General features: G+C 44.1%; 1 protein-coding gene across 2 annotated transcripts; it reads right to left on the bottom strand.

Moving 5' to 3' along the window:
• Positions 1-12,331: 12,331 nt before the first annotated feature.
• Positions 12,332-69,126, bottom strand: PRKCQ (protein kinase C theta). 2 transcript variants are annotated; one of them, XM_030960717.1, is made up of 19 exons: positions 68,956-69,126; positions 51,230-51,618; positions 49,939-50,064; positions 45,508-45,707; positions 44,244-44,304; positions 42,474-42,636; positions 41,815-41,846; positions 41,633-41,718; positions 40,372-40,501; positions 39,016-39,125; positions 38,765-38,882; positions 37,565-37,740; positions 34,315-34,488; positions 23,581-23,672; positions 22,090-22,152; positions 18,370-18,508; positions 15,543-15,731; positions 14,868-14,996; positions 12,332-14,246 (listed from the first exon to the last, which is right to left on the bottom strand). In XM_030960717.1, the coding sequence occupies exons 3-19, from the start codon at positions 50,054-50,056 to the stop codon at positions 14,091-14,093; spliced, it is 2,136 nt and encodes a 711-aa protein (XP_030816577.1). In that variant the 5' UTR covers positions 50,057-50,064; positions 51,230-51,618; positions 68,956-69,126; the 3' UTR covers positions 12,332-14,090. The 2 variants fall into 2 exon arrangements, with proteins under 2 accessions (XP_030816577.1, XP_030816579.1); XM_030960719.1 differs by lacking the exons at positions 49,939-50,064; positions 51,230-51,618; positions 68,956-69,126 and adding an exon at positions 46,291-46,442.
• Between the last annotated feature and the right edge of the window lie 2,963 nt (positions 69,127-72,089).

Below are 72,089 nucleotides of genomic sequence, written 5' to 3'. Positions count from 1 at the left end.
CAACTACAAAGTGCTTGTCTGGGGGATGTGATCCAGGACAGGCTGCAGAGCTGGGTCTCTGCTAACCTGGTGAAGTTCAAAAAGGCCAAGTGCAAGGTCCTGCAGCTGGGGGGAGGCAATCCCAAGCACAAACACAGGACTGAGAGCAGTCCTGAGGAGGAGGACTCAGGGTGTAGCAGGGCCCTGTGGAGGGCAGAGGTCTAAAGACAGGAAATGCCAAGTCATGGCAAGCCCCTGTCTTCCACCTTTCAGACCCCTGCTTATCTCGCTGTAAGCCCATAGGTCACTTCTCCTAATCCCTGCTATTGGACATTTTCTCATCCCCCTGTACCCTATTTAAAGGGTTGTTTTAGCCTGGTTCTGGCAGAAGAACTGTCGCTGGAACCCCTCACAGAAGAATCAATAAAGACATTGCTGCGGAACATCAGAACGGCCTTCTCGGCCTCCTCCTCTCTCTCCCTGTGTCTGCCTGCCTAGGCACCTTGCGAGCAAAGAGCTGGAATCACAAAGAGCTGATAATCACTAAAAAAGCTGATATCCCTTAAGCTTGCTAAGGTTGCCAGCAGCTAAGAGCTTCGGTTCTCAGGCAGTCTGTCCCCATAAAGGACTGAGCTATCCGGCCTGTGCAGCCTGCCTGGGGGCAAATCTGCACCCAGCAGGAGGCCATATTGTTGGGGTGTTGGATGATAAGAAGCTCAGAATGTCTGTACAAGGTGCACTCACAGCCTGAAAGCTCAAACACACCCTGAGCTGCATCTCAAGGGTGACCAGCAGCTCATGGGAGGGAATTCTGCCTCTCTGGCCTGCCTGGCCCTGCTGAGACCCCACCCTCAGTGCTGCTGCTGGCTCTGGAGCCCCCAGCATGGGAAGGACATGGAGCTGTTGGAGTCAGTCCAGAGGAGGTCATGAAGATGCTCCAGGGGCTGGAGCCCATCTGGAGCCAGGCTGGGAGAGCTGTGGGTGCTCACCTGTAGAAGAGAAAGCTCCAGCCAGACCTCAGAGCCCTTTCCAGGGCCTAAAGGGGCTCCAGGAGAGCTGGAGAGGGACTTGGGACAAAGCATGGAGGGTCAGGACACAGGGAATAGCTCTAAACTAAAAGTGAGGGGGTTTACATTGGATATTATAAAGAAATTCTTTATTGTGAGGATGGTGAGGCCTTGGCACAGGTTGTTCAGACAAGCTGTGGCTGCCCCTGGATCCCTGGAAGTGCCCAAGGCCAGGTTGGATGGGACTTGGAGCAACCTGGGCTGGTGGAAGATGTCCCTTCACATGGCAAAGGGTGGAACAAAATGGTCTTCAGCTCTTCCTTTCCAACATGACTCTAAGATAGGGAACCCTTTGTAGGGTAGTAAATTGTTTGGAGATATCAAAGAGTGAAAGACCAAAAATCCACCCACTAAAAAATCCCTAAATCACTGCCTGGAAAAAGCACCTAAATCTAAACCTCATTCAGGGAGAGCAGAGACTAATTTTGTGATTTTTTTCTATTTGCTATCTAATTTAGAAGAAGTCTCCTCTGTGATCAGCATTAGCTCCATGTCTAGAAAATGAGGACAGTATTGGATCCTTTTTTATGTGCACTTAGTCCAAATTCTCCAGTAAGGAGGAAATGTCTCATCTGTGCCTCTACAGAACTGAACACAAGAGGGCTTTTCTTCTGGGTAAGATTTCAAGGTACCGCTGCAAAATAAAGGATCTGTGAGTTTTCTTTTGTTTATGTGCAAACCCTTTTTATTTGATTTTTGGAGACTGTTTGAATGTTTACTTGTAAGAATGTCTGCAGAAAGTTAAGTTGTCAGGAGAATTGGTGAGAATAAATATTCATGAGAATACTCTCGTTTCAAACACTTTTGCGGCCATCTGTAAAAGCTTTTTTTATTATTCAAACAATGCTGAGCTTTTTGCAGATAATTTGCCAACAAAAAAATAAAAAAAGGAAAGGATGTTTTTCCCCCCTTTTTTTTTATTTTTGAGAGGCAGCTGATGCTGTAGTGGCAAAATCATAATTTCTGATGTGTGATTTAATATCCAACAGTGACACAAATAGCCAGGAAGGATTAATGAGAAAACTGCTGATGCGCTATCAGAGAGACAAAAATATGTTTAAACCAACTATTTTGAGCAGAGAACAAATTAGTAAAAATACCACCTGTTTGTGAATAATTAAGGCAAACAAAACATTCTCAATATATCAAATAACTTGTTTATAGCAGCAATTCTCTTTAATGTTGCTGTGATGCCTTAATGTTGTTACAAAGCAACCTTCTGCTCATCAGGAAAATTCTTCACTGTGGGAATTTTCTTTTCTTCATGTGAATCAGGAGTAACGCAAATAACTTTTCCTTTATTGGTCTTTTTATCTAATATCTGTGTTTTTCATAATCATATCAGCAGATAATATCCAAAGTGCTCTGGCTCTATATTAGCACACCTGCTTTTTAAAGAAGACTGGTAATCTCTTTTTCATAGGAAAGGAAGTGTGCAGAGGTAATATTTGCCCTTTGCTAAAGGCAAATCTGGAAAATGGGATTATACCCAAATCTCTTCTATATTGCCATTGCCATGAAATTATTTTTCTATTGATATTCTATTCCTTCTTTACATTAAGTTTGGATCTGAAAGAGACGGAAAATTAGGAGGATCCTTTTTTTCTTAGATTTCCCTGCACAAGGACTTCTCACCATGGTTGGGGAGCTGATTATGCACCATGAGTTCTATTGATCTAACCCAGCTCTGAGTTTCTCTTTTTATTCTTTTCCCATTCCACATGTGTTTTTGTCCAAAATTACTACAACATTTGGTGAGCTGTTAAACTCCACATTATCCTTCAGAAGTGATTTCCACAAGTTAATTATTCATTGCATGTAGCTGTTTCAAAATCTTTAATTGATTTGTCTTTTTGGTTATGAGGCTGTGTAAGAAATTTTGCTTCCCTGCAGTGCTGTGTATTCCAGTGTGCCCATATCTCAAATTCCTAGGCTGTCACTTCTGCTAAAAGTCCTGGGGCCAGATATTTAGTTTTTCTCTACATTGAGAGGTGGAACCTTTTAAAGTTGTTGGGATCTCTCACTTTTTCATTAAATGGGGATTTTTCCACAGCACCTTGAATATGTAAGAAATGTCACGTGGAAACATCCCAACAGAATCTGTTCAGGGCTGTTGGGACCCAGGACATTCCTCTGACTTCCCTGGAGGACTTGAAACCCTGGCAGGGGGCTCAGAGACCTTGACACAGAGTCAAAAACACCTGTGCCTTTGATTTTAGCCCATGAAAACAATTACCAACTTTGTATGAAGATGTACAAGCCACAAGAGTTTAAATAAAATTATAATGACTTTACCATAGGGTAGAAAAGTAGAATTTTGAAGTTTTTAGAATGAGGGTTCAAAAAGCAAGATGGAGGAATCTGGTGTGTTCTTTCTCCTTCTTCTTCTTGAACCCCCATTCTAAAAACTCCAAAATTCTACTTTTCTACCCTGTGGCATATTCACTATCATTCTATTTAAACTCTTGTATCTTATAAATCCTCACACAAAGTTGGTAATTGTTTCCATGGGCTAAAATCAAAGGCACAGGTGTTTTTGACCCTGTGTCAAGGTCTCTGAGCCCCTGCCAGGGTCTCGAGTCCTCCAGGGCAGCCAGAGGAATGTCCTGGGTTCCAACACAGGGCATTTCAGTTTTTCTGAAATCAGTCACTGGAAGCCTTGAACAATTCATAGGTGCAAAGGAGAGAGTTTCCTCCTGGCCCACTGCCCCAGGATGGGAAGGAAGCAGGGATCCCATTCATGGTGCCCAACCCATTGTGGGTGAAATTCAGAGCTCAGGGGATGAAGGCAGTGAGATTCCAGCATTTCCAACTGCAGCAGCACTGATGAACACTTGAGGGAAGCAATGTCCTTCCAGAGGAGGCGTCTCCAGCATTCCAGGGGCGAGCCCTGCCATCAGTGTGGCTGCACCATGTCCTTGTGCACCTTCTTGGCTGAAATAGGTCAATGTGACAGCAACAGGGAATAGGTCCACAGGAAAATCCTCTTTTCTCCCTAGCAAATAATTTGAAAGAATTTTTTTCTCTTTCTTTTTCCCCTCTTTTTTTTTAAAATTTTTTTTAACATCCTGTCCCTCATCCTGAGCTATTATAACTTTGAACATTTCTCCTGAAGTGACTCAGTCTCTGCTGCAGACTTTGTCCAGATTCTGATTGATCAGCAGAGACATGGATCAGGAAAGCATGGCATTTATCTGAGGGAGAAGAGCAGCCCAAGCTCAAAATGAATTCTCTTTCTCCAGATCTTTGATACATAACCTTAGAATTTTAATTTGTTTTTTTATCTACCATGATAATTGGGAGTCACAACCAGCTGGGTACTGGGTGGTTTGTGGATGGAGGAACAGATGGATTTTAAGCATGGACTTCACAAAGCTCTCAGTTCTGAAGGACTTTGTACATATCAAACCTGAACCAAAATCAATAAGGATACATCTCATCCTTGCCTTTATACCATGCCCTGCCTTAGACCCCAATTTGGATGTCACACACAGCAGTAAGTTTGGACCCAGACTCTGAATTTATGATGAAAAATAAATTTCCCTCCCCACTCCTAACAAAACTGGCTCACACTCTGCAGCTCCTGTCCTTCTGCTCTCTCCCCCTCATCAATTCTCTTTTCCCTTTTACACATCAGCTGCAAACATCTCATTTGGCTGGGATGCTGAAGGCAGGCTCATCTCTGGCAGTTCCAGACTGTTGATTCAATCAGCTCTTATATCAGCACTGACATAAGGAAGTGAAAAAGGCTCTTGAATTTCATCACCTTGCTAAAAAACTCGGATGGATTTCTGGAAGGATTATTCGATTTGCTTCACTAGGTTTTATAAAGGTTTGTACACAGCATTTAAACTATTATGATTTACTTTTAACAAGCTATTTATGTCCTCCTCTCAACTGCCTAATCAATACTGCTCTCCCATCTGTTCCGAGATCCTGACATCAGCAAATTTCAGTTCTCTGCTGAGTGAGTAAAAAGGAAGGAATAATTTAAACACAGTGAGTAGATGAGAGAAAAAGAGCCCAAGAAAGACTGAGATGAACTAAATCTCCATGTCTAAAGATGGCCAGACATGCAGGAATTGTGGATCCAAGTCCTCAATTTGTTAAGGACATTGCTGAGAGCATTGAAGGAAGATGCTAGGATTCAGAGGAGAGAAAAGTGGTTTCTTTCCCTCACAGGAAGAATATTTTGCTATTCATTAAAGCTACTTGAGTAAATTTTATTTCAAGTTAATTTGTTGAGGCTTCTGGATTTTTCATTACTTTGCCCTGGAACAGACGCAGAGGCTTCACCCAGGCATTTCAGAGTGCATGAATGGCACAAAGTAACTTCTGAAATAATTCTGGAGAGATGAAATCCCCCCTCTTTGAGCTGAAAGGTGAGAGAAGGATGAATATCTGCACGTGCAGAGGGGTGCAGAGGAGCAGAGGGTTGATCCTAAGGGAAGAGGTCTCAACCCTTTGCTGCCCTGCCATTGTCAGGGACTCAGGAGATACCTGGAATGTTTTACAGTGGTGTAAATCTGGAATAATAACACTGAATTCTTTGGATGAGGTCACTTCAGCATGGGCTGATTTCTCCTTTTTTGGAGATGGCAGGTCTAGGAAGAGAGGGATCAGGGCAATATCTTCAGCCTGTTGGCATTATCACCAGGATATCATAGGGATCACAGCTGGGTTTACTTCACCATATGGATTTTTGATGGAATTTTGAATGAGTTAGAGAGGGGATCTCTGAGTTTTTTAGATGATGTGATTTGTTTTTTAATCTTCTACACAGACAAGAAGGGTGAGATTGGTTCACATCTTTACTGTAAAGCTCAGAAGGTCACAGAACCCTTAGTTATAAGACCTTTTAAGGATTTATTGACTAATAGAACACTCCTAATAAGGATATTATGTTTTTGATCCAATCCTTAAATATTGTGTCTTATAGACTCATATTACAGTGTAAGTTTTCTTAGTCAATCATGTTATGATACATAAACTTACAGTACTGTACTCTAAACTTCTTGTTTATCTTTGTAATTACTTTTATTTTTTCTATATCTTTAACTCTAAAACTCTAAACTTTCTTCTTCTTAATGAGTCTCTGTTTTAAACTATAAACCCACATTCTTGCTTCTAGTACTTAAGTTTGGAAGTCTTTTCCAAAGCCTCAGATTAAATCCTGTGTTTAATTCTAAGCTTTGGTTTACAGGCCCGAAGTTCGAAAAATTCCCTACATTTCTGATTCCAACACTTCACAGCATTTTTGGTGCTTGCTGTCAAGGTAATAAACCCTCAGCACTCCATGGGCAGGCTGTATGAGGGTTAGAAGTTTCTCTGACAGTACTAATTAGTCCTCAGTGACTGTAGAGGGAGCTGAGGTTGTGCTCAGTCAGTACAAACACCTACACTCCACACACTCTAGTACAGGTATAAATCACAGATTTCTGCAGCACTTTAATGTCACCTGGGCTGCAGATGTGTCACAGACACAATATTGGCTCAGTCCTTACAGGCAGCTGGAGAGTGTTTTGTTGGAATTTTTGTTGATCCCCTTTTTGGGATGGGATCAACCTTCCTCTCCATGTGCCTCTGCTGATCGTGTGGGAAAACTCCCTGTCCTGTTGAGCTGGACCCTTGGAGCACCTGGCAGTGTTGGATTAATGACTGGAATCCATGGAATTAGAAGTCTTCTTCAGCCTAAACAATCCTGTGATGCCATGATCCCTATAGCTAAAGTCAGATGAAAAAAATAAGGCTTGTCCTATCATGGAAAATAGATTCCAAACTTAAAACCCAACTCAGGTCTACAGACTGAATAAAAGGGATCCTTACCACGTGAAGCAAGGCTGATGCCATTTGCAGAGCCACACTCAAATAAAAACACTTTCCCAACCTCTCCTCTGTAGCAGCAGAAGAAGCACAGGGTTAATCCCAGATCTCTACTCAAATGAACAGGCAGATGTTTGGGGCTGATTCCCTGGTGTCAATCAGGAATTGTGCCAGGACACTGAGCTACAGCTGTGCTAAGTCATGGTGGAAAGTTGTCTCCACTGCAGTGCTGACTTATTTCTTCTGAAAATGAAGAATTTGGTCACATTTTCACCACTCCAGTGTCAGTGTTTGGCTGAGCACTGATGGTGAGTAAGAATTGTGCATTTCAGAGAGTGACTCCACAGCAACCAGTTTGTATTATTTCTTTATACCAAGGAAAAAAATGCACATTTTCTCCTGCAGTGGCCCTCTGCAGCCCCAGCCTTGAATTTTCCTTGTCACCTTCTCAGCTATGTCTAGACATAACGTTTTGGAAGACTTTGGAAGTACGAGATCTTAATCTCCCATCTGCTCCTGTGCTGATAAAGAACCACATGACAGCTCCCCAGAGCTCCATTGGAGACCCTCCATTTGGAACGTGGGAAGTGCTGCAAGGTAAAAGCTGCTGCTAAAAGCAGTGGTTTGAGCTGTTACAGCTGTCTCTCTTCAGTGGTTATTCCACATAAGTCTGTGAAAGGGTTGCTGATTCTCAACAAGGAATTTAATTGAAATATTAAGGCACTTAGTCCTCATTTCAGAAGGTTCAATTGTTGCTTTTGGCTGTTTTTCAGCCAAAGCTGCTGTGGTCTTTTGTGGAGGCTTTCTATTTATTCCTTTCTTTTCAGTACACCCAAAGAAAAAGGAGCAAGTCTGTGATTTGGTGTAGAGACAGCCCAGCACAAAGGAAAAGCAGCATTCCTCTTGTCATCTGAATTCCAGTGTCAGTGGATCTCCTGAAGGACCAAACCACATTATTGAGCTTTAACATCTTTATGAGAAAGGTCACTTGGTGGCACTGCTGACCTCTCCCTCACTACTCAGAAACTGTGCCCAGGGATTTATTATCCCTATGATGATTGTGTGCTCCATTTCCCCCATTTTCTCAGGTTTTTTCACTCTTTTCATCCTGCCCAGAATGACCAGAACTGAGTTGATTTGCTGGGTGGATTATTGTTCCTTTTCAATGAGCATTGCTATTTTGTTCCTTTTCTCCACTGCTTTGCCCCCATGACATTTTTTGGGCAGGAAGAGGAGAGGCAATGAGAGGTTATATCTTGAACAATTTCACCCTGGTGGAAAATACCAATAACTTAAAATAAATATGCTAACTGAGATATCACATTATCCTGCTGAGCTCATGTACAGCAGAGATAAAATGGCTTTTTTAGAACTGATTTTTCTTTCTCCACCAGCTGAATGGAATATCAAAATACACAATTTAAAGTAACTGTTAGAAAAAAGGTTACACACGATGCTATCAACAGAAGGGAGCTGAAAATTAAATGGAAATTATTACCAAAGAACTCATTTCCTTTGCTACTGGGAGGCTAACAGCAATAATAAAATAGAATTTAGAAGTGAAAGCTGAGATTCTTCCTTTGATGTCTGAATATTTTCAGTTTATGTTCCTTTAAAATAAAAGGGCACATCATAAATTAAATGTGATACTTAATTTTTATTTTCTCTCCACTCAAGCAGCATGTTTTCCTCTAGGTGATTATTAAAATAATGATTCACCTCCCCAGCTGCTGTGCATTGGCAGGTTTTTGTTTAGGCAGAGGAGCAGCATGAGTTGGGAGATTGCTGGGTCCCAGACAGGCAGAATCCAGTTGACTCTTGGAACAGAGATTAAGGGTTGTTTTTTTAAATTCAACATGTGAAAATGCAGAATGAGAAAGAGCTGATGCCCTTGAGCTTAAACGTAACTGAGCCTCTCCTATGATGTATCACCTGTAATGGAATCACAGAATGGTTTGGGTTGGAAAGGACCTTAAAGCCCATCTCATTCCACCCCCTGCCATGGCAGGGACACCTTTCACTATCCCAGGCTGCTCCAAGCCCCATCCAACCTGGCCTTGGACACTTCCAGGGATCCAGGGGCAGCCACAGCTTCTCTGGGAAACCTGTGCCAGGGCCTCACTACCATCCAAGTAAGAAAAAATAAAAAAATTTCTTAACATCTGATCTAAACCTACCTTCTTTCAGCTTAAAGTGTTCCCCTTCAGGAGCAAAGAGTTCTCAAAACACCATAACTACTGAGCTTGGTGTCTTTCTCATTATCACTGCTTTAGTATGGGAGAAGGGAACATGTTTCCAGTGAAAATGGGAATGCAGTGCCCTCTGGTCCCCCTGAATGAGGATGGAGGATTTCCTTCATGAAGTTTCTTTAGCAACTGCAGAAAACATGTTGATAACTAATTTTTGATGTTTCTTCTGACAAGACTTGCCTGGTTGAGTGCAGGTGCCTGCTGGAGGGTGAACTCCAGGCCTGACTCCACTGCTTACAGAGAGGTGTCCATGGCTCTTGGGGGTGTTTGGGGGAAATAGGGCTCTGGGGTAAGTCACAGGTTGTAGGACAGACACATATTTAGCAAAAGTCCTCCAGGATAATCCAGGGTGTCTCAGGGGTGCTACCTGACTAAAAGCAAACAGTTAAACTGCATTCCTCTGCTATAGACAGCCTAACTAAAATACTTGAATTGGGACCTGAATCCAGATTCAAAGCAGAAATATTTGGATTTCTAGGGCAGATGTCGGAGCAGGAGTGGCAGCTCTGTGCTGCCTGGGAGGCCAGATCAGAGCCATTCTGGTCTCAGGCTGTCCCATCCTCTGAAATCTCCAAAAGTTCTGTGCTTTGGCTACAAAAGCAACTCTAGGATAATACTAATGGCTTTGAAGGAAAACAGCAGAACTCTAACTGAAACCAATGGATGAAGGGAAGCGTTACATAACATTACACCAACCTGTTTTCCCTCTTTTCTTCCTTACTTGCCTTTTTGTGCTTGCTTCACCTTCCACAACTCAATGCTGTTTTTTCCTTTGTTTCACATCCCATCTATTTTTCCAATTCTTTGTGTACATAAATATTGAGATGATGTAGAAGATAAAGGACTCCAAATTTCCTGTTACCAACAGTGGAATGGACCCCAGTACAGCAGGTACAGTCTGGGCTGCACCCCGTGCCAGTTACAGAAGAGCTAAAAATACATTTACTTCCTGTATTTCACCAGCTCTGCTTGTGCTGTGATGGACCAGAGATAAAATTTCTGTGTAAGCAAGGTAGAAAAGCTTCCTGAGCTCTGCACTGAGACCTCTGCTGGCTTCACACCACAAGATACACTTTGAGCTACACTCTGATGATGATCTGGTGGCTGCAGGTGATGTGGCATCCCTGGAGTGAGGTCTCAGTTGGGATCTCTATTGTGGGTTTTAGATGTCCAAGGTACAAATATAATTACACAGGGAGGAGCATTTCAACTGCCAGGACTCACTCTTTGGAGTTGTGTTGTCAGATAGGGAATTTTGGTGACACCTTTGTACTGGAAGAGTGTCTTGTAACAACTGGGCAAAGTTGTCTTTCCTTTCAGCACAGGCTGCAAAGAGCGTGGTGGGGTGCAGGACAGAGCTTGGTTTTCTCTTCTGAATGCTGAGGAGCTGTGAGACCAACCCAGCTCCTCTTGGAAATCTTTGAAGGAGTGCTGAAATCAGCACTGTCATTTACAGGTGACCCCACTCATCCTGATTTGGTGGATGCCAACAAGTAGGAATCCATTCATCCATCAGGTGAGGCAGCAAGACTGAGAAAGGAGCACTTGGGTGCTGGGGACTCCCAAAACCTGACTTGAAGCAGGTGGTGCTGGAGGTCAGGCCCTGATATTTGCTGGTGCCATGGTCCTGCAGTGATGCTGTGATCCCATGGGGCTCCAGAACAGGATTGAGCCTTCAGCAAACAAATAACCAAACCTGTCAAGCCCCATCTACTGTGACAGTGTTCATAGGGGTCCGAGGATGAGGGAAGAGACGAGGATCTGACTCCATGTTTCAGAAGGCTGATTTATTATTTTATGATATATATTATATTAAAACTATACTAAAAGAATAGAAGAAAGGATTTCATCAGAAGGCTAGCTAAGAATAGAAAAAGAAAGAAGGAATGATAACAAAAGCTCGTGACTCTCAGAGAGTCCGAGTCAGCTGACTGTGATTGGCCATTAATTACAAACAACCACATGAGACCAATCACAGATGCACCTGTTCCATTCCACAGCAGCAGATAATCATTGTTTACATTTTGTTGCTGAGGCCTCTCAGCTTCCCAGGAGAAAAAATCCTAAGGAAAGGATTTTTCATAAAACATGTCTGTGACAATCTACTATGCCATAAAATGAATATTTCATGGAGGAGGGGAGAGAAAGAAAGAGAAATAAGGTGGGAATGGAGGTGCCAGCTTCAGCTAAGGCAAAGGAGCATCTCTGTGGGTACCTGGGCTGATTTCTGTGTGGGTGCTTTCAGCCCTCCCAGGCTGATATCTCTCAATCACTGTCACCACAGGAAAGCGTTTGCTGCTTCCCACGTCACTCTTCACACCCCCAGGCACAGCTGGGACACACAGTGAGCACGTTTGTGGTGCGTTGTACCCACCTCCCCCCTCTCCCTGCCCCCATCCCCAGTGGGTTTATGGGGTTTTCAAGCTGAAGGTGCCTCGCAGAGAAAAGCGGGTGCTGCTTCTTGTGGTTTGCATCAAAAGCTTCACACTAATCCTCATGCTGTGCCTGCTCTAGCAGTTACTCAAGCAGTTCCTTCACAAGTCCTGCTTGTGGTTCTATGGGACCACAGCTGGAGTGCAGAGAGCCCTCCTTCTGATCAGAGAGGTGTTAAAACCTGTTTCTCTTCAGTGACTTAACCACAAGAGGTGAACCAGCACCCTCCTCCCTTAGTCTGTGCTCTTGGGTTGTCCCTGCATTGGTGTCAAGACCAAAATGCTGTGCTGCAGCAAGGAACATCCCTAAAAGTCCTGCAGGGATACTGCCAGTCTTCAAATGCTTAGAAATGCAGTCTCTAGTGCAGATCAGGCTGTCCAGACTCCATCAGAGTCATGGACACACTCAGGCCCTCACAGGACTTGGCTCACCCTCATTTGGGTGTCAAAGGAAGATGTCCTAAGTCACCCTCTTTTAATAAAAGCCTCTGCTCTGCAACCCCTCTGAGATACCAGACCCCATTCAGAGCTGTGTCACCTTCTGGTAGTGAAAAGGAACATTTCACTCTCTTCCTGGGTACCTTTGCACAGCACCAAATCCTTGGTTTAGATATTGCCCTGTGGAGTAGTTACAGTTGTTCAAGTGCTTGCTGCTGCTGTATTTATGGGTCAAAATTCCCCTGGGGAATGTTCCCCAGACACCACTGAGTGATTTTAATGGCTTTTCTAAGCACCTCTGTTCTTTGTCCCTACTGAATCACTTCAATGCCCATTTCCCAATTATACACAACATTTTATTAAACTGTACAAACAGCACTGGCATTTAAAAAATTCATGTTAACCGTTCTAATTAAACATGATGACCAGCTCCACAAACTGTGAGCACAGCTGCCCCCTCCTGCATTTCATACAGCACAAACAAGGATTTCATCAGAGGCACTGGACTGAAACCTCTCTCAGGGTGTTCTGCTCTTCTTGTTGACTTCAAGCCTTGCTCCTGCTGGATTCTGTGCCTGCAGTCACTGCCAGTGATACCCCAGCACTGCCTGCAAGGCTGCACTCATCCTGTTGGAAGCTCCAAATTGACAGCCTGGACCAGCAGAAGGCACCTCTGGAGGGAAACTAATTTTGGGATAACTCACCTGCTAGAGCTTTTCTTCTCCATGGAATGGAGGCTGATGCAACAAAGCTCCAAATGTATGTTCTTTAAATAGATCCCAACACCAACTTGAGTGACTGCCTAAGCCCAAGTTACAAAATCTTCTTTTTAGGCTCTGACTTGATTTTGACCCAGCTTTGCACAGGTCAAAGCAAATCTCAGAGACAAGCAGTAACTGGGTGGTTTCACACATCTCCAACCTCAGAAAACAGTGCACCTTTATTTAAAAGGATCCCATGATGAAAGGATGACAGAAAATACTTTTTTTTTAAACCCACCCACATTCCCACAGACTGCAAAGGGATAGAACACACAGCAAAATGTCAGAAGGTGGGGGTGAGAGCCACCCTCACCTGATGTGCCTCCTGCCCTGTGACCATCATGTGCAGCTCATTGACCTGTGCCCAAGAGCTGGGACATCCCTTAGAGAAATAGAAAGTAAATCAGCCTTTGCAGGACCAGTTAGCACCTTTCAACTTAAACACCCCAATTCTGTGACTGGAAGGCCATTCTGCAATGCTTAAACAATGGTTTGAGGAAACATGTTGCATTTTTCTCATGTGGTTTTAGGGTAAAATGTCAGAAAGCCCCATTGAGATCTTGCCCTGAGTCTGGTGTGTCAGAAGACACTTAAAGCTTTAGAACAGGGTTCTTGAAACATTCTGCAACTTCCCATCCTTCCTGCTCAGGTACTAAGTGTAAACCTCTGGGTTTTGTGTACCTGTCTTGGCACCCCCTTTGGTAAGGATCCATTGAGATGTGGAATGGGCACCTGAAAAAAGTCTCTTTGTCCCACGGAGAAAAATTGAGTCCCAACACCTTTGAAAAGCATTTTTAAAGGGTTTAGGGAGCAAATTTCTTTCTTCAAAGCTGTGCACACTTTGGCAATTCTGCACATTGTACAAGTGGAGGTTACCAAAGCATCCAACCTGAGTCTTCCCTGATACCCTCAGGCCTTGAGCAAACCACTTTTCCTTCAGAAGAAGGTGGGTCTGGGTCAGAGTTGCAGAAATGGGCACTGACATCACCAGAATGCTCAAATATACTCATTTTTCCTTACAGAGAAACCTGTTGGCTGGGTGTACAAGTAGTGGGGAACAGGTTTTGGCACCTCCTCATTTTCAAATGCTTTCTACTTCAAGAACATTGGGAAGAGAGAGAAGAGAGACCAAAAGATACCACAAAGAAACTTTATCATCAATGAAGAGTGGGCTGGCATCTGCTATGGACTGGAAAAAGTCAGAAGCATCCAGGCACGGTACAAACTTTCACTGAGGTGTTTTCTTTCTGGAGGGTTCTTGATAAAAACAACCATGCACAGTCTTCAGTTGACAAAGTGCTACTCAAATCATTACAGAGAATTCCTTCAGTAAGGCAGATCTCAGGAAAATATTTTCTCCATTTTAGGGTTCACAAAAGAGAAGTTGCTGAACATATTTTGGTCCATGCTGTTAATCAGTGCTCTGTCAGCACAGGACAGTCTGGGTTTTTCATTTAGGAATTCCTTGTCGAAGTTGCTACAGTCACTTGGAGATTTCTTCAAGAAAAGGAAAAAAAAATTATGTCAAACCACTAATAGTCAGATCTTTATTACCATGGTACTGGCCCTATCAGGCTGCTTCCTATGGGCTCAGCTCAAGCTTCAGCTGGGAGCCAGTAAATATAAATATTATAAAGGAGGCACGGAGCCTGTGATCCAGGAATTCTGCCAGGCAGGGACGTTACAGCTTTGTAACATGGCAGACTGAACTCACCAATTGGATAACAGCTGTGGAAGACTGTAAAATGAAAGTATGATGTGCTTGTCAAATTAAATTCTATTATTGTTATTAACGGGGCTTTAATAATTTAACAAGACTGTTATTAATAGTCAGAATTATTCTGATGTAGCCAAACACTTGGTTCCTGAGCTGTTTTACCTTCTGCAGTGCAATGAAAGACAATCCCCTCAGAATGGGCTGCAGTTCTGAGGTGAAGGGAAGGTGTTACCCTGCTGCAGTAACTGGGAAAGCAATGAGTAATTGATGGTTTCCCAGGTGTGGGTGTGCCAGACCTGGGCTCGCAGCCACCACCAAGCAGTGCTGTGAGGATCAGCCAGTAGGAATGCACAGTTTAGAAGACCTGAGATGGGTGGAAGTGAAAGAAGATCCATCCTTACCACTCTTGGTTTGAAAGGAGGCTCCATCCTTCTCTCTTCCAAAGCTTCCCAGTTGATTTCCCTGAAGAAGGCGTGCTGGCGGATGTTCCCTCTCGCCCCCAGTCTCCTCTCAGGCTCTCTTACAAAAAGCTGGAATGTTGATCCCATAGGTTAAATTCTCTGATGATAACACAGGCATAAAGCAGGGTGGAATGTGTAATTATCCAGAGAAGAGGCCATAATGGAGAAAATGTTGGGATTTTTTTTTTCCTGAACAAGGAAGTTTACTGATTGGTATAAAGATGATTACTACCTCTAATCCTGACAGAAGTACAGGGTGTTTGGGCAGAAAGATGGCAGCATGTGCCCCAAAAAGAGATGTTCAAAATCTCAGACTGATGTAACCCTTAGTTTGAAGTATTTTTCCCAGGAGTTAAGGAGCTTTGCACCTTAGGGAAAATTCTCAAGTTTCTTTGCTCTGCGAAGAAACTGATCTCTGCTGGCATCTGTGAGGAGCCACCATCACAAATTAAGAGAAGGAATACATCCAAATCTCCTTATGGGAGAGGTGTGGTTTGATGCCCACTGGAAAGACAACGACTAAACTACATCTGTTCCTCTCTACAACAGCTGAAGATAAATTGAAGATAGTAATTCTGGCAGAAAGGCTTTCATTTGATCAGTGTTGATTCTTACCTTCACCAAAATGTCCTTTGCATCCTTGTCCAGCCAGCGAGGGTAGAAGGGGTTGTCCATACGGATGGACTGGAAAAGCTCCTCCTCATCTTGGCCATGGAAAGGGGATTGGCCAATGAGCATCTCATACAGGAGGACACCAAAGGACCACCAGTCCACAGAGGTGTTGTACTTCTGCCCCAGCAGTATCTGCCCAGAAAGAGGAGCCACAAAGGCAGAAATAAAATGTCTGACTGAGTTTTTCACCTTCAGGAGGGTGGCCAGACCATGGCCTTGCAACAGCTGATCTATCAGAGGTGCTTCCCCCTTCCTGCAGCAGGAGCCAGAATTCTGCCAGTGGAAATCTGGAGAAAGGAGGCACAGCCATACCTGGGTGCCAGAACAGTCCCTGGCACTACAAACAGGCTGCACTTCATTCTTATATTACTTGAACAAATCCTTGGCTACCAGAGAGATCTCAAATATAAAAGATGAGAAAAAGTAATCTTTAGCCTGCTCTCCAAGGGTTCAAATCAGGCCTGTGAAGTCCAAGAAGACAAATGATCAGGAATCAGCATCTTGGGATTGATTCCAGCGACACAAGCTGAGTTTTAAAATTACAAATGTGGCAGCTGAAAGGTACTTCAGGACTATCAGTCACTTAAAAGGGTGTGACTCTACCCCAGCAAAATCTTCCCCAGGAAAAACGTGAAAGGGGTTGCTGTTCTGTCCTCTTGAGAGACCAGCTGGGTTTAGATGAAGGAAAGGGAATTTGACTTCAGTCAGTCCCTTGGTTTGTGCTTTTCAGTGTCACCTATAAAGTGACATCCAGCTGGAATGACAACCTCTCCAGGGTCTAAAGGATCATCACCAAGTTCTCAAACTCCCTCTCTGGAGAAGCAAAATTAATCTCACCTGCCTTTAGATATCTGTTGTGGAGATATCTAGAGCTGGACCACTTATCACTAGCTCCTTTTATAGCAAAGGAAGAGAATTCACCAAGTTTTAAACATCTAATTAAATAGCTACCTGCTGTAAAATACAACCCCTGTTTGTCTCCTTTGGTTCTCAAAGACCCTCAAAAACTTGCTCATATATAGATTTTCACATTGTAGATATTTAAAGGTTCACATGATGACTGCGGTGTGTAGCATTCTTATCAGAATTTTAGAGCTGTCGAGGGGAAAATTTAATTTTGAGGCACAATCTTTACTCTTGAGCCCACATCTTGGTTGCAATAGGATGCTCTATACTACATCTGTCTCCAGAAGAGGATATGCCAAAAGGACAAAAAATAGATTTGAATATATGCTGTAATATATACAATGAGCTGTAATATATGCAATATGCTGTAATATATACAATTCCACCCAGAGCAAAAAAAAAAAAAAAATTCAGCAAGACCCCTTATTCTGGATCACTTACAAACAAAATCGTCCCAATCTTTCCTTCTGAAAAGAGAAATTATTTTTATAAGGCTTTATCTTTAAAAGACTAAAGTATCTGGAAATTGAAGTTGAAGTGTTTTATGGCAGTCAGAAATAAAAATGTTTATTTTATTTGAAATTCTCTGGGACAAAAATAAACTCATTAATTTAATTCCAGTCTGTCTTTTTTTCTGGTCAGAATTTTTTGAAATGAAAAAAAATTGTCTTCTGACCCATACCCCCCTTATTTTCATGGCTGTGGCCAAGGTGCTGGGTCTGTAACAAATTACAGTGGCAGCAGCTGCACTAAAATACTGACAGAGTCCAATGCTCTTGCCTGTGGCAGGAGAGATCATCCATAAACTCCAGAAGTGCTTTCAATTTAGAGATAAAATGTTCTATATGCCCTCATTGAATCCCTAAAATAAACATGGTGTAGAAATAAAATTCTGAGCTATTTCAGTTTTTCTGTTTTCTATAAAATAAAATCACAGATAATGGATCAACGCTGGGCTATATTTTTTTTTAGGAGCAAAAAATAGCTTTTTTTTTTCTTAAATAAAGGCATACTGAAGTGGAATAAAAGACAATTGCAGCTTGATTGCAGAGCACACTTACACCCATTCTTAGGCAATAGAAATCCAATTGATTTGAAGAGACCCTTGAGCCAGCAGTAGTGTAACCTCAGCCAGACTTGAGCCCTCAGTGCACAGTGAAGGACCAATGAATTATAGCACAGGGGAAAAAAACCCTAAAGGCTTCGACAACTCTTTGGAAAATACCAATATCCATCATGAAAACACGAAAATTACAAAATGGGGTCTTGAAAGGTAAATAAATAGATTTCAGACTGATGTCAGACATGATGCATGGATGACTTGTAGGTTTTTCTCTGAGCTAAAAAAATATTTTCTGTGGCCACCTAATTAGTCAAAGCCTCTCCATAGTAAGATCTATCATTGTGTGAAGTCATCAAGTTAAGGAAACTTTCTCTTTTCTGGAGAGATCTAGTTGAAAACACCTAAATTTTCTAGGGAAAAAAAGAGAAAAAAAGAACACGTTTCTGTCTGGTTAAAAATTGAAAGAAATGAGGGAAAGGGCACAGTCAGCATTCCTCAGGCTGTGTCTGTCCCTCAATTGCAGGACCTCTTGAAGTTTCTTCTGCCATGGTCCAAAAAGAATTTCCATTAAGCATTCTCTCTCTTGGTTTAAGCCAAGTTCCACTTGTACCAAAAAATGAATTAGCCACAAAAATAAGCATTGCCAATCAGCAACACAGACTCTGAGCCATGCTGAAATCCAGTTTCTGTCCTGGAACTGCTCCAAACCAGGTTATTGCTCTTTGTAACCTCCAGCACTGCACAACAGTCATGTCTGGAGATGTTTCCTGTCCCACAGCACTCCCTGTGCCCCACACCTACCTCAGGGGCAATATAGTCAGGAGTCCCACAGAAAGTGCTTGTCTTTGCATCTCCAAACATGTTCTCCTTGCACATCCCAAAGTCAGCAATTTTGATATGCCCCTCATTGTCCAGGAGGACATTGTCCAGCTTCAAGTCTCTGTGGAGGAAGAGAAGAAAACAATTTCTTCAAACTGTGAAGCACACAAGTTATTTTAGCAGGTTACACTTATTACACTCGTTCTCTGCCTCTGTGTAGTGCCTACACAGGAAATACAGAGGGAGGCTGAGGGATAAATGAGGAACTGCTCTCTTGGACTTCAGCATCCCTCTTCTGCATTTCTCTTCTCCCAGCACTGATTTATCTGCTGGATAAGACACAGAATCATGGAATCACAGAGTGGTTTGACTTGAAAGGGACCTTAAAGATCCCCCAGTTCCAATCCCCTGCCATGAACAGGGACACCTCCCACTAGACCAGGTTGCTCCAAACCCCATCCAACCTGGCCTTGGACACTTCCAAGGATCACATCACCCAAGACATTTTCTAAAAGCTGTTTTCTTCAAGGATGCACAGTAGTGAAGCTAAGAAGGACTTTGTGCCAGCTGCTGCTTCTGCCCTAACACAGCCTGGAGAACGAGAGCAGGTAATTCTCACTCTCTCCTCCCCTGGGAATCTCAATATTCTCTCTGAAGCTGCTGCCAGATCTCCCTTGCAGCACAGACTCTACAAATGCCACAAGAGGTAAGGACCCACAAGCCCTACAGAGGGTCAGAATAACCCCAGAATAATCCCAGAATAATCTCAGAATAATCCCAGAATAATCTCAGAATAATCCCAGAGCCCCCAGCACTGCTGGGCTGCACCATCTGAACCCCAGGATTTACAAAGCCTTTCACACTCAGCTGCCAGGCTGCTGTCTGAGTTTTCAGGCTCTCAGCTACTCTGGGAAGCAAAGAGCCCAGAGAGAGGAAGAAAACAGAAATGGACAGAGAAGGAAATAAAAGCAAATGAGCTGATGAATCATGACCATTGGTGGAGAACAAAGAGGTCCTCAAGTGGGAACTAACTCTGAAAGGAGAGAAAAGCTTGTAAAGTAGAAAAGGCAGAAAGAAAGGAAGGCTGGCATGGTTTCTATGTTAATTTTCTTAAATCTTTCCTTAAGTTTTTGGTTTTATTTGAGATAATGACCCAGGTAAAATGTTTGGATCAGTGATGCTGCACTTCACTGGGGATGTGGGTAGAATTTAGGTCACCTGGTCTATGAGCACACACATTCCTGCACTGCCTGATTTGTGCTAGCAATCACTGCTTCTTCTCAGGGCTCCCAAAGCACCCAGACATTGCTTGTACCCACAGCTGAGGGTGTAATTGTTATTTTTCACACTAATTCATGGCCTACACATATTTTGGCCAAAAGGCCAAGTTGGATGGGGCCTGATCCTGTGGATGTCATCATCCCTGCCCATGGCAAGGGGCTGGTGATCCTTAGGGTTCCTTCCAACCCAAACCACTCTGTGAATCTGTGATTTTCCACATCTCAGGGAAGAGGCCCAACAACAAGGATACTGCAGGGACACCCTCCCTCTGACAACTGCTTTACAATGTGGAGTTTTTTTCAGAAATGTTCCTCAAAGAAGGTAATTTCTAGTGCTTGATGCTCCTGGGATAATGGCCTGCAATTGCAGGGAAGATAATTCTTCAGAATCCCTCTGTGCAAAGCTCCTTGTCCTGCTTGGGCCAGGTTCCCATCAGGGTGGGGGACACTGTAGTGTTTACACACTAAATTGTTGTCTGCTGCAAGAATATGGCCCCAGGCAAAATGGGAGTCATCAATCAAAGAGAAATACAGAGAAAACCGAGACACATTTGCCTTCCAAGTGGCAGACACTCATGTTGTCACAATTTCCAGCTGGAATGACTTATTTTAGTTACAACGTTGAGATCAATCTCGGGCTGCCAGCACTGCTTTTATTCATCTGGTAGATCGAAGCAAAACAAAAAAACCCATCACCTACAGTTCCCTTTCATTATTTTGATGAGTCTCAAACTCATTGGCTCCGGGGACTGGAGTTTCTGCCAAAAAACACCTCGGCTCATTCGTTAAAATTTAAGGCAATGTTTCCAAACGTGGGTGCATGAGACAGAACAGCTGGATTCATTATTCTTACGACATCACAAGAGATGTAGCTTCAAAAATTATTTCTATTCACTTTGCTAAGTGCTTAGTTTGCTCTGACAGAGATACTGATGACTCTGTGTTCTCAGCTGACCTTGCTGTCATTGTCTTCAGTGAAAAAGGGAAAAGAGAGTAGGACTGGTTAAACCTTTTCTCTCAATGCTTGATACCCAAAGCAATATCACCAACTCCTGGGAATGAGATATTTCTTCCTATCCACATGCTACCCAGTGCCCAGATGTCCCAATTTTCTCTCAATTCCCAAGGCTCCAGATTCTAAGCACCCCTCTCCTTTCAGGAGGAAATGGGTCCCAAACCCCAGCACAGCACTGGTGCAGTGATTCCAAGTAAAAATGTGAATTATAGATAAAATGTCAGCGTTAGGAGCTCTGCCATAAAGTCACCATGTCCTGCAGATATTTTTAATCAGATTTTCTGAGAAGACTGACTAAAAATAACAGACATGGCCAAGTGATTTGTGCACTTTAAAAAATCTTTCCCTTCACTCATAGAGAATAATAATTAAAGCCAGAAAAGTTGCTGAGGCCCCAGAGATCATCTTAGCTTAATGCCACTGATATTGATCTCATGTTTATGCAATCACCATCACTGGTCAATAAAGACTATAAATGGCTCCCACATGAGTACTAATAAGAATCAAAACTCGTGTTTTAAAGGGAGAATGGATTGTGAGCAAGTCATTCACTTTCAGCATTTGCTCTAATGTTCATGCTACATGACAAACACCGAAATAAACTCATTTTGGGCTCAGCAAACATCATTGCTGTAGGGAGCTTGCTCATTTATTTGTGACAAGTTATTTGTTTTCTGCTTTTAAAGAAGGCTGCAATGTAGTAATTGAATTTTGCCACGAAGTTGAGCTTAACCAGAGCTCCCCAGAAATTCAGTTCCTCCTTTTGGCCATGGGAAATCAGACTGTGGCCTAATTTCTAGAATTGGGCACTTCCCATACACATTTTAACACAGGCTTGATGAGCCTAAAAATGCTCTCTGCTCTCTGCTTACTACAAGAAGAACTTAACAGACAACTCAGATTCATGATGGTGAGATGAATCTCATCTCCCCACTGTGCACAAAATTAACCCAAAATTAAGATATATCACTGTCTTCCTGCTTTTGTTACTTGAGTTGAGTTTGTCACCACTGTCCCAAGGTAACCAGCACAGCAGATGTACCAAATTTCTTGTGTCTGACTTGACCTTGATTTACCTTTATGTGTTAAAAGCTTAAACCAGGTGCCTACACTGGGTGCTGTGTGAATGGCTCTGTGTAAATGTAAAATGTAAAAAATTAATCCAAGGGTTTGTTTTAATGTTAACCGAAATAGAACTGGGTTCTGAAAGAAGGATCAAAACTGCCTTTTCTACATTCTTTCTTCAAAATAAAACACCCAAACTATGTAAAAGGGAAATCTGCAGGGAGTTGCAATGCCAGTGAGTGCAGCCACGGAACAGCTTCTCTGCTGCCATTGGTGCTTGCAGGGAAAAGTAGAAAAGGTTTAGCATTTAGCATATTAATTACACTTAAAGAGTAAAATTACCTGTATATGATGCCCTTGGAGTGGAGGAACTGGAGCCCACAAATGATTTCAGCAGCATAAAACCTGAATGACAGAAGGCACAGGTCAGAACAGGAGCTTCCCAAGGGTTTTTTCAGACCCAAAAAGAGGGAAACCTTGTCCCCACAGCAGCCAAAATTTCTTTAGGTTCCAGAAGGTTTGGAGTGTCTGCAGAAGGCTTGGGGCGACTGTGTTTTAATGATGGATGATGTGAGATTCCCAAAAGCAGGGGGGAATCTGGGATGGGGAGCACAGACAGACTCCCTGCCCTCTTCCCTGCCCAGATTTATGACCTGCTTTTCAAAGAATCCTGGAATTCTGGAATTATTTAGGCTGGAAAACGCATCTAGCATCAAGTCCAGCCATTAACCCAGCACTGCCAAAACCACCACTAAAAACCATGTCCCCAAGTGCCACATCCACATTTCTTGAACACTTCCAGGGACAGTGATCCCACCACTTCCCTGGACAGCCTGTTCCAATGACTGAGCACACTTTCAGGGAAGAAATTTTTTTTCTGATTTTGAGAGCTTATCCATAATATGGGCTATCGAGCAGGCTGGTGGCCTTTCTCTGGAGCTTTTTTGAGCTTGAAGTCATTGTTCTCAGCACATTTTGACCCAAAGGTCAAAGAGGCAGCATCAGTGTGAAGAATGAAAATGCTGTCCCAGAAGGGAATGAAACCAGAGGATCATATCCCCCTCCAGTGTGGCACAGCTCTGCTTCCTCAGTCTTCAATGCATTGGCCCTTAATTCTGGACATTCAAATGCATTTGAAAAATATCATCAAACACTGATTGAAAAGATGGTGTGGGTTTTTTATTATTAAATTATTAAATAAACGTAATTCCTATAGTGGTTTCAATATTGACTTTCAAAATACCTTTTGCTTGCAGAAGGATCAAAAGCACCTTTCATTTATTCTAATTCTTCTATTTACATTAATCAAAGCTAAATACATATTTAATTCTCTGCTGGTATATTAATTTTTTGTTTAAATTTACCTTTTGTGCTTTTGATAGGTTTTCACCCCACCCCCTTGAACTTTAAGGGGGAAAAAAAGGAAAATCCCATTACTTCTAACAAACAACAGCTTCACCTCTGACCACTGGGCTGGGAACCTCAGCTTAAGCAGGTCCTGCAGCTTGGCTACAGAGTGTTGAAAAGAAGCAAGGTCACGTCTGAGTGAAGCCAACTGTGTGGATGAAGTCTAAAAGTCTTCTGTGGGAGGGAAAAGAGGATGGGAAGTGACTCACTCCAGTCCCTCACTGAGCTGTGAGGATGTCCTGTATGGTTTTGTTGAGTTTGGAGACAGCTGGGATAGAGAAGCTTCCAGCACAAGCATCATCCCCACTTTTCAGCTGGGCAAGGTGAAGAGAGGTAAAATAATCTGCCCAAGATTTCCTCTGCAGGGCAGTGGCAGAGCAGGGAATAAAATCAGGTCAGGCCCAAAGGCAATGGTAAATGTCTTACGTTGCTCTGGGAAGGTCGAACTTGTGGCAGCTCTGGATGTGGAACATGAGGTCTCCTCCATTGAGGTATTCCATCACAAAAAAGAGGTTTTCCTAGAGAAGGAGACAAGGTGAGAAGAAATAAGGGGTGGTGAGGGGTGAGGTAAAAGTTTAAATATTTTTTTAAAAAATCAAACCACACAGAAAGCACTCAAAAAGAGGAAGGAAAGTGTTACTGTGAGGGTTTTGGAAAGAAAGCAGCTTTTTTTTTAGATTCCTCATTTCTCCTCTTGGTTCCCTAAGCCCATATTCACACTCCCTGCTCTGATTTCTATAAACACCATTAGCAAACACTGCAAAGCTCCTTCATAACCAGCTGGGGCTGTGGATTTTTACCAGCAGAGCTCCAGGCTCACAGAAAGGGGTCAGTGACTTTACAGCACCTCTGCAGCAGAAGGACAGATGGACAAGCTTCTAGTGGAAAAGGCAAAAATCACTCCCAGCTCTCCTCTGGTCCCCATCCCAGTTCAGTACCCATCCAGTGGAGTGACTTCAAGCTGGTGTCACCTGCACAGCTTCTGTGCAGGCAGCTGGGGCTGACTCTTTCAAGTCATCAGAGACATCAACCAGACACAGCAATTTGTTTTAAGCACATGCTTGATTTTAACCCTGAAAACTGCTCTGTGTAACTTGCTGGTGGGGAAAGTAATGAATTATATTTCTAGGTACTCATTGAGCATGTTGAGTTCTTGTCCCCAGTTGCAAGAAACCATCAGTTTTTTGACCAGGGCATGAAAATCTCTTCTTCCTGGTACATAAAAATGATGGAATCTCTCTATATATAATGAGCAGAACTGATCACTGATGTTTCTTTTCCAATCCTTGATACAGAATCATGGAATCACTGCATGGTTTGGGTTGGAAGGGACCTTAAAGACCCCTGAAGTTCCAGCCACCTGCCATGGGCAGGGACACCTCCCACCAGACCAGGTTGCTCATGTACATGACACTGATCCTCTCACAGCTTCAAGAGCCAAAACTCACCACCAGAACCCTGCAGAAGCTGGCATGGATTGATCCCTTCCACTCTGAACTGTCTCTACAAAGCAGAAAGGACACCTTTTTCTGGACGAAAAGGATCTGCACACTTAGCTATGGTCCCAGTTTAAACTTCTGTTGTGGGAATCTCACCTTTTGTGCATAAGTGCAGGAATAAAAAAAATGGATGTGGTATTTTTTCCCCCTCAAAAGCCTCTCTCTGTTCTGTACACACCTGAAGTCAGTAATCTCTAGACTATGCTATAAAGTTTATGAATATCTTCCTTGTGTTGCCTATTGCCCATTACATTTTTTTCTGGGGGGGATATAGAGTTATTTTCACTTATATTTTTAACAGTGGAAGGTTTTTATCCAGAAGATCTAATGTAAGTATCTCTGGCAGCAAGCCAAGAGCTGGCTATGTTAAAAAACCACAAAAATGCTTGTTCCTTTCAAACAACAGCTGTCTGCTCTAATTTGTGCAATTTCTTCAGCCAGATCCTCTTAATTACAGCACTCTTATTTAAATGGACTCACTGGAAACCCCACCTGTCATCCAACAAGCTCAAAGCCAGATCTGGCCTCCTGGGGAAAGAATACAAATTCCATCACTAAACCAAATGGTTGCAGGTTTTCAGTGTTTCTTGCACCTGCAGGGGGCTGTGCACATAAATGAGTTTCAGCAAGCAAAAAGGCCAGAGGAAGGTGGGAAATTTAGTGAAGAAATGTATAAATCTTAGAAGGAATGTGAGCTCAGGAGCCCATTCAGGAAAATACTTGAACAGATGCTCTTTGGGAAGGTACACAGGAAGGTGATGGGGTTTAGCCAACAACACACCAGCAACCACATGTGTCCTGCTGGGATTGAAGAAATCTCATGGGTCATGAAATGGGCCAGACTCAGCTTTAGTGGGCTGGGAAGGAGAAAACCCCTCAGTTCCCCTGTGAAGTCCACTGATTTTGGCTACACCTCATCACACATCTCTAATTGTAACCTGAAATCCGTGTTTATCCAGTAGAATGAGCAGTCATGCTCTGCTTGTTCATGGACTAGAGCGACCATCTGCTGTACCTGTTTAACTGAACCCAGGGACTCTGACTTGAAACTGGGGACTCTGGCAGTGTCCTTGAGGGAAGAAAAGGTGGAGCAACCCCTCAGGTTAATTTACATCCACATATACAAATCCTGTTGCTCCTTAAGCTATGGAGCTGGAGAATACAAACTTTACTCAGGAATGTTTAGTACTGAAATTTATGATATATCAGGTGTTATAGAGTGGTACATAAATCCTATTGAAAACAGACAGGATCACTCTGACTTTCCTGCTCGTGGAAGGGGTTTGGAAGTTCCCCTTGCTTCTTAAGAAGTGCAGATTCCTGGAATAGCTTGTGGAGGAGAACTGGTTGAGATCAGCCCTACGTCATTATGAGTGGTGAGGTGCAACCAAGAAAGGCCAAGTGCAACAACTTACTGGAGTCAGCTTCCTAGGTCTGAGATCTGCAGAGCCACAGAACACATTAAATATGGGAAGTGGCAAAACCCATTCTTGAAACCACTGAAAATTCAAGAGAGAACTGGAGGTCAAAGGGTCGGTGTGGCGCGGGGGACATTCTTGCGCACAAGCTCCAGCTTCACTTCCCCTTGTCCTGGCTGATGGCTCCTGCCTGCTGCTGGGCGGCTCTGGAGCCTGTCAGCACTTGGAGCAGGCAAGGGGGTTTTATCTGGTTGAGAATGTCCCTGCTCACTGCAGGGCAGCTGGATTAGATGACCTTTAAAGGTCCTTTCTAACCCAAAACACCTCCTGATTCTCAAGGTTCTGCCATGCCCTCATCCCCTGCAGCAGTCCTGTGTCACACACATATTTTATGAAAAATCCTTTTGCTGAGATCCTTTCTCCTGAGAAGCTGAGAGGCCTCAGAAATGAAATGTAAACAATGGTTATCTGCTGCTGTGGAATGCAACAGGTGCATCTGTGATTGGTGTCATGTGGTTGTTTTTAATTAATGACCAATCACAGTCCGGCTGTCTCAGACTCTCTGGTCAGTCACAAGATTTTATTATCATTCCATTCCATTCCTTTCCTTTCTAGCTTTCTGATGAAATCCTTTCTTCTGTTCTTCTAGTATAGTTTTAATATATCCTTTTCTTTTAACATTAATATATATAATAAAATAATAAATCAGCCTTCTGAAACATGGAATCAAGATTCTTGTCTCTTCCCATGTTGGAGTTGCCTGCAAATTCAATAGTCCTGGCTGTGGATGTTGAGCAAACAAGTGGGAATGTTGTTGCTCAGTGATGAGACCCTCACAGCTCTGCAGAAGGCTTGGAAAGAGTGTCCTGTCCCTCTGTCCTGCAGGCAGGTGACAGACAACTTGCTGACCACCTGCGGGACATCCCTGAGTAGCAAATGCTCAAGCCTAACTTTTGGTCATGGTTCTGGACTCACACAACAGAAAAAGTTTGCTCTCATTGCAGACCTCATGACCATTTTTAGTGACCACAGAGCTCAAGGAGGATTGTAAAGGCCCTTCCTGCACTCAGGGATGGACACTGCACCAGGGTAGTTATAAAATCAGAGAAATTCTGAGCTGGAAGGGACCAACAAGAATCATCAAAGTCCAAATCCTGACCCTACACAGGACACCCCTGAGAATCACACCATGTGCCTGGGAGCATTGTCCAAACACTTCCTGATGTATTTAATACCAGTTGTCTTAAGAACATCTGTAGGGGGATAGAATATAAGAAAATAAAGAATGTGTAGAAAGTAATCTTACCCCTAAGGAGTTGCATCTGGGTCAATTATCAAAGATTAGGAACAGGCCTGGCTTTAACAGGCCACAGCTGTACCCAGTGAGAAGAAGAGTGATATAAAAGAGTGGGGTGGGTGGGTGAGAAGGGACCTGAAGTCAGTTGGCTGCTTTGTGAAAGAGAAAGAGTCAGTGCTCTGAGGAGCTGCCCACGAGAAACACCGAGAAGGTGTGGAGCTTTTGTGATAGGAGACAACAGTATGGAACCCCTGCAATAAGGTGACAACAAATATCCCTGTGTCAGTGTTCCAGATTGCAATGCAAGATGTATTCTATTACCATCTGCATGGCAGATTATCTTTTGTCCAGTGGGCAGTTTGCCTTATCTCTCTTTGAGTGCTCACAATCACTCCTCCCTTGGGAGGGGACATCTGCTGATAACAGCTATTGAATGGCCCTGCATGACTGATAAGAACTACAGCATCTCATTGGGAGATATGACCCCAGAGGGAGGAGCCAAGCATTGCTACCTGGATATAATCTGGAGATTCTGGAACACCAGCACGGCTTCTCCACTGGGTTTCCCAGAGGAACAGCAGCTGCCTCTTCCACTGGATCTTCAGAGGAAGAATACACCCTTCTACAGGATCCCTGCTCCAGCAGAACCACCCCTGACACTGCAGGAGGGCTGCAGCCACAATTCCAATGGGACTGCTACCAACACCCTGACCCACAGGGTGTCAGGCTGTGTTCTGACTCTGTCAGTGTTGTTCTAGTTTACTGCATTGTTTATTTTATCCTTTTATTTTTCCTTCCCTATTAAAGAACTGTTATTTCCTGATCCCATATTGTTGCCTGAGAGCCCTTAATTTAAAATTTATAACAATTAGGAGGGGTGGGGAGGGTTTACATTCTCCATTTCAGGGGAGGTTCCTGCCTTCCTTAGCAGACTCCTGTCTTTCCACACCAAGACAATCAGCCATTCCCTACTTCTAGACCATCTCCCAGGGACTTTCTCCACTGCAGCACTGGGAACAGGGCAAACCCTGCTGTGGGAGGGTGAAGTGCTGCTCCTGGTGTAGAGCCCTACAACATGAGGCTGTACAACTCACAGACACGGCAGCAGTGTCCTGCACAGCATAACACAGCTCCTGCTCACAAAATAACACTGCTCCCCAGCCCAGCCAGTCCTGCCAGGAGCTGAAAGCCTGGATTACTGCAGGAACTCACCTTCCTGCCCTTTCAATCCCTCAGTGCCTGTGCTGAGCTCCTCCCCACAGAGCCACCTTCTCCCTCTGCCTCTCCAGGATGCGGCAGGGATGGGGTTAAACCAACCTGCTCCTGCTCTGCTGCACTGCTGGGAGAATGAATAGGCACTATCAGAGCTGCTTTCAACTTTATAAACAATGAGTATAAAGCAAGCAGCATTTAAATTGATCTTTTGAAGGTACATCCTTTAACAGGCTCTTAAAATCCTTTAACCAGCTGGAAGCCCTCCAGAGCACTTTTCTGCAGAGATTTTCAGATTTTTGTTTTCTTTGCATTTTGAAAGCGCTTGCATACATATAAATACACAATTTAACACCATTTACTGAGGAGCAAAAATTCTTCTTCCCAGGGATTCCAGGAAGATGAATTTCAGAATAATTAATGCTACAGGACAGTGTGGCTTTACCTGTGTTTAGATCAGTTACCCTAACAAATATCTCCACGTGGAGAAGGCTCCAGATCAAGTGACCTAATCCTGCTGCATTCCCACTGAACTAGGCTGTCCCTGGCCAAGAGAAAGGCTGGACATGATGCAATTCCTGCAGCTGGCTCTGCTCTCACCTTTCCATGCAGCTCAGCACAGTCTGGGTGCTGTTCCACACCTTGGATCTGTTTTATTTCATGGGATACCTGGCAGCCAAAAGCCTCTCAAGCCCTTTCCACCACATCACTGAGTGCTGTAATCCCATCAGAGCATCCCATCCAGTGGGAAAGAGGGCAGTGCAGTCCTCTCTGTGTCCATTGTCATGAGGAACAGTTAACACAGGGTTACTCCTTCACCTGCACTGCAATTTGCACCAGAGCAATCCAAGATTTAATTCTGTTCTCTGGTTTAAATACTTTCCCTCTCTCATGTAATATCAGCCTATCTTCTGGAGATGGCAGCATTTCTTACAGCTGCCCAGTAATCCAGCCCAGCCTTTTCTCTCAGTGTTTATTCCTTGTTCTAATCCTTGCACTCTCAGCACTCCTGGCTGCGTATTGAGCTGCTCATTTGGGACGCTCAGCATGGTGTGCCCATCTGCTTGGTGCAAAGCACAGGAATATATTTATACATATAAATAAAACACATTTGCAGAGAGGAAGGTGCAGACTTGGTTTCCATTTGAGCTCTGAGATCCCAAGACCTTTACTCACTCTCAGAGCAGACAGAGCCCATCACTCAGTGATAAACTGAGGCACTATCAGCCCAGGTCTTGCAAGAGGAAGTGGTTTTCCCTATCAGCATCCAGCAGAATCTTGGAGAGAGACTGATTTTCTCAAGGCTAGAGAAAGATTTGTGGATTTAAAAAAATTAAAAAAAACACCAGACCAAAAACGAAATAAAAAGTAGCCAAATCCCTGAAAAGTAAATATTTTAGCAGTTGAAAAAGAGAAAAAAATATTAAATGCTTTTATTTTAGGAAATAATTTTTTTCATGGTGAAGTGCAGCTAGACTGCAGATTCTTAGAAATCTCATGCAAAGCTGAATGCATTTTGGGCTGATTTTCCTCAGGCTGGACAATGGGGAGGCAATGACAGTATGTGTATTGAATATGGCAATCATGCAATCATCTTTTACTTAAAAAACCCCACTGGTGAGCTGTCCTCCTCTCTTCCTGGCCAATGCCTTCCCCCAGTTCACACCACATGTGCTGACATCACCTAGAAATGTCCTTACAAAAACTTCACATATTTGATGTTATAATTACAGCTGCTCACACCTCCTCTGGCACAACCCTGTAGAAATCCCAAAGCTCTGCTGAGATGTTGCTATTTCTGCTAAACCACGTTGAAATTTTGGCCAGGATCCAACAAGACCATGCCAGTTTTCCTGCCTGTTGGTTGCAAGAGGCAAAATCCTCAAAGCTTTCCTAAAATTTCTCATCAGCTGCTTCAAATTTGGCCTTGAATCAGATTTTTTTTCCAAGCTCAAAGTACTCAGAATACTATAAGGATGGACAGATGTTTCCAAGAAAAAGTAGGAAGATGGAGCTGGGGCTCTTCAGGAGGTCCCTGGGACCACCAGGCAGAGGAGCTGAACATCCAAAGGGTGTGAAATGCCCATGTGCCAACCCCATGCCCTGATTCAGGGCAAAGAAATCAGCCCTGCCCCTCAAGAGCCAGTCGGAGAGAGAAGAAAACTGAAATCATGCTTGGAAACAAACACAATTTCAGGAATTGAAGTAACCTCTGAGGAGATATTTTAATGGGAAATCTGAAAATACTCATGGAAAACAAAGAATTTTCAAATTAGGACCACACTCCTGTTTTACAATTCTTTTCTCCTTCCTGCCAGAGTAAGAGATTTTTCAGTCAGTATTAAGCACACAAGGGCAACAGAGGATGTGAAAAAGGCTCACCACCAGAAAAAAAAAACCATATAATACAACAGTAAAGCAGAAAATAAACATTTCTGTAACATTTTATTTTAAATTGCAGTAACAATTACTTCTCTTTTGGGTTGAGATAATCTTCTCTGTTGCTATTTTGTGCTGCAAGTCAAAATGCCTCAAGATTTAATTTGCATTTAGGTAAAGGGTGTTAATAAAACTTGGTCAATGAAGTAAAGAAACAGAAATAAAAGTGGCTTTCAAAAAGGGGAAGCCTATTTTTATGGCAGAAGATCAGTGAAATGCAAAAAGGAATAAAACATAAGCTCTGGGATGCTAGAAAGTCTTTTGGCATTACTGATTTTGGGATTTCACAGAATTATAAACATATTTTTCCTCCTCTTTAACATAACAGCATCCCTTTAAATCTAATACAGCAGAATAGCTCTTTGAGCTTATTGTTAAAATTCAGAGTATGTAATTATGACAGCTGAATATCTGGATACAAAGATGACTGCAGTAAAATAAAACAGAAAAATTCAAAAAGAGATTGGACAAAAAAGAACCCCAAACACTGTGGGCTTGCATTTATTCTCACGCAATAAAACAAGAAAAGTATTCTGAGTTTTGAAAGCATTGATCATTCAGACTCCAAAAAACCTGTCTGAAGAGCCATCCAGATTTATATAATTAAGCAGTCACTCATTACCTGGGTGGAGGCAAGGAAGAAACTCATCCCAGAGCTCAGAGAGCTGCCAACAGATTAAAGGACTTTTTTTCCCCCTCTGGAAACATGTGGACTATTGAGTCCTTGCTTTGGAGTAGGAATATTCCTGTTTTTTCTGTCCTTTGCAGAGACACTCAGCACCTGGAGCAGCTCAGGTGAGCCAAAGCATGAGGGGTTCAGAAAGGCATTGGCACCTATGTTTCTGTTTGAAACTACTTATCTATCCAGTGAAACTTCAAGAAACAAAAAAATGTCATATTTTCAATATTAAAATCCATAGAGGGACTCTACACAGCAGTGCTGTGGCTTCTGCCCATGGCAGAGGGGTTGGAAATAGGTGATTTTTAAGGTCCCTTCCAACCCAAACCATTCCATGATCCTAAAATGATTGCCATAAAAGACATTCTGACAACCACAGTGCTTTGAGCCCTGGAGGACCATCCAAGGTTGTCACAGCTCCCAGCTCTGGGTGACTTTCCTGCCCTGAGTGATCACTGCTGGCTTGCAAAGGTCAGGGGAGAAAAACCAGGGGAGAAAATCAACCAGAGCCCAGAGCAGCTTTGGCCTGGGCAGCGCCATCCCAGCTCCTGTCTGTGGGAGATCACACAGATTTAAAGAGGCAGGGATGGCTTGGGATGAGATGGATGGGGATCCTTTCTCCATGACAGAAGGGCAATTCTGTGCTGCTGCCTTGAAGTGTAGGAAAAAAATCATCTGGCTTTTCTAGCCTGGCACCCATGAATTTTTCAGACATTCATTGCTTTTCCATCCTTCAATTTTTCCCCTTTAAACAGTCAGTAAATCCCACCTGGATCCTGACACGACTCCATTTGGCCTCTCCTCTTTTTGCTGTGGTCTCATGAGGGAAGGGGACACTTGCATGGCTGCATTGCCTGAACCCAGGGCTGCATACTGTCCCTGCTGTACCATCCTGACCCCGACCTCCTGTCGCAGACATCTTTTATGAAAAATCCTTTCCTTAGGATTTTTTCTCCTGAGAAGCTGAGAGGCCTCAGGAACAAAATGTAAACAATGGTTATCTGCTGCTGTGGAATGCAACAGGTGCATCTGTGATTGGTCTCATGTTGGTTGTTTCTAATTAATGGCCAATCACAGTCAGCTGGCTCAGACTCTCTGGTCAGTCACAAGCCTTTGTTATCATTCTATTCTTTTTCTATTCTTAGCTAGCCTTCTGATGAAATCCTTTCTTCTATTCTTTTAGTATAGTTTTAATGTAATATATATAATAAAATAATAAATCAGCCTTCTGAAACACGGAGTCAGATCCTCGTCTTTTCCCTCAACCTGAGACCCCTGTGAACACCATCACAACCTGCAGCTCCCAGACCAGGCTGGAGCACAGACAACATGGTTCTGCTGCTGGCTTCAGTCAGCATCCCTCTGGAGATACAGGCAGCATTCCCTGGAGTAAAATCTCCCTCATAAAGCTGTGACTGCTGTCAATGTTTTATCTCTTCAATTAAATCTTGATCTTCTTTGCTTTTGGAATTGTGGCATTTATATTTTCCTCTGAAAACCAGCCCTCCTTAAGTAGGGAGTTAATTCTTTTCCTTGCCAGGCAAGGATCCCTTCCCAGGACACATTATCCCTGCTGTCAGTCCCAAAGGGGTTAAACATGAATGATTGGGCTCAGTGCCACATCACCTACAGCAGTTCCCAGACGTTCCCTGTTATAAATTTAACCTGTCTTTGAGCAGGTGTCATATCCCACAGATGACTGGGATGTACCACAGAGGTTGTATTTGTTTCTCCTGACCCTGCAGAAGAACTTTCTCCTGAGCAGGTCCTAAGCTTACACTGAGCAGGGCCTTGTGCCACCAAACCCTGGGGCTGAGCAAGGACTGGGAGCATCCAGACAAAACCCTGAACAAGCAGCCATGAGCCAGTGCTGCTCTGAAATTGAGCTAAGAGATACCAACCATCTCTCAGGAATGGTTTGAGTAGGTTGGACAAAGAGAAACCCTCAAACTTCCCTGGTTTCTTTCTATGCCTTGTGTGTGCTTTGGTGTTAAGGCTGTTGGCTGTGTCTGTGGGAAGCTGAGCAGTTGTTGGCATGTAGGACCACGGAAATATGTCTATTACAGGACCATAAAAATATGTGTATTACTTAAATGTCACTTCAGTTTTGGTTTGGAGTCACAAGCGAGATTTCAGTAGCACTGAAATGCAGAACCATCAGTGTCTGCTGCCATTTAACAGCAACTGGGGGCAAAGAAGTGAATGACAGCATGTTTATCCTCCAAAACCAGGGTTTCTTGAGGTGGCTTTGATCCAGGCTAGCGGTAGCACAAAGCTCCATGGGCCAAGAGGTTCAGATAACTCCATGAGGAGTCAGTGTCATCCTTACCCTGGCTGTGGCCTTGGCACATCCTTGGCCCAGGGTACCAGATTTTAACAGCAGATTTTACCTTGGATGCCATAATTCTCAAATACACCATCCTATCCCCAGGGGGATAGGGGAAGGTAGATTAAATTTCTGGAGCTATTTCCTGAGTGCTTAATCTGAACATCCCTTCCCTGAGCACCACTTCATGTCCCAGGTGGACCCCAGCAGGCCGAAGCCCTTCACCAAACATCTGTATTTCAGTAAAGCATTCTCAGCCTGAGGAAAAAGGTGGCAGATCCTTGTCTTACCTTGGTCTGGAACGTGCAGAAGACATGAGTGAGGAATGGGTGCTCCCAAGCCAAGGAGAGGACTCTCTTCTCCACCATCGTGCACTCAACGTCATCATCCATCAGCACCACGTCCTTCTTCAGGGCTTTCACAGCAAAATACTGGTCTGTGCTCTTCAGCTCGGCCAGGAACACCTGAAACGGAAACAGCTGCTCAGAAAGAGGGATTATCTCCTCTCAGGACAGCCATGTGAGGGTGGGAGCTGAGCTCCTGGGAATTCACTGGGGTACACCTTAAAAACCTCGATGCTTAAGGCCCCATTCTGCCATTAAAGACTTTGAGTTTGCTCCCCACACCCAGAATAGTTTTATGAAGTTGAGCCCTGGAGAAGGATGTGAAGTTTTTGGCAATTAGAGGAGCAGGACGGATGGATAGGACATGCCAAAGAGCCAAACACCTCTGATAACAGAAACCATCCTCATGCAAATGCTCCTGAGATACATTTCCTGTTTTCTGACTTCAAATAATAAAACACAGAATATTGCTTTGTCAGCATTTGAAATGCAAATACCCTGCACCAGCTCTTCAGCAGGTGGAAAATGATGTCCAGCAGTAATTGGACTGGTTTTATATCAGATGTCTTTCCTTCCTCTCAGTTTTCAGGTCTGAGCACACAGGCTGGGTCCCCCATGCTTTTGCAGGAGCTCTTCTCTTAGAATGGGAAAACACCTCCCTGAGGAGTTACAACCTCTCTCTACTTTTATAGGCAGGGAAAATGAAACCCAGAGCAGCAGAGAAGGGTTTTCTAGAGACCACAGAGCAAAGAAGTCTCTCCTGGAAGGCAGTGACAGTCCTGATCTTCACACTAACAGCCTGCTGACCCTGTTTCTATAGACTGAATAAATGTGCAAGATTTATTTAAAGACCTCGTCAAAGAGGTCTTTGAAGTTCTCTGTCAGACACTATTTACTGAGTAAGCTCAGACATGTTTTAGCCCTGACAAAAGTTTTATTTACCCTTTTGGCTACTGCTGCATTTCACTTTGTAGCATCAGACAGAGAGTAGAGCCTCCCTCTGTCTCTGCACTGAATGACCAGAAATGCTCACAGTGCTGATGCTGCAGGCACCCTTTTTACCCTCATGTTTGTGTTGGGCACTGCTCTCCTGGGGAAGCTGGGGAATGAATGTGCTGCCTTTGTGACCTGTGCCGTGACTTCCAAGGAGCAGGGAGGCAATGCCAGACCACATGCAGAGGTGGTGGTGGGAGATATCCTCATGGATCTGCCCCTCAGCCTCCCAGGATCACACAGAGCTGGAGAGACCCCTCAGGCACTGAGATGTGCACACCCTGTCCCCTCTATGGGGAAGTGAATCTCTCTCCAAGCAAATGAGGGCACCAGGAGTGACACCAGCACAGGAAACTCGTGGGTGAGTTTTTGTTGCAGAAAGGCACAAAATGGCCCATCCTCTCCACACCCACAGTGTGCACTTCAGAGAGATGCAGAAGCCTGCAGAGTCCATGTCAGCATGAGGGCTAAAACAAGGTACAGAATGTGCTTCAATGGAGGCATTCAGGACTTGAATAGATGAGCACCTGAGCAACCTCATCTCATGAGACCTGTTTTGAGGAATGGTTTAGATAAGAAGACCTCCAGAGATCCTTTCCTTCCAATAAAAATGTTTCTATTATATCCACACTCTTGACTGCAGGTTAGTCTGGAATGCTGGTTTGGGATACTCTGGTTTGGCTGTGAGATGCCTCAGCTCTGGCTCCCATGCAAACTGTGGACATGACAAGTAGACTCAACACTTTCTAATGGAAAATTTCCCTGTGCATTGAGTTGGAACTAGATGGTCTTTAAGGTCCCTTTGAAAGCAAACCATTCTGTGATTCTGTTACTTTCAAGTATGAAAGGCCAACACAAGAAATATTTCACCAGTCGAGGAACTGGCTGCAGCAGTTGCTCCAGATCATTTAGCAGGCAAAAAGCCGCCCTTTGTCAAGGCTTTCCCCTTGGAAAGATGTGGGATGGGGGCAATGTGATCCATACTCCTTCTCCTTATTGGCTGTGCAAACACAATGGGGAGTGCCTCTGAAATTGCTTCTCTCAGCTTTGCGCTGGCACTGAGTAACCTGAGTCCCCTCCCAGGGGATATCTGCAATGGGGAAGAACAATCTACAGTTCACCAGGATTAAAGAATCCACTGAAAACAGGTGGTTCTCGTTTCAAAAGCACAAATTCTTGGCTGCTGCAAAATTTGCTTTGGGCTCCAGCACAGATCAGAGCTGGAAAGAGCAGTTACTGCTCCCAGCTGGGACCTGCTGCTCTGAGAGCAGAGCTGATCCACATTCAGCTTCTCAGCTCATGCTCCACCTCCCTGTGAAGAGGGAGAGCACAGAGACCTTTCCCACCAGCTCTCTGGGGATATCCTGAATCCATCAACCTGCACAGAAAGGGAAGTTGAAACCCTGCCTGGGGCATTCCTGTCCTGTCATGAGAGAGCAACTAATGGGACAGGGAGAAGGACAAGGCAAGGAGAAGATGGATTTTAGGATTCAACCATGCCAGCGCAAGGATTTTTTAAGACTTGGAGGTTTATCAGCCATTGTGTGGCAGCAGGACCAGGGTAGTGACCCGTACTGGGCACTGGTGAGGCCACACCTCAAATCCTGTATTCAGTTCTGGGTCCATCACTCCAAGGAAGACACTGAGGGGCTGGAGTGTGTTCAGAGAAGGGAATGGAGCTGGGGAAGGGGCTGGAACACCAGAAGGGGATGGGAAAGGGGCTCAGCCAGGAGAAAAGGAGGCTCAGGGGGGACCTTGTGGCTCTGCACAGCACCCTGACGGGAGGGGACAGCTGGAGGGGGGATCAGGCTCTGCTACCAGGGAACAGGGACAGGACAAGAGGAAATGGCCTCAAGTTGTTCCAGGGGAGGTTGAGATGGGATATTAAAAAAAAAAAATTCTTCACTGGAAGAGTGGTCAGGCATTGGAAGGGACTGCCCGAGGAAGTGGTGGAGTCACCATCCCTGGAAGTGATCAAAAACACGTGGATGTGGCACCTGGGGACACAGTGAGTGGTGGACTTGGCAGTGCTGAGTTAGCAAAAACCTTGGAAGTCTTTTGCAACCTAAATTATTCCATTCATTCCAACCAAATGATTCCATTCCAGGTTTTTCCCCAAGTGTCCCTTCAAACCAGATGTTATTTAGTGCCACACAAAGCGACATGCAAATGCCCACAGTGGTGTCCCAGTCCCAATGCTTACCTTGCCAAAACTGCCCTTCCCCAGCATCTTGTGCAGGACAAAATCTTCAATGGTCAGTTTTAACTGCACTTGGTGCTCCTGCTGTTCCTGGGACTGTTCTCCCAAGTCTGACTCTATGAGGGATTCTCCCTTCACTGTGCCCTCCACTGGAGTCTCCCAGGAGATGCCTTGTGGCTCTGCAACACACATCAAAGCACTCAAATAAACCCCTGGACAGGAACAGAAAATCCCCAGAACACTTACAGGTATTCTGCTTAGAGGTTTAAAATTTTTAGACAAATGGAAATGTGGTGGCCATCTCTGAGTAGATTGGCTCTGCTCCCACACTGCTTTGTCTCCAGAGGAAACTTTACTCCAGTGGAAACTGCATCTTCTTCAGTAGCTTTTTTAAAAATTTATAAACCACTTTACAAACTCCTTCATCTTTCTGTTTTATGGCACCAAATCCTTAATTTCTGGCCACGTGTCTTCTCCAGTCCTTCTTGCTGCTTGCCATGATGATGCAGTTTCATTTTTCAAGGTCTTTTCTAAACCCTAGGCAAAGCTAGATGAAGATGCGGGATGGCATTGTCATACTGTGCTCCTGCTCTGGATGTGAAGCATTCCAGATCAACCATTCCAGCCAGCTTGGAGAGGAATCACTCTGAGGTTTTTTCCAATACTCCACTAACCTGAATTTATAAGAACTTGTAGGAGATTTTGTCCCTCTAGATTTATCCTGCTGCTGTAACTGCTCTAAAATGCTGAACACTACTCAGCAGACAAACTGACCCACATGTGAAACAGATGTGAAACCACCTGAGGCTTTACTGTTTCACATCAGCACAGCCAGTTCTACTTGCAGAACAGAACACAAATAAACACAGATGGGGACATCATTTATTTCTCCTTGGGGTCCAAAGGGCACAGTCTCTCATTTACCCCCCTAAACATCCGTTTTTGTACCACAGAGGGCTGTGACACCTAGATCAGATCCTGGGTGAGTGAAGTGGAGGTCTACCAGTGGTTTTCAAAGCTACTGGAATTCAACCTCCACCCAAAAATATGAAATCAGAAAGAAAATTGGATATGGTGATCAGAAGGATTCCAAATATCCTGTTTAGAGCTTGGCAATAAATTCCCCACTCGTGTCACCTCCAACTCACCAGGTACCAACCAAACAACAACAAAGCTCTGCCCTGTATCACCAGGAGGAATTACCTTTTTTCCCTGATGCTGGCAAGGCCTGAAGTGGTGTCACATCCTTCACAGGAACAGGGAAGCCGATTTCCAGAGGTCCATCCCTGGAGATCTGTTCACTGTCGCGCTGGCAGCGAGCCTGGGGAACAGAAACCAGCAAACTTTTGAGCCAAAATCACATGCCAAGCTTATGAACAACACCGTGACTTCTTGAGTGTGACTCACAAAAGCCAAAATCTAGAAGAGCATCTAAAAATGCTTCAACTATTTACCTGCTGAGTGCTCTCTATCATTGCCAGGGCTTCAGCCATCAGTTTCTGGTTCACTCCACAAAGATTTGCTACTTTTGCCTGGCACTTGTGGTGGACGTTCATGCCACATGCTGAAAGAGAGAACACGGGGACAATGAAGGCTGTAAAGGGCTGGGCAGGAGCAGGTGTTAGCCAGGGACAGAGATCAGCCACCTAAAGAGTTCTTGAGATGGCACTCAGGTAGTGTTTTTGGTACCCTGTGGAGACTATTTTTGTATTTTCTTCTGGCCAGAGGTTGCATTTCCAAATCCATCAGCCTTTGCAGGTACAGGCTACTAAAAATACAAGCCATCATCTCAGAGATAAACTGTAATCACAGAAGAGGATCCTGCCATTGGTTTCAGATTATGAAGACAGTGAAATGTCTTGGGTCTGACAGTGGAAATAGAGCTTGCAAGTTCATATTGGGGGTGATTTGGGGAGATGAACAGTGCCACTGTGATGTTCTTTGTCTCTTTGGGAAGCAACTCATCATCCATCTGGATCAAATTTCTCTCAGCACATGGACAGCTGTCCTCATTCTTGAGGAAAGATCCTCCTTGAAGGGCAGTCCTGTAGACCACTCCTTCACCCTCCTGGGTGATGTTGAAACCCAGGACATTCCTCTGGCTGCCCTGGGTGATTCGAGACCCTGGCAGGGGACTCAGGGACCTTGGCACGGAGTCACAAACACCTGTGCCTTTGATTTTAGCCCTTGGATACAATTACCAACTTTGTGCGAGGAGTTACAAGCCACAAGAGTTTGAGTAGAATGATAGTGAATTTGTCACAGGGTGAAAAAGTAGAATTTTGGGGTTTGAGAATGGAGGTTCAAGAGGCAAGATGGAGGAATCTGGGTGTGTCCTGTCCTTCTTGTCCTCCATCTTCTGCTGTGATGGTGACATTTTTTGATTGGTTTACAGTAGAGACAGACTGTCTAACATAGGTGACAGGTGTTGGAAAATTACTGTAAATAAAGTACACGTAGTTCTTGGTATAAAAAGCCAACACCACCCCAAGGGCAGGGACTGTGCCACAACCCGACCTGCTGGACAGATCTCAGCAGGTCAGAGAAAGAATGGAATAGATAAGAGAAAATAAACAACCTTGAAAAGCAGAACTGAGGAATCTTGACTTTTTCTTTGGTTGTAGGGCTGGGAGAAAAGAGACTTTCTAACACCTCAGGGGTCATCTCAACCACAGAAACCCTTCTGGGTGCCACCTCCTACTGGTTTTGCAGAGAAGGGCGATAAATGAGATTTGTTTTTCAGACTGCCACCCTCCAAAGACAACGACCCCTCCCACGCTCAGCTGGTGCCACCTGGGCCAGGGACTCACCGTCACACTTCAGCCCCTGCCGTGCCAGGCCCCAGAGCAGGGTGCCACAGTGCTCACAGAACGTGGGGCTCTTGTAGTTGTACACTTTGAAGCGGTGGGGCATGTCGATCTTGAACCTCTCCTTGTGGAACTGCAAGACAAAAGCCAGGCTGAAAATCCACTGCTCATTTCCACCTCGGCTCTGTGTGGAAAACCAAACGTGTACCACAGATGTTGCTTTCTCTACTACCCTTTTATCCTCTTTGCCCTTTTATCTGCCAAGCAGAAATTGTTTATCAGGCGCACAAACCCAAAATTTGATACATAGTGACTACAATTCAGAGGGAATTGGGTCATTTCATCCCTGGCCTTGACCAAAGGACTGCTTGTGCCTCATTAACATACCCAGGCTCCCCTAATGCTCACTGGGAAAACACTGATACTTTTAAAAATCCTTCACCTCATCCTCAAATGGATGTCTACATTTGTTGCCATGAATCACTCCTTGGAAGAGCCTGTTGTAATTCTTTTAGTGTGAAAGGTGATGACAAAGTTGGTTACATCTACCCTGGAGACGTCAGAAAGAGAAGGGAGAGCAATCTCATCTATAAAAATTGTAGAAGGAGAACAGGAGCCAGGGTGGGGCTGAGAGTAAACAGACATTGTAGGACACAAGGTAAAGGGAATAGTCCTATCAGGAGTTTAATATCTGGTTTTGCTTACCAAAAAGAAAATTTTAGAATAAACTGACATGAGAAAAATAAAGCAAATAACAGCTTAGATATCATATCTCCCACTGACTGTTTCAGATAACACAAGCACAGATTTGTTAAAGCACAATTCTGAAAATTCAGCCTCATGTCCAGCCTAACATGGGATAGTGAAGAGTTTTCTCCAGTAAATCTCCACCTCGTGTCCATGACTTCCCTCTGAGTTATACTTTATGCATTAGAAAAATGTCAGTTCTGATTCAGCAACTGCTTATTCTGCAGCTGCATTTGAGTAAATCTTAAGTAGGAGGTAATGAAATCACTGGGAACATAAAAAGCAAAGGGCACAGATCAGATCACAGAGTCCTTAGCTCAGTAGGTCCTTTTGCTTCATCAGAAGTTGCTTTGCAGTGGTGTAGGAGAGATCTGAATGACACTCAAAAATTTTTAAAGGGAATCATAATAATAAAATAAAATAAAATAAAATATAAAATAAAATAAAATAAAATAAAATAAAATAAAATAACAACAACAGCAACAACAATCATAATAATAATAGTAATACAACCTACCATTGTTTCTCTGCTATTGATTGCTGATCCTGTACACTTGGCTATTACTTTATCAATGCACTTCTTATGAATGGCAGCATTACATTCTGCAACAGCAAGGGTGTCATGGTGTTAATAAAGAAATTCCTTAAGAAAAGATTAAGTAAATAATGACAATAAGAAAACAAAAGAAAGTTCCTTACGTCTGCATTGATAGCCTTGTTTATTCAGACCCCTGAAATGAACAGAGCAGTGGTTAATCCTGAGCTGTCTGAAAGCCTCAGTAGAAGAAGAGCAATAATTATCAAAGAAGAAGAACAAAATAACTTTTCTTTTTATCACTCTTTGTAGAGATTATTTAATTTCATTATCCTCATTTAATCTAATGGTGGAGTGATTCTCTATAGTTCTCACAGTCTTTTCAGCACTCTGAATTTCATGATACCCAAACAGCAAACTGGACCAATGAGAAATGCTTATGCATTTTGCCAAACCCAAAAATATTTGTAAAAACTAAATTAAAAAGTGAGGGGAATTTTTCACAGTTGGAATTACAACTGCAAACTGCATCCTTAAAGTAATGCAATAACTTGAAACATAATATGCCAAGGGACTTACAGGAGGAGCACAGATATTAAACAGGGAATCATGGAATCTTTTAGCTTGGAAAAGATCTTTAAAATCATCCAGAAGAGACCTTTAAAATCATCCAGTCCAACCATTAACCCAGATCTCACCCATGTTGCCCAAATGTTGCCCATTTCCATGTCCAACACTAAACACCATTCCCAAGTGTCACAGTGACACCAGAACTGGTTCCTGGGGTTCAAAGGAGAAGAAGCCCAGATCCTTTTCCATTTACCATACAAACTCGTGGCACACAGAGCAGAAGGTGGGCTGTGGAAAGAAGGTGGCTGTGAACTCGTGGCACTTGACATTGTGGATTTTGGCCTGTTTGATGGCTCCCCTGCGCTGGTGCAAGGAGAAGAAGCTTTCAGTCTCACAGTCAGCCAGGTCCTTTGCATCTGGGAGGAGAGGAAAAGTATTTAAGTGTACCCTGTCCTGAGCAGGTGCCTTCAGAAAATACAAATTGCCCAAATACTACGTGACTGAAGCTGATGATTCACTCATGGTAATGAATACTCAAAGAAATACCATTTTAGGAAACACACAAAAGTCTTGTTTGGATGGTTTTTATCCACCATTCCTACATTAAAATGACTTTAGACTTCAGACAGTGAGCTCTCTTGATAATTCATAACACTTCTCCTGAAACCTAGAACAAAAACTTCCCAAGGAGTGGTAATTTAAACATAAAACTTTGACTTTGTACAGCACCGAAGAAGCATGCCCTAAAAAGGATGAAATTACATAAAATAATTACTGATATATGGACACAAACACACGTGTATATGTGTGTGTATATATATTTACGGGTATTTAACAGAGTCCTTACTGTGTGCACATACATGTGTCAGTAAGCAGGTATTTATGTCCCAGGATATTCTTGTTATTTTTCCATGCCAACACTTGCCTTGCTATTTGCGTGCCCTTGCTGTTATTCACAGTTATTTAAACTTTGTGGGACAGCAAACAAACCAATTCTGATTTCATGTGCACTTCTACATTTGCTTCTGCCTACAGATCTGAAACTCGCACAGAAAATCAATCTCTGCTTAGTTTCACTCCTGCACTGCACAGTGAGTCACTCAGGTAACCTGTAGGAACTGGCTCCCTGCATGATCTGATGCTGATCTTGATATTTGTTATAGAAGCACAGCTTGCATTTTCTATGCTTTGGCCTCCCTAACCCCTTTTAACACACAAACAGCAGTCCAGTCCACATTAAAGGTAGGGATGGTTAAGAAAATATCAGCATGGCCATGGCTGCTTTCAGGGCTGCTCTGTTTCTATAACTGGAAGAGCCTTCCAGATACCTGCACCTCACAGCTACATCTTACACCTGAGGATATGAGAATTTTGGCAACAAAGATGGGAGAATAAGACCAAGCGTTTGAATTAAACCCATTTCCTTCAACAAAGCAGAATGCAGCCCTTTCTACAGAAATTTTTCCCTAAGAACCAACCTGAGGATGTTCCCTGAGGCCATTCCCTCTCCTCCTGTCCCTGTTCCCTGGGAGCAGAGCCCCATATCCCCAGCTGTCCCCTCCTGTCAGGGCAGTGTGCAGAGCCACAAGGTCCCCCTGAGCCTTCTTTGCTCCAGGCTGAGCCCCCTTCCCAGCTTCTTCAGCCCTCCTGGTGCTCCAGACCCTTCCTCAGCTCCATTCCCTTCTCTGGATGTGCTCCAGCCCCTCCATGAATTTCTTGTAGAACATAAAGAAGAATTATTTCAGAGGGAGCTGCCTCCTTATGTATCTGTTCTGTCTTGTTTAGCATAATGGGAATATCTGCCATTTAGTGGTAAACCAGCCAAAAAAATCTGCCTTGCAAATCACAGAAGAATAGTCACCACACAATAAAAATCACTTTTCTGGAGTTTTCATTTCAAGCAGTTAATGTTTGTTGTCATGGATCAGTCAGTAATAACATAGGCACTGCTTTTAGTGAAGACACCCTGTCTGCCCCACAGCCCAGAAATCACAGCCATAAATTAACAAACAGAATCACTTGCCACTTATTTCCAGGAAGTATCTTGCATTCATCAGCATTCGCCCTTGAGGCTTCAGTTCTAGCTGGTTGAGATAAGTGAAAAACAAGAAAAAAACTCCATTAAACAGTCATTCAGAGAAGGAAAAATCTTTTCAGATGACTTTCAAGCGATCTCCTTTTCCCACTGGGAACTGATGAATAGCAATGAATGCTAATTTTCAGGTTGCTCATACCCATGTGAGGCAGCAAAGTAGGGTAGGAGCAGCTACAGAGAGAGGAGGGTTGATCGCCTCATATCAAACACAGAGCAGCATGATAGAAGAATGTGATTAAACCACAGAAGATGTAGGCAGCTTTTTAGACACCAAATTAGGACCATCACTATCTATAGAAAAAACTCATTCCCAATGGATCCTGCAAGGGGAAAGTGGAAGCAGTTAAAAAAACCCAGCCAGCTTCAGACAGGTGATGCTGAAATCTTTTAGGCACTCAGTTCTGCAAGTCTAACATCTTTACAGTCAACCTGAGGGATCCTACAAGCTCATTATTGTGGAGTCATGGTCCAGTTGAGGTGTTGGAGCTGGGTTGGACTTGATGATCTTGAAGGTGTCTTCCAACCCAGGCATTCTGTGTGATTCAGCATTTTTTGGGGCCTTCCATCTGGACTTGACAATTCCCACCTACCCTACTCATCATCCATAAGTGCCTTTGGAAATCTGAATCCACTGGACTATATATAAGCTGGATACTGCATTTTAAAGATTTCTGCCAGGATCTTTCTTGCTTGGACTAGCAGGGAACACAACCTTACATTCAGCATTCTTGTGAAGACTGTTCAAATTTACACCACCATAACTTCAGTGATTTTTAAGGAGTTGCTCTGACACAACTCTGAACTCAGGCAGCTGTGAATCAGCTACTTGATATCAGATAAAATTTTTAAAGCTGTTTCCCCAGAGAACATAAAATAACTCATGTTCAGCCAGTCATACTAACATTTGTTCCCAGTGGGTTTCCTCAGCAAAGATTAATACGTGGGCACAGCTCACCTGAAGCAGGACCCTCACTAGCACAGGGAGGGTTTCAATTAAAATAAAAGTGCCAAGCTCTTCTCTTCTGACAAGTCTCTCCCTCAAGTCATGCCCAAGTAGTCTCAAAACATTATTCCAGCCAGTCCCCACTGTACTGCTGGTGACAGGCACAGCCTGGCATGGACACAAGGATACCTCCCCTTACCCTGCAGCAGCTCCCCAGCACATCCTGCAGGAGGAGAGAGTGATGCTCACCCATATCTCTGTCTTCCCATTGCTCTTTTTGCACCTCTCTGCCAGCACCTTCAGCTCCACTGTGGTCTCTGAGACCATTTCAGCACTTTTGTCCTTGACCACGATGTGCATGACCCGGCCATTGTTGATGTGGGCATCAAAAGTGCTGTTCCAGGGTGGGTACATGGTGGGCTTCTTCTGCACATACACTTGGCCATTCTCTGTTGAGAGGGAAAACACAAGTCCATGCAGTGAGGGCAGTTCATGAGACCAAATACAGACTTTTACCCTAAAAAAGGTAATTTCCACCCTTGGCCCCATCAGTTCTGTTCAGAAGATCTCTAATGCTGACCCCAACATCATAAACACCCACTTCTAATCAGGTGAATCCCATCCCACACAACTACCTTGTTTATCACCTCTCCCAAAGCACTGCAAAATGAGACAGGTTTGTTTCAAACCCCCAAAAGCTGGGTGCACTTTGGGATTAATGTCCAGCCCAGTAGCCAACTAAGATGTTAAAACATGAACAGTCTTGCAGACCTGTAACTATCCCACAGGGATGTAGAGTTTTCAATGAAACAAATTTCCCCGAATCTTTAATTCCTCTTCTTTCACAGCATCTTAATATGGTGATGGGTAAAAATACAGGTATCTCTGAGGTTTGCAGATGTTTCTCTCTAACTGTGTCTCTCTGAAAAGAATCTCAGCCAGATTTATTTATCTCACACAACCAGTTTTTCTTCATACAGCCCTGTAAAAGTCTTGGATGCTTACACAAGGTAAATTCTATATCACACTTACCCTCTGCAAGTATTCAACCCATCAAATGCTGAAGCTGAAGGAATAAGAGAAAAAAAGCAGCAGACCTGTGACCCCCATCTAAAGGCCCTGCTGCTATTTCCAATAATCCCAGATGGAAAAGAACATGCAGCTGGAAGGAAACACATGCTGAAGAAAATTTTTCCCTAAATGAGAGCACTAATTCACAAGAAATCCAAGACAAAAATGAGACATAAACTTTCCAGCATCCCAGAAAACAGAAATCTCAGTAAAGGACCATCATTTCTTTGCTGCATCAGTGAAAAAGCCAGAGATGTGAAACACAGCACTTGCAAAACAAGTGCTTTCATTTGTGCTGCACTCCAGGACACCAGGCTTAAATAAACAAGCCCTGGAATGTGAATGAACTGCCCAATATACGGGATCAGACAGCCACCCCTGGTGCGTCCTGCTGACGGCTGTGGAATTCTGCCAGGGATTAATCTAACCCCAGGCTCCTGAAAAATGAAATTGCAACTGTCTTTCCCGGGGAGCAGCTTCCACTGTGGCTGGGAGAGCTTTTCCTGGAGGCTTTGCTGAGTTCAAACACGGAGCAGGAGCCTTCATGAAGCAAATGTCACCAAGGCAGGTGGCAAAATGGCACCCGGCCAGGTGGCTTGCGAAGGCAGAACCCACTTTTAAAGGGCAGGCTCTTTTTATATCTCAGAGGCACACATAATTTCTGAAATATTTTGTCATCAGTTATAAATTGCTGTAACACCTCCAACTGTATGGAGGTGTGGTTTGTTTTTCAGGTTTTTTTTGGTTGGGTTTTTTTTCAGATTGCATTATAATGTGACAAGGTCCCTTTTAGAAAATAAGCAAGTGGAAAACTAAAAAGCTGCCCAAGATCTATCCAGAACTTCTGAAATTCTTCACTATGGTATTGTTGCGACATCCCTGTGTCCACAGAGGATGTTCAACACTCCCAGATCCCTGGGGACCAATGATCTTTTCCTTATGGCTGGTTGACAAGGCACAGCCTTCGGCACGAACCCAAAATCAAACTCCCTGGTTTTGGAAACACATTTATCATCTGCCACCGTTCTGTTTGCAAAAACCCAGCCAACCAACCAACCAAAAACAAAACCAAAAAACCCCACACTTTGCCAGCGCCAAACATAGAACCACACAATGGTTTAGGTTGGAAGGGACCTTAATAAACCATCCAGTTCCATCCCCCTGCCATGGGCAGGGACAACTTCCACTAGACCAGGTTGTTCCTTGGCCTTGAACACGTAGGCATGTCCTGCCCTGCTCAGCAACCATTTCTGCCCTAAAAAACTTCTTCATGGCCAAGTGTCACAGCACAAGGCCAGGATGATTTGCATCTCTCACCGGCTGTGCAGCTGGTCCACTCCTACTCCTTGGTCAAGCCAAAATTTTAGCCAAAATTTGTGTATCAGGTATATATATATATATATATATATATATATTTCTTTTTAACCCATTACAAATGAGTAGCAATTGCTTTGTCAAACCAGGGAGCTGGAGAGAAAATTATGACCAAAAGAAAAATGATCATGAAGCAGGGATAAGACACAGTTTAGTGGTGGAACTGGCAGCGTTGGATTAACAGCTGGACTTGACATTATTGGAGGTCTTTCCCAATCTTAATGATTCCATGATTCTACCTCAAATGTATTTAGTTAATGGTTGTCTGGAGACCTTTTGCCTTCTTGAAGCCTATTAGAGCATGACAGCTCCTTGGGATGGTGACGGAGAGCATTCCTGCAATTTGGAGTCAGGCTCATCTCCCCGCACGTCAGACAGAGACCTCTGAGTGGTTCTGTGTGGTCAGGGGGGGAGCTTTTCCAGGGTGTGATTTACCACACTCCTCATGGATGTGTTCCTCAGGCTGGGATTGCTCACACATCAGTACCTGGGAATCATAGGGTGGATGGATTCTGTGGTGGCCTCACTTTCCTCAGTGCCCTTAAGGTAAACTTGTCCATCCTCACATTTAAACACCTTCCAGCAGATTAACACCTCCCACAGGGGCTTCAGCCCACCCTAGGAGGGGAGGGTGAGGTGAAGGAGTCCCAGGAGGTTCTGTCCCACCATGCTCTGAGCCACCACCAGATGAAATTTCATCCCAGCAAACAGAAATCTCCTAATATCAAAAAGTCACTTTCCTATGCTCAGCCCTCACTAATGGAGAAAAGTTCCCTCAAACACAATTTTTCATTTCTTGTTGGAAGAGGATTTATAATAATAATAATAAAAATAATTAATTATAATTATTACAGTAATAATTAAAATAATTATAATTACTATAATGATTACTGACTCCGAGGAGTATTAAAATTATATCCCTTAGAAAATAGTTTTGTGTTTGTTGGATGCCAGAAAACACTTTCAGCTCTGTGTCAGACAAATAAATATAGGAGTGTTCTGACCAAGTTGATTTTATTCACTTTTGAACTGACACAGATTTCAATTTGAATTATGGCTTTCAAAAGCCTCATTAAAGCAAACAGTCAAGCTCTGCACAGAGCTAAAATAGAATGCATTTTCTGATAAAAGTGAGATCTTAGGGATATCTTGTCATGCAGTATTTTCTTTCCTTTGGAATTTACTATTCACCACATTTTCCATTATTATTTGAAGTATCATTTAAGGCAAGACAAAGTTCAATGTGATAAATGCTGACTCTTAAACGAGAAATGAACTCCAGTGAAATACTGAACTATTTTAAAATTCTAATTTTTTTAAACTACTTTAACATCCTCTGGGGAATACAGTCATGGGGATTCTCAATAAATAGGGATTTCTGAGTGGATTTTATTTTTCAAAGAATCACAGCAGTCAAATTAGAAATTTATCAAAGATTTAAGCTAAATATCAGCGATATGAGTAACTCCCTAACACTGAAGGTCTTGCTCTTCATGATCCTTTGAAAGCACAACTGGAGAACTTTTCGTCCTTTCACTGGAATTATTTTAATGCATAAGACATAGAACAAATGTTTTCTGAAGGAGGACTCATCAGTGTTGCTCAATCAGGATAAATGTGCAACAATCCGTAGATCCAGACACAGCAAACAGCTTCTCAGAAGGTTTCATTTTCAAACCTTTTACACAGCACAGCAATTACACAGATAAATTAACTATTTCTGCAGAGACTGGGCTGTTTGAGTACCTTTTTTATTTTTTTAATTATGGAAGTGGCTGGGTCTGTCAGTCTCTCCCCAAAAAGTGATTAACAAAGATGGCCCTGCCAGAATATTTTAGCTCACTCAGATTTCACCTGTCTGGAGTCCCACTGACAAACCAACAACTGGTCTTGGAAGGGTGAAACCAAATACAGCTCGGCTCATCTGCTCTGTCACATGCTGGGGCTTGTAATGCAGCTGATAATATCCTCAAATTGGAGAAACAGATTTGTCTGGCACCATCTTAAAATCAGATTGCCTTGCAGACCACGCCAAACCCAAACTTGCGCTTTGAAACACAAAGGACTTCACAAATCCTTTACAAAGTGGGGTTGGAAATGGATGATCTTTGAGGTCTCTTCCAAGCCAACCTTTTTTATGGTTCATTCTAGTTACCCACACACAGGAAATGACACAGAAAAGCACAGACATGAATTAGAGAAGTCCCTATCCACACTCAACCCCTACCCGCTTACCTGACTCCACGGCTTCTTTAACCATCACGGCGCAGTAGGGGTTAATCACCTCCCCCTGGGATGGCAGGTAAGGGCCACTGTCATAGTTGGACAAACCAATCCGCAGGAAGGGAGACATGACAAGTCCTGTGCCAAACAAGAGACAGGCAACACTTGGGACAGAGTCTAAAACTTCCCCTGGTTTTGAGCAGCCCCTTATCTCCGTCGGGCAGCGGGCGCCGGCCGCTAGTTATCCATCCAGCTGGAGCCTCTCTGACTTCCTTCCACGGACTGAGCCAGCACTGCTGGACGTGCCCAAGGTACTGGAGCTCAGCTCTTGGCTTAACCACGGAGCTGAACTCATCACAGGGCTGGGAAAACCCACAGGAGCAGCCCTGAGCACTGCTGACTTCACGCCGACCGCCGGGAACAAGGATGACAATGCACAGGAGTCACAAATCAGAGCTTGCTTGGCCTGGGATGAACCTCTGCTGTAATTGATGTTGAGTCACATCAAGAACCTGAGTGCTATGGGAGTAGAGGGGGGTTTGGGAATACTGTTGGAAGCCTGCAAGCTGAATGTGAAACTGTGAAATAACTGTGCACTATTTATATACAGCATGGGAAGGAGCTCAGGCATTCCTGGGTGCTGAACCACATTCACAAGTGAAGCTATAAAGAGAAAGTTCAGCTCACATGAACCACACTGTATAGACAGTGAAACAAAATACCCCACCAGAAAAAGCAGCACCCCAGGATTTATTTTAAGCAGCTGAAAACAGAAACAAATACAATCAAGGTGCCAGGAAACACTACAAAATGTTTGGGTTGAAAAACTACAAAACTTTCTCTGCAAGGTCTTTCAAATCCTTTAGAGAGAAGACTTAGTGAAACCAGAAATTATTAACTGCTGTAGCTAGTGCCCATCATTTTACCATCTGGGCTCAAAACTGGGATTTACCACCCAACTTTTGTCTCATCATCTAAGCTTGTCATTCCTGGCTTCTCTTCTAGTCAATGGGGAGCAAGAGGCACTTTGAACTCAGCTGCAGATGTCTGTCTTGGACCACCAGAGTTAAAAGTCATCAGTGCTATCACCAGTTGCTATCTGTCAAATGTATTGACAAGGACACATTGTTCAAGCACAACAGCAAAAGGATGAATGATGTGGTGTGATGAATGACTTGTGGTGTGGGATGCAGCCAAGTCTCTTCTGCATTGTACACATAAAAATGATCTTTGTGAAGGGAAGCTTCTCTAGCCTCACTTGGAAGAAGTTCCAGGTTTTTTGCTGGGAATAGCATTTTCTTACCTGCAAATGGTATTTTCCTGACAGATGAGTTCAGTCTCTGAGAGGGGCTTCTCTTTTCATCACTATTGTGGACAACATGAAAAGGTCTTTTTCAGCTGAATGAATATCTGCTCCTCTGGTCAGGCTGACTTCAAAACCTGCCTCTCTGTTCAAGGACACAAGAGGCAAGACCATCAAGGAGAGAGGAGAACTTGAAGAACCAAGATGTAGCCCTTTCCTTGAGTGTCCTCTCTCTTCCTCAGCAGTGTGGAGTGAGGAGTTTCCATCAGCCCCTTGTACAAAAGTCTGGGGCTGCTACAAAACCCAGAACAACTTCTTGTCAGCACATGGCCAGGTTGAGGTTGTTATTCCACCTGTATCCTGGATCTGATGAGATCTTCTCCTTCCTCCTGTTTTATAAAACAAAGACAAACTGCTGCAGTTATTGCTGGGACTGGAACACCAGATCTTCTGGCTGAGTATTCACAAGCACTGAGTACTCACATTCCAACTTTTTCTCACACAGATGGCTCATGAAGCCAACTGTCCATGTTCTCTGACAAAGAATTTGCCTTCCCAGAAGGTTTCCCCTAAATTTACTACTCTACATCAGGCCAATTTATACAATAAACAGCATCTGAAGACTCTTGTTCCCATTTGAGCTCTTGGCTGTGTTAGCCAACAACCAGGCTGAGTTTTCAGGAAAACAGCAAAAAAGTCACAAACTCTCTTGGAGAGTGCCCTTAAAAGAGAAGAAAACCATCAGGTATCTGGGGAAGAGAGGATGGGGCAGAGAAAGAGAAAGATGTCCTGTGACTCATGTCTGTAGTGTATCTCTGGGAATGCAGAGGTCATGGATGTGGCATTGCCCTCAACCAGGAAAACATCAGAGCTTCTGCAAAGTCCCAAAAGCTGGGAAAGGCAAAGCACCAGGTGGGGCTGGATGCAGGAAACCAGGTCAATCCTGTTCTCCTCTGGATGAGGGCAGCATCTCTGAAGGAGGTTTCACATTAGCCAAGGGCCTGATGAAGCTGCTTTGGAGAGCCACTTGCATTTAGATAGATCCTCAAGCACAGCTAGACCTGTGGCACTGCAGAGAAGTACAGTGAGTGGTTTGTGAGTGCTCCATGGCAAGAAAAGGCTAAAAGTTCTGCCTCAACTGTCAGAAGCAGAGAAATCTGATCAAAATTAGAAGGGAAAAAATCTCTTCAGTGGAAAGAAATTATATATTATATATATCTATATCTATTTAAAATATATTTTATATATTAAATATATATAATTTATAAAATTTTATATATTATATTAAAATATATTATATTGTATTTATATTATATTATAATATATTAATATATATCAATTATATACAATATAATATATAAATATATTATAATATATAAATATATTATATATTATAATATATTAATATTAATATATTAAAATATATAATATACATTATATAGTATATATATTTTATAAATCATATATATTTATATAATATATATAAAAATATATTATATATTTTATAGTTTTCAATATATATTTTTCCCTCTATGTAAGATGCAGACATTTATCATTACTTAGACATTTCCTTTGTTTTAAAAAACAAGAAGCCCATGAAGTCTAAAGACAAAAGGAAAAACAAATCAAAGGGTGTCTGGCAGCAGAGATGAAGTCCAAGGAGCTGTATATTCTGGATCATCAGTGTGGAAAGCTAAAATGGGCAAAGACTAAAACCAACAGCCCAAACATCTTAATTGAACCTCTGTGTGTGAACAGAAATGTCCTCTTTGCCTCTACCATACTCCACCAATTCTGGTCACTGCTGGGCAAGAGAAAATTATGATCCTCTTCCAAATCCCTAATTCCTACACCTCTGGCTTTAGGAACCTGTTGTTCCACAAGCAGGAGCAGGAGGAAGTGCAAGGGGTTAAGCATTCCCTCACCAGGACTTTCCAAATTCCGCTCTAAAAGCTCAGAGTGGCAGTCAGAATTATTACTCAGTGTGTTGGGCATCTAAGAACATGAGTGTTGCTACAAGAATCCAAAGATCTTTTGATGGCTCCTCAGCAGTAAAATGTGGTGACACTGTTGACTCAAGTACTAAAGAAATAAAATTAGGACTAAATGTTTGAGCTGCAATTCATCACACTTCAATTAAATCAATGTATTCATAACATATAGGCAGAACTGTGAAAGCATCTTGTCCTGCTAAATACTCTTATTACTGCTCCAAAAATCACAGCTTGGATGTGCTGCAAGACACCTGCTCAGGTCTGTGGATCAGCTCCCTGAGTAGTGGCATTTAAAAATTTCCTTCATCTAAAATTCTGGATGTTCCCTCCCTCTCCTCCAGTGCAACTCTTCATTTTGGCTCTCTGCAATCAAGCACCTCCTGATCAGGTATCCCAGAGATGTCGTGGAATCTTTACTCTTGAAATATTAAAAAACCATCTGGGCATGATCCAGGGCAGCTTCTGGTGTCCCTGCTTGGGCAGGAGAAGGGGACAAGAAGAGGTCACTTCAAAGCTCAAGCAGGGGGACAAGAAGAGGAACAAGAAGGGGGACAAGAGGGGGACAAGAAGAGGTCACTTCAAAGCTCAAGTGACCTCTTGAGTTTTGAAGCCAAGACCCAGATGTCTGCAGCACCTGCATCCCCATGTCAGGCAGTCCCCCGGGCTCCTGAGAGAGGAACAGAGGGAAATTGGCACCCTCAGCTCCTGAGCTGGAACCACCAATGTGACATTTCCCTCCTGTGAGAGCCAGTGTGAATACCTGGGGATGATGTGTTCACATAAAGCACCTTCATTCAAGATGTGGTGTTGATCAGATTCCTCAAACCATTAAAATTTAAATGGATCCTTTCAATGTATCGAATTTGAGAGACTTGTGCTGGGACTTCACAAAAATCAGTTTATTGGAGGAGATGCTCTGCAGTCTACAGCAAACAGATGAGAACTTTCTACCAGCTGCAAAGCAAACAGTTTAACAGTTTGGCACAGCAAGAGTCAGCACTGATAAACCAACAGCTGCCCTCATCACATCAGGCAGTCCTCTGGGCTCCTGAGAGAGGAACAGAGGGAAATTGGCACCCTCAGCTCCTGAGCTGGAACCACCAGTGTGAGATTTCCCTCCTTTGAGAGCCAATGGGAATACCTGGGGATGGTCTGTTCACATGAAGCACCTTCACTGCAAGACTTAGTTTTGATCAGATTCCTCAAACCATAAAATTTCAATGGATCCCTTCAAAGTATCAAATCTGAGAGACTTGTGCTGGCACTTCACAAAAACCAGTTTATTGCAGGAGATGCTCTGCAGCCTCCAGAAAACAGGTGAGAACTTTCCACCAGCGTGGGTTGGGCACAGCAAGAGTCACCATTGACAAACCAACAGCTGCCCTCCTAAGCCTTGTAAAGGCTGGCTCTAGCTTGCTAAAACCAGAGTTTACTGCTGTACCAGCCTCGTGTGAGCACTCTGCTCTGGGGTGGATTTCTTTACGCCGCCCAATAAATCAGACAAATAACCGGTTTCCTGCTTTTCCCTCTTCTCTCCCACTGTCTTTCCTGAAACCACCTTGGCTTTGGCCCAAACATCTGTTTTCCAGGTCAGATTTCCAGTGTTTGCCACTCCAGGACTGCTGCTTGGCTGGCATCCATGGCCATAAACAATTAAGCACCAGCTCAGCTCCAGCACGGCTCTCTGCAATAGCAGCAGTTTAATTTAACACCACAAACAGCTGCACTGGCTATGGAGAGTGTCTGCTTAATTTCCCAGTGGAAAGGATCCTGTGAGGTATCTGGAAACCAAGGATGAAATGCAGCTTTCTGTAAGAGGCCACCTGCAACCTCTCCTCCAGTGAAACCTTAAACACAACCTAATTGGGGTTCAGCAATGCTGCACCCCACTTTACTGGCACTGGGGAGCTCTGCCCACTCTGGAGAATAATACAACACATGGAAATCATTCCCAGATAATACTAGGAAGTAATAAACTCCTTAACATCCTTAATCAATTGTGGCTAAGTAGAGAGGAAGAAATGAGTTCCTGTTCCCAGTCAGCAGAAGATCTGGATGGAGGACAGCTGCCTGTGATGGGATTGGTGCTTCTGCCTTTCACTGGCTGAAAATGGATGCATGTATGACACAGTAAAGATGGCAATTTATTGAACAAGGGCCAACTGAAAAGGGAAATATTTCTGGATTTGAGATGCTGCTTTCCTAATGTCATCAAACTCTCATTTTCTCAAGGTCAGAGGGAACATTTCCAGCTCTCTTTTTTTTTTTTTAGGCAAAACTGCTTGCAAAACGAGTTCATAATCTCCAGATCAGCATCACTAAGAGGGAAAGGATCCAGGAGTTATAGCTGGAGGGTATGAACTTTCCTTCAACCCCTTTCCAAGGCATGTCCCAGCAAAAAGGCAGGTCCTGACCCTGCACAGATCTGTTTGTAAGGCTGGTGGAGACCTGCACATGAGCATTACACACCTCAAAGCCTTCTGCAGATTTCAAGAGCAACTCTGAACACCAGCAGGGATGGCTGTTTCTCCATCCCCTGACTCCTCATATCCCACAGATCAAACAGGAGGGAATGGGGATCTAAATAACTCCCCTCAGTGACTCATTTTGGGTGCCCCTATCATCTGTTATTTCCAAGGAGATCAAACCAGCCTGCCTATGAAGGAGGAAGTTCAGAACCCCTCTGGGTGCCATCCAGCATTTCTCACGCTTTCCTTTGGCAAGGATGTGGATCAGAGGAGGGAAAGGAGGGGAAGCTGCAGAGCCTTTGATTTTCCCTCTCTCTGTTTTCAGCCACCCCATCTTCAGCATCTCCCAAAGGCAGAGGAGGGAGAGAGTGAGGCAAGCCAGGACCAGCAGTCTCTGATGGGATTGGTACAATGTCAGACTCCCAAACTTCCCAAAACTTCCTGGGACCACCTGATTTCAAAACAGAGGTGATGCTCCCCACACAAACCCTTTCCCATCACTTGCAGATGCAGAAGACCTGGGCAAAGCATTTCTTTCCCCTCTGGAAATGAGGCTTGAAGGCTTTTCTAGCCAGTGTCAGGCACAGGGATGGACATTTCTGTTTAAAACCCTCTGGGATGTCTTGTGGAGCTGTGTTTGGAGGGAGTGGTGTGAATTGGTAACAGGATCTATCTCCTATATAAACCCTACAAACTCTGTCTGGGCTCTGCTGAGCTCAGGGGTTTTCTTTTGTTGCATTTGTGGTGCACAAGGCAAGAATGGAACCTCAGGTCTATCTTCAGATCTTAAACATGATTAAGCCACAGTGGAGTTAACACATGTGAACAGATTTACAGCTGTAGAAGGGTTGGTGTCCATCCCACTGGGGAATTGCAGGAATAGCTGCTGGCAATGCCAGTGGTCACTACATTCATCCATGGACCCTAGGATGGAATCCTCAACCTTTCTAGGGACACATATGTAGCTGGGCCTTAAAACCAGGGAATCTGTGCTTTGCTATCTCCCCTTAGGTCTCCACACAACAATTCCTTCAGCCTGACCTAAACACGGGCTGTGCCCAAGGATTTTGTTCAGCTTTTCACCCCCTGCCACACTGCAGCTTCCCAATGTCCTCCAGCACAGCCTGATGTCCCTTTAGAGCAGATTTCTCTAAAAACAACCTCTCTTTCCTCTGCTTGAGCAGCGAGTTTGCAGCTGCATCCACCCCCTGTTCTGACTGACCCTGCAGGGATGTGGGGCCTGTCCTAAGCAGGAGTGGTGATGATGATGATGGTGATGATGATGATGATGTGTGTAGGGGTGGTGTGCAGCAACTGCCTTTTGGTTGGGATAAAGAGGCTGGGAAATCCTAGCCTGGCTGCCTGTGAAGAGATTAAAGGTGGATTCACAAGAATGTACAGAGACAACTGCACTGCACACATGGGCTGCCAGCCCAGCTCCCAGAACACCCAGGACAGGGATATAAACCTCTCTAGGGGTGCATCTTCCCCTCCTAAAGAGGGCACTTCAAACAAAGCCAAACCCATCCTGGAATTGCTGTTCCTGCCCCATGGCTACACAAAGATGGCCAAGGTCAGTCCTAGCACTGGTGTTCAGCTGCCCAGGGTAAAAGGATCCAGATTTTAGGGTTTGGTCCAGGAGCAGATGCATTCCTGTCTAACAGTGATGACAGCTTGGAGAGACAGTGAAAAATATCTGGGGGAGGACCCCACACCAAAACCATCCACTCTGGAATGTGCTTAGAAATGGAAAAAGGGTCCAGTGCACAGGAACAGCCCCGAGCACTCTTTAATTTGTTCATAGAGGATACAAATTCTTACACCAGAAGGAGAATCTCTCTCAGAGATGCCTTTTGTTTTCTAGCAGACAATATGAATTTGTCTACCTTGGCAGGGTGTTTAAAGCTGAAATCCTTGTTATTTGTGCAAACTGGAAAGAGAAGCAGGGCAGACCCATAAAATCTTTTTTTTGGATTAAACCCCTCCAGATCCTGTCTCTGAAGCCAGGTCTGATCCCTTTTTCCTCACATTTAATGAATTTTTGTCATGTGTGATCCTGAAACAAAGCAATCTTTCTCACTTGTACTCTTGGAAAAATGCCCAGCTATTCAGTTTACTCTCCTTTGTAAAACTTTTTTTTATTTTGTGCATTTTTGGGGTCCAGTGTATTAAGAGCAATTTGTCAATTTTGCTTCCTTATTTTCCTGGAAAACTTATGGTTAATTTATTTTCCTGTATCACTTCATTTCTATAATACTGGACCACACAAGCTCAAAAGAAATGTTTTCAAAGTTATTATCCCTATTGTACTTCTCTATCATTTTTATTACTATATTTTCAGGTTTTAATTGTCTGCTAACAAACACTGACCAAACCAGAAGTGGCAGAACACTGTTTAAAAAACACTGAACACAAAATTCTTTCAAGAGCTTTTCAATGTAATGAGGGAAATAAAGACATCCCAAACTGAGATGTAGCTACAACATGTCCTTTCCTTTTGTTCCTCTTGTTCATTAGCACAGAAATTTCTCTACTTCGGCATGGTTTTGGCACTGGTTCACAGATTTCTTGCTCTGGCCTTTTGGGTATTTTTTGGTGCTTTTTTTAATGACACAGGTGGAGTGTCCTTAAATACTTCACCATCTCGTACCAGGATGTTTTTTAATGCACTGACTTCCTGCCAGTGCCAGCATCTGCACCTATTTTTTATTTTCTTTCTCTTAAAAACAAAGAAAAAAAATCCCAAACAGGGGTACAGACTTATGAACATCCTTCCTTGTGCAGGCACAGTTTCATACTGTGATGAACCTAATTCAGCAGTGGAGGTGTTTAAGGTCTTTGTTTAATCCAGAAATCTGCTCAGGGTATTTGGACCCTGGATTACAGAAATGTTGGGCTGGAAAAGAGCATTTCACTCACCCCTCTGCCACCCAGCAGACTGTGTCTACCTCACCCTTGAGGTATCTGTCAGCAGTGAAGCTTCTCCTGTGCTTGGTGTTACCATACACTCTTCAAAAAATGGGCAAATTTGTCTCAGGAGACTCAGATCATAACTGGAGTCCACACTGGACACGCACACCTGATTTCTGTGAGACAAAATGGAATTTGGAGATGTAGGCCAGGCTGGATGGGGCTTGGAGCACCCTGGGATAGAGGAAGGTGTCCCTGCCCATGGCAGAGGCTTGGAATGAGATGATCTTTAAGGTCCCTCTCACCTCAAACCATTCTATAATTGTTTGTATTTTAGGAAACTGATTTTGATCTAGATGATCCCATGTTTCTCCAGAGCTTGCACCATTATTTACAGAGAATCACTGTTTCCTCCTCACTCCTCTGCAGCACTGGAATTTGTGCTTTGCTATCTCCTTGGGGGTATGTTTTTTTTATCAAGCTCAGCAGATAGGAACTGCAAAAAGATTATCCAGATCATTCATTTCAGACACCCCAACACCACGAGCCCAGCTCTGGTCCACAGCCCTCAGCTGCCTCCTCCTTGCCTGAAATCCTCCCAGGAACTCTGCAGTGACCTCTGCTCCTGTGAGCACCTGGCACAACTCACATTTTACAGCGAACAGACCAGGGGTAACTCAGGTAATCCAGCCTTTTCCACTCCTTTGAAACTTGATGTTTATTTTGCTAAATATAATTACATAAATATATATCAGAATCAGAAATCTTTCTTTGGCACAGCAGATGCTGGCAGATCTACAGTTTCTGCCTTCATTCTCTGCTCCATCAATTTTTGCTGCCATGGCTTCACTACAATCACCCCCAATTTGTTGTTGTTGTTGCTCCCCTCAATTTCACATGCCACATCTGTGCCATCTCTTGTCAGCACCATCCCAACTCCACCTTCTGTGTCCTTCCCACTCCCAATGCCTCTGGACTCCAGCCACCTCCTTAAATAAACTCTGATATATCATTTCCTCTTCTTTAGTCATATTCAATTTAAATTTTAATTTAAAACTGCGCTTCTACTTAAGTAAAGAAGCTCTGGCTCCAGTTATGCTGAAAGTCCTCTTCCCATTTATATTTTCGTGCCCTATTCTCAGTGTCAGAGCTCCAGATCAGTTCCTGGGAAACTTTCCAGCTCTCCATATCTTCCCACTCCACTCACCATTTAACTCACATCAACTTTATCATTTACCCACCAGTTTCTTTCTCTGCTTCTGCCCTTAGCTATCTCCCTGACTGGGAGGGATATAGCACACACAGTGGGATGAAGAATAAAATATAAAACACAGAGAAAATTAATTTTAGACCAAAGTGGCGAGAATCAGGTTTTTGGGCTGTTTAGTTGTTGTTGTTTTAGTTTCTAATTTAGTTTCTGAGGGTTTTTGTTTTTTTTTTTTATATCACCATATGGCTGCTTAAGTAAACCTTCATGAGTTCATCTTTACACTGTGAGAAAAGGGAAATCATGGACATGCAGACAATATCTGCTTCACCTCAGCAGTGCAGAGCACAGGGAATGTGCCGCTCCTCCTCACAGACCACTGGCCACAGAAAAGCTCAGTCACACACCCAGATGTCCAGGTACACTCACAAAATCCCAAACTGGGGCACACTGAAGGCTTCTTCCCTCTCCTCTTCACCCAAACAAACCAATTCCTGACCCCCAGCTTTGGACATTCGCTCTCCCACCTCCTCCATACCCATTTGCATGTGTTCTGTTCACCCCAGGCCCCTTCACAAGCAGCAGAAAGAAAGAGATCTGCTGGGCTTTCAGTTTCCATTATCTCCATCTTGCTGACTGAAATGGGTCAAATGCCTGGTGACCTCAAATGCCTCCTTCCCCCAGGGCTGGGGGAAGCCTGGTTCAGGTGGAGGTGTGTGTCTGATACCCCAGCTCTGACACCAGAGGGGATGGCTCTCACCTGCCAGAAGCTCAGTTAATTCAGGGATCAGCTCATGGGTGTTTATTCTGCATTTAAACCCTCAGGAGCTAACAGGGGTATTGCAGACAGAGACAAAAAAAAAAGCTGAGGATGGGATGGTTTACAGCTCTCCCTAAGTACAACCAAAATGCACAGAAACCTTTATTTACTTTCCATGGGGTTTGAATCTGGTCTATAAAAAAAGGCAGGAGGACAATGCTGATGACTAGGAACTAGGAAAAGTGATAGAAGCTGTATAATTGAATTTTCTAATGAAGAGATTTGGTAAAAGCACCATCTATTCCAATTTCACTACAAAACACGTTGCAGAGAATCACCACATTTTGATGGAGGGGGCCAGGGAGAAAAAGGGCTGTTCTCTGGAGTTTTTATTGGCCTAACCAATGTTTTGATTGTTTTAATAACAATGTCTGTAGCTGTCCTGACACCCACCCCTGGCATGAGGGGGAAGAGGGACAGGGGAGCTGAAAACGGAAGCTGGAGGATGCACAGTTTTTACTATTTCACCCATGTTGTAAATCAAAACATAAATAGCAAGTGTTACTGTAAGGGTGGGAGGGGAAAACCTGGGTGAATTCAGCCCTCAGCACATGCAAAATCCTTCAAGACAAGCAGCAGTGACTCCCACAGCTGCACTTGTCTGTTTTCCATGGATAACCTTTTTCAAATCCCATTCACAAGTCAGAGCAGATCTCCACAAGCCTCAGCTGCTCTTTCTGTTCTTGACATATCAGCCCCAAAATGCCTCCCCTCTCACTCAGGCTCTCCTCCCACCTCAGCTGTCCCTGATTTTGCTGCTGATTTAGGTGAGGAAGAGGAGCAGCTTCACCAGCACACAGAAACTGCACAGCAAAGTGAAATCACCACATCAAAAACCTCCTCAGAACAAAATGCTCAGATCCAGATGAAAAATTAATCATCCATAAGTTTAGATTTGAAACCAGACAGAAGTTAAACTTCTGCTCCCAGCACAATCTGGAGTCAGGTTCCTGGGGATTTATGGCACTGGGTGATCCCAAATTTTGGCCCCTATGGGAAGGTGGCAGCCATCCCGCTGCTGCCTGTGGTGTCCCTGAATATCCCTGGGAATTGTTATATTATTTATATCTATTTATATCTATTTATATTTATATAGATATATATGGATATCTATATATATTTTTATATATTGTTATATTATTTATATATATATTTATTTATATCTGCTATTTCAAAATCATTAAAAAGGTCATTAAAAGACCCAGCTGAATCAGGGCTTCAGTTGTACCAGGGCAAAGCTGTGACACACCTGCATGGTCCAGGAAAGTCACTCCAGCTTTATGTGAGTGTGTGATCTCCTTCCCCATCCCTGGAGGGGTTCCAGGCCAGGATCTGAGCAACCTGGTCTAGTGGAAGGTGTCCTTCACCATGGCAGGGGGTTGGAACAATCTTGAAGAAGCCTACCAACCCAAACCATTCTGTGATTCAATGATTCTATGACAATTCTGCTGCCACTCTCTAGCAATTCTCCCTCTTTTACTTTTTTAGGGTTTTTTGGGGTTAAAAAATAAAATTAAGGCCACATATCTGGGTATTTTGTATAGATTAGGACCTCTCCATCAGTCATTTAGCCCAAATGAGGCAACTGCTGTTGTGTGTTTGAGCCCAAAGAAATAACTGAGAACAAAGTGATGAGTTGCTGCATCAATGAGGACAGGCAGAGATAAAACATCCCCCTACTAAACCCAAGAAAAACCTTGCTGTCAGCCCAGAGCTAGGAGTACATTTGTCAGAAGGGTTCCTTACTCACAAAAAACCCCAGAATAACTTCACACAACAACTCAGCCAGAGCCCTACAACCAGTCTGCTTTGAGAATCCTCTTCCACGCTCAATCCCTGCATCCCTGAGATGAGCCACACCAAACCCACACTCGCAGCAAATGGGGGCCTTTACAGTGGTGGGACAGCCCTTCTGCTTGTTGAGATGGACTGGGTTTATTTGCTTGTCCAGAATTATGTGGTGCAATGACATTTGAGACAGGAATTGCACTTCCTGGCCTGGGTGGGTGGCTGCTCTGCAGTAAAATACCCTGGTGTGATGACAGGGGAGGGATCTGTGCTTGGTTTAGAGCTGTTCTTCAGGGTTTTAGCTGTCTGCTGTACTCTTCCTGTATCTTCCAAATGCCTCATACGTCACGGAATCATAGAATGGTTTGGGCTGGAAAAGATCTTAAAGATCACTTGCCATGGGCAGGGGGACACTTTGGACCAGACCAGGTTGCTCCTGGACATTGCTCTGATCCCCCACTGCTTCATCAGCCACACCTTTACCACCAAAGCCCTTCAGTAACACGTGCCAGACCTAAACATCTTTGGGCTTCTGCTGCTCAGAGTGACCCTGAGATACATCAGAAAGTCTCTTTTCTCAGCCCGGCACTCGAAGAAGGAGTCAGAACTCTTCATTTCTCGGTCTCAAGGTCGTTTATTGTATCTTATCTAGAAAATTGTTTCTCCTGTCCAGCCGAGGTCCACTCAGCAAGACAGAGGCACTCTGCTTTCCCCTGGGGCAGTGTTATCTTTCTATACTAAAAACTACGTGTACATTATTTACAATGACTTCCCAATACCTATCACCTATGTCAGACAGTGAGCTTCTACTCTAAACCAATCTAAAAGTGCCAACATCACAGCAGAAGATGGAGGCCAAGAAGAAGAAGAAGAAGGAGAAAGGCTGGACACACCCAGATCCCTCCATCTTGCCCCCTGAATCCCCATTCTAAAAACACCACAAATCTATTTTTCACCCTGTGATAAATTCATGATCATTCTACTTAAACTGTAGTGGCTTGCAGATCCTCATCTAAGGTTAGTAATTTGCTCCATGGGTCATAATCAAAACCACAGGGGTCTTGGGCTCTGTGCCAGGGTCTCTGAGCACCCTGGCAGGGGTCTTGGCCATCCTGGACAGCCAGAGGGATGCCCTGAGTTCCGACATAAACACAGCTGAGTCTGTACCTTAAACCTTCATCCTTCTTCCAGCCCCACACACTCCTCTCACCACAGACTTATCTTATACCCACCTCCTTACCATCTTTTTCTGAGGTTTTTTTTTCCACTCAGGTATTTTCCTGCCTCAGATTGCAGTCCTGATGAGTCTGAGGTCTAGATCACCTCCTCAGCCCAGGGTTCCACTTCTGCAGGCACACTCACACCCTCTCCCAAGTTACTACCAATGTCTGGGATCACCTTTTCAAGCCAGTTTCAAACATCATTTTCCTGCCTTTCTAAATGGTGAAACTCATGGGTAACAGGTGGTGAGAAGTGCTTTTTGTTGCCATAGAAAATTCTGGTTAGCATAAAGAACCACTTTTTTCCAACTAAAAAATATGGGTATTTTCTGAAGCAAAGTGATGGGTTTTGCTGTAGGGTCTGAAATATTTTGATAAATAACTAACTGTAATGACTTACCCATAAGGTTCCCACATATCTTCATTCTCTCTGCCAACCAGATTTATCCACAGATCCACATCATCCCTGATCACTATTGCTATGGACACTGGAGACAGAGCCAACACCTTTCTGCACTACATGAAGATGTCACGTTGCACTTTGGAAGCCCCAGGAAAAAATTGAATAGAAATGCACCCATCATCTTTAACTAAATTCCTACAAGACACAAAAACAGCTCAGAATCAAAACATCTTTGTTGTGGACCAAAATATTTTCCATTAAAAAACTTAAAAAAACCCTGACCATCTTCAGTGTTTTGGAAAGGAAAACTCCTCAATTTCTCTTGTCCTCCAAAGCCATCTGAGTCTGTGAACCCTGATGCTTCCAGCTTAGATCCTGCTGTTGGAACACCTTACCAGGGAGCAGATCAGTGTGCCCAGGAAGAGCTGCAATTTTGCTACACACAAGGCTGCAACACCTCCCCTTTCTTTCCATCTCCTCCTTTCACCTTTTCTACTTCCTTATGTACCATTAGCTGTGCTAAGTTTGCTTTCACTCACACACATTGTAGGTAAGAATATATATATGTTTATAGAATTAACTTGTTTTTATGGATTCATGTGTGGTCTCATCCCCCTCTCCTGTCAGGGCAGTTTAAATTATGGGAACAGTCCTCCCACTTGACAAATTTATTGATAATTATAATATGATAAGTACAAAAAGTTTTTTAATGCCATTTTTGGATTTCTTTAAGTATCACGGAAGATGTTCTAACTTTCTCCTCTAGTCATCATATCAAATACTTTCCTTTAACTCTCCATGGTCTGCTAACCTTGGATGAAAACTGATCTTTTTCATGACTGTGGGTTCCCTGTCTGTGTCAGGAGGTGATATTTTGGTAAATGAATGCAGATTTCTCATTAAGAACCCCTGCGAGTGTCCAAGGCCAGATTGAGCAGGGCTTGGAACAACCTGGGATAGTGGAAGGTGTCCCTGCCCATGGCAGGGGGTGGAACTGGATGAACTTAAGGTCCCTTCTGACCCAAACCATTCTGTGATCTATGATTCTAACAGAATCAGGCTGAATATCATCCATGGACGGGCCCAAGATCCATCACCTCCCTCTCCTCACTTGTTTATCAACCAGAAACTTTTTTGTCTTTTAGCATTGGTATTTCCTATGCAAATGCTGTATTTTTATTTCCTGCAGATAAGTGGGATGATCAGGAAAGGAGGATACACTGCTCCACAATGAATGCCAAGCAAACTAAATGCTGTAACAATTGAGGCAGTTGATTACTGAGAAACAATCCAGCCCAAAATGGGTCAAATGTGAGATGGAAATGACCATTTAAAAAAAAAACAAAACAGAAAGATATCACGTTGAGCTCATCCCCTGGACATCTCATGGGTCTTTACAGCTCAGATAAATATCAGGAAATTCACTTGAGAGATAATTGAGCCCTACATCCTCACTACACATGTGGTGACAGAGATGGGGCACAGTTTAGTGAAAGCTGCACCAGCTTCTTTTCATCTCACCCTGGGTCCATCCTTTAAAACTGCACAATTACTCCACTCAGCATTTCTGGCCCAAACACAGCACATGTTCTTACACAGAGGTGGAAATAAAAATACTCCCAAAAGGGATGTCACCACTCTAGCCCAGAAAAAGGGATTTCACACTCAGGCCCAGAGAACCATTCCTAAGCAATGGTGTTACTAAAAGGTATGATAGCAACCAGAGGAATTATCCATTGCTAAGACAGCAATCTTGGGTGTGATTTGAAAAGTAATTTGGGTCCCTTCCACTCTCACCATCACAGTTAATAAATGTTATCTCTGCTGCTGGGTGTGATCTGGCTGGTGGTGAGAATGAAAAATTTCCAAGAGGCCTGATAAATAACAATGTTAACACAAGGAAGCAACGGTGCAGATAAATCACAAAATTGACACAAACAAGCCATGATACAATAAAAACACTGTGCAATTGGCTACAGAGAAGGATTTGCAGCTTGGGCTGCCTTTGCCAATGTTTTCCTCCCAACCAGGAGCTGCATGCAAGGCAAGGAGGCAGAGAGAGAACAACAGCGCGGGATGGAAACAAACTGCCAGTGAGTGTTTGCAGGCTGCTTCCAATGTCAATCACCAGAGTGATCTGGGGAACGTTTCTGTGTGAGAACAGGCACGTGAGCAACCCTGGGAGGGAGCTGTGCAAAGCTCCTGGCACCTGTGACTACAGGCTCAAGGCTCTGATTAATCCTTTCCATGGTTTCACACACACACGTTTAGGATGCTCATACTCCTGTATTGACCTTCCCTTCCTTTTCTGTTTTAAGAGTCACTTTCTCGAAGCTCAGGCAAAGAACAACACTCTGTTTACACAAATCCAGGCTTCAGCAAAACGGGAAGCCACAGCAGAAGTTGCAGCCAAGTGTTTTAACTCGGATCCACAAACGCATGCATTAAAAAAGCCAAGAGCAGAACAGCTCTCCTGGCCAAGCCCTGGAAGGTGCTTCATTCTTCACCTCCCTCCCAGGCTGCTGCAGAGCTCTCTGCAATCAAACTCAGGTAATAAGAAACCAAAAAGTTGCCTGCAGAAGTTATATATCACATCTTTCAGAGCATGTGGAAACAGAGACTAACGTGCAAAAGATCCCAAGGAAGAAAAATAAAAATTTGGCATGTTGGGAAAGCTAAGCTGCTTCTCTTGTTCCCTCCATCCCTCCTTCCTTGCCTCTCCCTCTTTCCTCTGAGCTCTCCATCTCTGATGGGATACTGAGGCACATGTTGCTCCTGTGAGAAGCTCTGAGAATCAACCAAGTAACTTTCTTTGAAAGGAAACACACTTGAGGCAGGAAAAAAAGAGCTTAGTTAGCTCCACCCTGGCGGTGTAATAACCCTCACAGCTCTCCTCGGGGTGGAAAAAGAAAATGAAAAGGTTTCCCCAGTGTAGCAACGTGAGCACGAAACCAGCCTGGGCACAGGGGGCTGCTGAGCTGCAGGGTAGAGGTTCAGGAGGGAGATCTGCACCTTCAATAGAGCCTTAAAAACCAAATCATAAAATATATGTAAGAGTGAGGGGAAAGTCTAACTAAACTCTGCATTGCCTGTGCCAGTGCAACTGTGGCATCATCTTAAGGCAGGGATTCTCTTTCCAGGCCAAAACCTCTGCACAGGCTGAGCATCACTTGCTTAATTCACCTCATGCCCACACGGGGCTTGGCTGAAGAGGCATGTGAGGAAAATGAGGGGTCCAGCAGGGCTCAGGGAGCTTTGGAAAGTAAAGAGACACCAAAGTGGTGTCTGGCAGACACCAAAGTGTCATGTCCAGCCGAGACAGCAAAAAAGAGACAGAGGCAACAACACTGGGATTCAGATTCAATTCTGATGTCAGGAGCTCAGGCAAGGGCAGCTCCATGGTGAACTCCAGGAAAGCAGCATCCTAGGAGGCTGTCTGGTACTTCCAGCTGGATGCAGTCCTGCTCCACCACATCCAGGTGGGACAAAAACCTCCTTGGAGCAGGAGCTCCTCACTGGTCCCTCAAGTCTGCTCCTAAAGCTCATTCCCCAGAAACTCACAGTGCCTTGTGGCCTCAACAGGGATGTGAGGTCCTTTCTTAAATTAAAAAGAAGGATAAAAAGAGAAATACAAAAGAACCACACACGCAGGGCCTCAAGGACTTGGCTGCTCAAGAACACAAAAGTTTGAACATTGCCCTTTTCTCTGCAAACAGTTCTGCTGCTCCCCCCGCCTTTGTGTGTTTTTTTTTTTAATAACAAGTTCAGTGAAACTTTATCTCTTCCTGCCCTAGTAACCCTACTAAATAATCTGCTGTTAGCATGACTCAATTGAGTGGCTTTCAGCTGCTGAAGTCGGTTTTTGGTTTTTTTTTTTTTTTTTGGCTACTGTTCTTTCATCGGTGCAAATGAAAAAAAAAAAAACCAGCTTGTAAAAAGCTTTCTTCTCTGAAATGTATCACACTCCTGGAGATTAAAGTGCAGCTGAGAAGTTGGTTACTTGCCTGGTAGAAAGGATCTGATTACACCCAAGAGTTTAGCTGTGTTCGAGTTCAATGTGTAGCAGAGAATTCAGCCGGGCTGGGGTTTCAGTCCCTTCCTCCGAAAGGAAACGCAGCTCAAACACTGCGGAGGGCAGGAGGGATGGAGGGTTCATTCCTCTTCAGCTGCCCAAATCTGCTCTCAAACGTATGGCAGCTCTTCTTTCTACAACATTACAAACTCGACCCCAAAGTGATACATACCCAGCCGCTGAGATGCAGCAAAGCCTCTAGAACTACTTTTCTGTCTGTCCTATCACACACTGCTGTAACCGTGAAACACCTACAAATCATCACTGAGCCCAGCAGGAGAAAGGGCTTTCCCTCTATCTTCCCCAGTTTGTTCACTCTGTTGACTAAAACTGTTTGTAGTCGTTGTTTCATTTTTTCATTTTTTGTAGTCGTTGTTTCATTGTAGTTGTTTCATTACGTTTCTCACTTTCCCCTTTTCTGCTACACGAAGATACACGGGAGAAAACAACACGCTCTTTTAAAGGCAGGAAAATGTGATGGCGAAACCACAAACACTCGCAAGAGACACCAGGTGGAGAAGCCGAAAGCAATTTAAACTCTTATTTAAAGGTAAAAAGATAAATAAAACACAACTCTCCGGACAAATACCAGGCTATCACCTTTAAAACCCCGAACCAGCAGCGCCGATGGCTGCAGCGGAGCAAGCGACGCTGAAATGCACCAAGCAATGCCCTCAACTTTCCCGGTGCTGCTGCACAGATTCTCCCTCCCGATCCCACCCGGCCCTGGCACATCGCCCTGCAGCGGGACACCCTGCCCGGCCCTGCCCGCGCATCCCCCGCGCATCTCCCGCGCATCCCCCGCGCATCCCCCGCGCATCCCGCTCCGCTCCGCCGCCCGTACCTGCTGCCGCGCAGCGCGGCTCGGCTCGGATCAGCCCCTTTCGGCTCGGATCAGTCCTGTTCGGCTCAATTCTGCTCGGCTTGGCTTGAGCGCAGTCCCGTCCGGCACAGCCCGGCTTGGCTGTGCTTGGCTCGGCTAAGCCCGGCACAGACAAACTCAGCTCTGCAGAGCCCAGCCCAGCTCAGCTCTGCAGAGCTCCGCCTGGGACAACACGGCTCGGAACAGCCCGGCCCAGCCCAGCCCGGCTCTGCTGAGCTCCGCCCGGCACAGGCCAGCCCAGCCCGGCCCAGCCCAGCCCGGCTCGGCACAGCCCGGCTCGGCACAGCCCGGCTCGGCCCAGCCCGGCTCGGCACAGCCCGGCCCGGCCCAGCCCGGCTCGGCCCAGCCCGGCTCGGCACAGCCCGGCTCGGCACAGCCCGGTTCGGCACAGCCCGGCTCGGCACAGCCCGGCTCGGCACAGCCCGGTTCGGCACAGCCCGGCTCGGCCCAGCCCGGCCCGGCCCAGCCCGGCTCAGCCCAGCCCGGCTCGGCACAGCCCGGCTCAGCGCTCCCGCCGCCCCCGCAAGGAAGCAGCGCTCTGCGGGCCGCCCGCAGCCGCGACCAGGGCTGCCCTCGCCTCCCTTCTTCCTCCTCCTCCTCCTCCTTCTCCTCCTCGGCACCACCCCCTCCCTGTCCCCGGTGTCCTCTCCGTTTGCCCCCGCGCATCCCGAGCCGCGGCTGGGCACGGTGTCCCTTGGGGCTGGGGACCCTGGCTGCAGTGAAACCCTCTCCCAGAATAATCAAATAGTACAACCTGATTTTTTTTTTTTTTGTCCAGTGTGAAAAATGTGTATTTTATGATAGGCTTTTCACAAATATTAAAATGAATATTATGTGTTGTGTTAGAAAGTAATGCTGTATTAATTCTCTTAAGTAGTGTGGTAAATATAGTTTTAGGTTATAACAAAATGTTAAAATATAAACCATGCTATGTAGGATACTTTTTTTAAAGAAAGGACTCACACCGAGATAGCAGCCACAGGACACCTGAATCTTTCAGAGAAAGAGAATTAATTGCTCCATTATCAGGAGAAACAAACTTCTTCCTGCCTTGCACAGTCAGGATGACACCGTTAGGATTAAGAGGAAGAAGCTGACACTGACCAGACAGAATCCTGTGTTTGAATGGAATTTATGCATCATGTATGAGGTGTATGAATATGCAACAGGTTGTTGTTTTTAAGGGTTAATCCTCTGTTAACGTGGGTCCTTTTTCAGTCTTATGCTGCCCACAAAAAAGGTACCTGGACGTCCATAACTCTTTGTTTCTATTGTCTCATATTGTCCTAATTCAAACTGTCCAAATTATTATTACTCTAATTGTATTACTATTTTTTTAAGTATTTTATTACTATTAAACTTTTAAAATTTTTAAAAACAAGTGATTGGCGTTTTTCACAGGGGTGCAGAGGGAGTGTCTGCAGAGAAGTCCTTTCCTCATTCATCTCTCCCACTGTGTTCTGTTCTTGGTTCTGTTAGGAACCTCAGACCAGGTTGCTGTGTGGAAGAAGGATGGCTGGTACCTGTTTGGTGCATCCCTTTCAGGGGCTGGGGGTGTCAAGAGTGAGTTTTGCTCAGGATATTCCCTAGGAGACCTCAGCTCCACAGGAATCATGGTTTCCTCGTGTGCTGTCAGAAAAGGTGGGATGCTGGAGGGCATGGATGGGTGGAAAACTGGCCCAGGAACATGGGAGAGGAGCCACAAGAAGGAAAGGAAACCCCAGAAATGTGGTGGCAAGGGATTCTGGAGAAGACAGTGGGAAATTCCCCTACCCTACAGGGCACACCAGCTCTGTGAGACCCGTGGGCTTTGCTAACAGACAGACCAACATGATGACAGTTACAGCAAGGAGACCTAAAGATGTCCTTCAGCTCCCTGGTGAACCCACAGAAAATATGAGACCATGTTCAGCCACCTTCTGTGGCTCCAAAGGCTCCCGTGAAGAATCTCAAATAGTGTTTCTCTAGAAGGCCAATGTACAGAGCATCTGCCAGTTCTGTGAAAGACGTTTTGTCTGAGATCACCCAGATGAGGTGCTTAGAAATTTTAGGGTCTGTAAGTGTTCACTTTGAGCAGTCTGGGATGGCCCTTTGAATATTATTGTGATTATTTTGCCCTTGATGCTGGTCTTTAAAATGTAAATTATGCATTAAAATAAAGAAAAGGAAGGTGGGACAAAGGGAAAGGCTGCTGGGATTTTGGAAATCGGGGGAAATAATTGCTTTCAAAGAGTGGTTCTTTCCTATTTTCTGAGACAATTAGTCTGTAATACCTGTTCCTGTCCCTGGCAGGAGAGAAAAAGACATTTAGTGAGGCAGATGATTTTGCATTTTAATTGCTCACACCCCATTAACTTACACATCATCCTCCCTGTCTGCATCAGAGTCCATTATAGTGGGCTGTTGATACCAAAAGGATACAAAAAGAATAGGTTCTTTCACCCCAGCTGAAGGCAAGCTGTAGATAATCAAAACTCCATGTATTCCCATCCCAAGCTTCAGTTATCAGCTCTGTTGGTTGCTGATGCAGTTGCTGATATTTGCACAGGAACCTGATGTTTAGAGGACCATATCTACCTGCACTTGGGCTGGGTGCAAGCTTTGGGTGTGTACTGGCATATCCCCAGCTGGGATGCAGCCCATGGTCTGTCCCCCATTCCCTGACCCCATTGCTTCACTCACATAGGTCACATCCCATCCCTGGAAGTGTTGAGGACCAGGTTGGATGGGGCTCTGACTAACCTGGTCTAGTGGAAAGTGTCCCTGACCATGGCAGGGGGTTGGAATGAGATGATTTTTAAGGTCCTTTCCAACCCAAACCATCCTGGGATTCTGTGATTCCGTGATCTGGGGGTCAGAGCATGGCACAGCAGGCGGTTCCATGAGGATCCCTTTGCCTACAGGAACTTGGCAGGTGTGCAAATATTTAGGCTCAGCTGCTGTCCATGTATCACACACAAGACACTGCACCAGGCCACTGATCTCTGTGAAAAATGCCAATCACTTGTTTTTAAAAGTTTAAAAGTTTAATAGTAATAAAATGGTTATAAAAATAGTAATACAATTACAGTAATAATAATTTGGACAATTTGAAT

Source organism: Camarhynchus parvulus, chromosome 1A (assembly GCF_901933205.1).
Source record: "Camarhynchus parvulus chromosome 1A, STF_HiC, whole genome shotgun sequence".
Lineage (NCBI taxonomy): Eukaryota > Metazoa > Chordata > Aves > Passeriformes > Thraupidae > Camarhynchus > Camarhynchus parvulus.
This window is presented reverse-complemented; position numbering and strand designations above follow the sequence as displayed.

Excerpts from the sequence above, each read along its gene's own strand:
- PRKCQ (XM_030960717.1), bottom strand. The coding sequence starts at position 50,056 with ATGTCTCCCTTCCTGCGGATTGGTTTGTCCAACTATGACAGTGGCCCT. Across the intron at positions 22,153-23,580 it reads TTCGACCTTCCCAGAGCAAC|GTTTTATGCTGCTGAAATCA; the intron begins GTAAGACATTTA and ends TCTGTCATTCAG. Across the intron at positions 18,509-22,089 it reads TCCAAGGGCATCATATACAG|AGACTTGAAGCTGGACAATG; the intron begins GTAATTTTACTC and ends CTTCCTCCACAG.